The 72,089-nt window shown below is 42.2% G+C and overlaps 1 protein-coding gene across 1 annotated transcript; it reads right to left on the bottom strand.

Annotated features, from left to right (window-relative positions):
- Positions 1-41,419: 41,419 nt before the first annotated feature.
- On the bottom strand, positions 41,420-65,701 carry LOC102452661 (transmembrane protein 182-like). The gene is made up of 5 exons (XM_006130451.5): positions 65,454-65,701; positions 62,153-62,270; positions 59,274-59,372; positions 53,743-53,880; positions 41,420-46,920 (listed from the first exon to the last, which is right to left on the bottom strand). The coding sequence occupies exons 1-5, from the start codon at positions 65,604-65,606 to the stop codon at positions 46,691-46,693; spliced, it is 738 nt and encodes a 245-aa protein (XP_006130513.2). The 5' UTR covers positions 65,607-65,701; the 3' UTR covers positions 41,420-46,690.
- Positions 65,702-72,089: the final 6,388 nt, after the last annotated feature.

Below are 72,089 nucleotides of genomic sequence, written 5' to 3'. Positions count from 1 at the left end.
TTTAATTTTGGTGGATGTTTGATATAAAACGTTGGACATTAAAAGATGCAAAACCAGCAACAAGTGCAAATAATTTAAATCAAATTACAGAGCCCATTGAAAATAATGAAATTAAAACCTTTTCTTCATATTGGTATTCATCTGCTCTTCATTGCTGTTTGCAGGAGCAATTTGTTTTCTTCACTTTGAAGAACAAACTTTCTCCAAGATAAAAGCTTTTGATTTTAATCAGTAACTGAAATGTCATTCTAGTGGGATTCAAATTCTAAAGGCCAATCAGGAAGGAAAACGCCATCAGCCTAAGTCAGCATGAAAATCGTGTAAATATGTATCCTTTGATTATGAAGTTCTGTGATACAAGATCAGATATCAGATTACTTTGTACCCCATTATAATGATCCTCACTAACACTCCCTTACTCCTTATAATGCTGAAATCAAAGATATGTTCTAGAGTTATTGTATATAAGCTCTTCTAGCTCCATCTCTGCGTATCTGGTTTTTAGAATTTGTGTGGGAGAACAAACAAATGATACTTGGTTTCTAATCCAGTCAGCTGTTCTGAAACAGATTTTTCCCCCAATCAACCAATTTTGGCTGATTCATGAAAGCCTCTTTAATAGGATGTAAGCAAGTGCATAAGTGATTGTGCTGAATAGAGATGGACTTACCGTGTGTGCTTAACTGATTTTCTTTCTTGAATCAGGGCCATAGTCAGGTGTAGCTTCAATACACTTAAACTGGTGTGAGATCAGAATGTACCTACCCTATGTAAACATTGAACATTATTTGTGTATTATATATTATTGATGTGGTGAGACTGGTATGCATGTTGCTATACACAGACAATAAGAAATAGTCCCTGTGCAAAATAAGTTTTTACCCACTCTTATTTATCTTTCCCCTCCCTCTGCTATTCTCTCACCTCACTATTCTCCTGCTTCCTTCACATTACCCGTGTGCCTTTAGTTTACCTGTATGGTGTTGCAGGGTCAACACTGCACAGCTGCTTTACCTGCTTTGAAATGACTGGGCGCTTTGGGAAGCACTACTTTATAGTGGGAGGAGTTCCAAGAGCTTTAGATGGGAGGCACCATTTGGCAACTTCTCAAATGCAGTTAAACAATAGTCAGAAAATAGCAGAGCACTGGGGAAACTGTTGACTAGAATGCAAACTGAGGAATCCATTTCATTGCACCTCCGATTTTCTGATGGCAATGCTTATAACTGATGGCCTTTTAAGAGTGAGAGCTAAACTTGAGGCCACCAGTTCTGTTAAACAGCATGTTACACAGAGGAAAAGGTGTATCCAAATCCCTTTACCATTAGTGTTCAAAAAGTTAACTCTCATTTTACAAGAAAACTCACAATCACAACACTCAAACTGGGATCAGAAAAAAAATCAGCAGCTCTGCCAAGATCAGAGCGAGCAGCACAGCATTTAGGGGAAAGAAAGATCTCCATTTGGGATAATAGCAGAGTTAATTATTATTAAAGTTAATTTGCTTCGCACTATACCCAAGCAAACCCACATTGCAGCCCCGATTACAGGCAATTCTTCATTTCAAACAATGCAGCAGAGTGAAAAAAATCAGGCCGATGTGACTGCTTGTTTTAATAAAATCATTAGAAGAGCATGTGTGCTGCTGTTGCTGCTTCTTTATTAAAGGAAAAGGAAAGCTGCTTGAGGTTGTCCAATGCTGAGCCTCCATGATACATGGAGCCTTCATAAACAAATCATTTAGTGGAGTAAAAACCAAACTGTCACTACTCACCATCCCTAAGTTTGGTGAAATACCCATTCAGTCTCAGTGGGGGTTTTCAGGAAGAGGATTAAAAAATAAATAAAATAAAACACCAGACACTATACACATTCCCATAATGAAGGGGCTAAAAATGCCCTACTCATTGATGCGAAATTACAGTTATTGTTTATCCTCCTTCTACTTCACACAGCTTTATACAAAACGCACCAAGAAAAATACAACCAAACAACCAACACATTAGTTAAGAGACCTTCCATTTTACTTTGACAGTTCACGATAATGGAATTTAATTGTGGAAAAAGCTGAATAATTTTAGCTGAATGTCATTTGGTTCATTCAAACTGGGAATCAGGGACATTTTTAACAAAGGTTTTCAAACTTCTTTTGAAATCAGGAAGCTGGTGTGCACAGATAAGGGGAGAGGTTTGAGGATTCTCTATCAGAAATTTCAAGGTTTTTTCCATCTGCTTTTTCACATTAACTGGTAATTATCCAGAAAGGCACATAATAGTGCAGAAATGACAGAAGCTGACAAAGGTTTTCCTAAGATATGTAAATTGTCAGTGATAGGCAAGGTGCAACAGAAAGGCTTTCTACAGCACAATTATTTATGCCAGTTTCATTTGCTTTTAGGTAGCAATGATGGCATGCTATACGGCAGCTTCTTATCATATGCACTGCACATTAGCTTCAGTACCAGTCAGTAAGAAAATATAGTAAAAAACATAGCTTTAAGGTTGGTGGCCTCCTCTTACTTGTTCTTTTTTCCTGAGATCTCTCATTTATTTTTAAGAATTTGCAACTTAATTTCTCACACTGCAATAATAAATAAATAACTCTTTTGCACATTTATTACATTTTGTGTATGAATATGCATTCCTGATGGATTATTTTAGGTATGATGGCTTTAAAGAAACTCAGCTGTGTATGCATGAGCTTTATTAGCCATTTTCACTGATCACATACTTTCTGAAAATAGCAGTTTCCAAGGGGGGTGCTGGAATGACGAACTATCTACCCCAGTTGAAGGGCAAAGCCACTGTTGCAAAATTCTCATCTGCTCCTCTGTATTCTGTTTGTTAAACACATGCTGGAACACTTGGGATGAACTGCCCTTCAAAAATCAACACGCTTCAGGCCAGATTCTGATGCCCTTTTCTCATGCTTAGAAGCACCTTTTTGCCACAAATAGTCTCATTGGCACTGTTCTCTGCAATATAATCAGACTCTAACCGCCAGTAGGAATCCTAACAATATAAGGCGATGTATGGCTTTTGAGTAGTACTTTGTACATGTGTTACGACATGATACCTGTGTCAAGCTGAGTAGAGGGGGGAGAGCATGAAGGCTGAACAAATACCTCCCTTTTAAAATGAGGTTTAATTTATTGGGTTCTCTTGGAATTTGTTTAAGTAAAACCCAACAGATGGGTAACATCCTTTCCTGGGTAGCCTATAAATAAGGCCTAGTTTTAGGTGGAAAACATAAATCACATAGCTTTTGTGCAATGGTGCTCACTAAGAAAAGTCCTTCCTGATTCCTGAAGCAAACAGTTGTTATTCAGAAGCATGGATTTGATTGCCTTTTACTGAGCACTCACTTACAAATATTATTAGAGTGTATAAGGTGTGTGAGGTAACAGATGAGGAGCAACCATGTATTTATCTATGAATATTGGTATATAATAGTGACATGAATATTGTAAGTGTCCTGATCAATGAGATAAAATTAGGCTGTGTATACACTGGCGTGATCTTGTGCCAAAGTGGCCACTCTTGTGCGAAAACTTGCTGCCTGTCTACACTGGCCGCGAGTTCTTGCGCAAGTAAACTGACGTTCTAATGTATGAAATCAGGGCTTCTTGCACAAGAACTATGATGTTCCCACTGAGGAATAAGCCCTTTTGTGCAACTGTTCTTGTGCAAGAGGCCAGTGTAGACAGGCAATATGAATTTCTTGCGCAAGAAAGCCCTATGGTTAAAATGGCCATCAGAGCTTTCTTGCGCAAGAGAGCGTTTACACTGGCATGGATGCTCTTGTGCAAAAGCACATCTCTTGTGCAAAAGCACATGCCAGTGTAGACGCTCTCTTGCACAACTACTTTAACACAAGAACTCTTGCGCTAAAGAGTTTTTGCACAAGATCAGGCCAGTGTAGACGTAGCCTTACTGTAAAATTATGGTGGGTTATTAGTATTTCCTGTATGACTTGCATTGATCTAACTTTGCAGGGAGCTGTGGGAAGAGTTAACAAGAAAACACCCCAACAGATCTACATCAGGATCCACAGCACACATGAGAAAGACAGTAGGGCTAGCTGTTCGCTGAAAAGGATCCTGCATCCTTTCACTACAATAAAGGGGCTGGAGATTACAAGAACACTAAAGAGTTAAAAAGTCTTTGGAGAAGAGGGGCACTTGCCAGAAGATATCTAGGGAGACAGGCTGACAGACAAATCAGAGAGACACTCTGCTTAAGAGTCTATAGGGAGCTACTACTATGAGCTCAACATGTACATGGTCAGCTTTGTTGGTTTAGGATCTGTCTTCGTAGGAAATGCTTTTATTCTAAATAAATAATACTTTGCTTTAAAGGATGCTTTCTGGTCACTGATGACCACCCTCAGTGCCTCAGAGAAAACAGAACTGAAGGGACATCAGTCAGCCTTGCTGAGATAAATTGGTAGGCAGGGCACTGTAACCTAAAGCCTGGTCTAACAATACAAAAATCATATGATTCCATCCTGAGAGACAACTACAGTTAAAGGAGAGGTCAAAGGGCAGTTCACCTGCTAACTAATCTAGCCCTATTTTAAAAAGCAGGATATTCCTATGTTTGTCTCACCTTTTGATTATTAAATCTCCCTTCCTCTTCTCAAGTTTTACCTTCCTTTTATTTTCTGCTTATGGATTATTCTTGCTGTAAAGCATTTTGTGGAGCTTTTTATGGAAAATGCAACATAAAATAAATTGCAGTTATCATAGTTCACATTGGCCATTTGGAGAATAATCAAAGACTATCAGTTGCTACTGAGCTGAGCCAGATTCAGGCAAGTGACGCTGAAGCAGACGGCTTTAGAAGCCATTAGTAAAGTCCTGAGCCATTTATCTTCCTTCTGGTGCTTCCTATGCCATAGCTAATACTTCCTCTGAATTCTCACGTTTGCCCCTTGCAATTCTCCCACAGACTGTGAGCATTCTAAGTTTAGTGGCTATAGTTTTGTGCGTCTAGAACTGTAGGGGACCAGAATGAGGCTAGCTTGTGCAGCTCTCCCTGCCCTGGGCCCCTCCCGCACTGGCCCAGCCCCCAGGGAAAAGCTGACAGGCAAGGTGTGCAGTTCCACCCTCACCCCAGAGATAAGCTGGCAGGTGGCATGCATACCACTCCCCCCTAGGGCCAGCCCCATGGAGAAGTCAGTAGGAAGGGTGCAGGGTCTCCACTGCCCTAGGCTGCCCCTGAGGAGAAGCCAGTGGCCACCCTCTCTCACTGCTCTGGGATCACACCCACTCCCATGACCTCCCCCTCCTTCCAACCCCTTGCCCTGACTTCTGCACCCCCACCCACTGTCCTGAGTCCCTCCTCAACTTCCCACCCTGACTCCATCTCCCCCCACACTTGCGGCCTCCTGCCCTGAGCCCTTACCCACACACATACATCACAAAAGCCCTGCCTAGACTCCTGTACCCCTCACACCTGCCCTAAAATATTTATGCAAAGCTGGGTAAGTCTTCTAGTCATAAAATAAGTGTCTAACCAATGAACAAGGTGAAATGTAGGCACTCACCTGCCAAGTAGCAAGACCCAGACATGAGCACAAAATTTCTGCAAAATTTCTTGCAAGCATTCAGTTGAACATTACCAATCTTAAAATAGCAGGCTCCCTTCTCAGCACATACTCCTGACATCTAATGATTTCAGTAGTGACTTGGAGAGATCAACTCAAGGGCTCAAAGAATACATAATTTTCCATGTCCTCTAATCAAAAGGTTTCAAGGGATTCAGCTAAAGTCAGTTATAATGGTGTTTTCTGCAATACGCACAGCTGTACAGTAAAAAGGGATGATACCATGAATATGTGTCCAAAAAGCCCTCCAACAGCCATGAGATGGTAGCAGCTTGTGATCACTATTGGTATAGTCTGGCTTCATAAATACTAACATTCTGGAAAAACTAAACAAAATGTATAACATATTACTAGAGACCTGTGTGTATACAAAATTAATATCCACATCTGCATCTGCGAAACTGATCCACGGATATCCACATCTGCAGAGGGAAATACCTGTAGAGACCCACAAATTTGCAGGGTTCTAGATACAAAATTTGTATCTGCATCCACAAAAATATGCAGATTCCTATGGATATAAAACAGGTATCTGTGGATTTGTAGGGCTCTACATATCACCGGAAGCAATCCAAGCAGAGTTTGAATGACCCTCTGAATTCCTCACAGCAAATCCTTACAGCAAATAATACTGAGTTTTTTCTGGAAGAATTAACATTAAACCTTGGACTAATTTTCTTATACTAACCATGCAGTATTTACTTAACTTTGTGAATCCTGTATTCAGAGAAATGTGTAGCTTGGCATATTTATGAGCTGCCAGCTAAAATGTTACCTAATATCCTCACCGTGGTCAAAAAGGGCAACCAAACATGCACCTTTTTTTGCAAATTAACTGGGCCTGTTGATCAGGGACTTTCATGGTAGAATCTAGAAAATTTCACTAGAAATCAACTAGGTCAACTAGAAGATTTCACTTGAACTGTCAAAGAAATCCACCATTACTTGCCTCCCTCAACAAAGGCACAAAAGAGACCAATAGCTCTGCAATCCTTGGAAAGGCTCTAAAACAACACAGCACCATCCCTAGCAGTTGCAAAGTAGAATTTCAAAGCCAGATTCTCAGCTTGTATAAAGTGGCACAGCTCCTTTGAAGTCGATGGGCATATGTTGGTTTACAGGTGCTAAGGATCTGGATTCAAACCACAGCTCCCTCTAAACTGTGCAGCTGCCTAGTCAGCCCCATGCAGGGGTCCAGGGCTGCCAGGCATGAAGGTGCCTTGGCCAGGGAAAAGTCTCTCTGTCCCAGGCATGGGAGATCCCTGTTGGGCCTGGAGGAGTGAGCCTCCCCCTGGCCACAGCAGCTCTGTGCTGGGACCCGAGGAGTGGCACTTCTCCATATTGGTGCACATTACAAAATTAATTCTGCAGATGGACATAAAAAATTAGAGGCAACAGGAACCTACACACATTATTCTTAAACTAGGCTCCTGAAGCAACAACTGGAGCTGCATAACTACCCTTTAACCACAAAATTCCAGGACTGGACATTATGTTTTCAGTAAAGGACAAGCATATTACAAATCCTATCATCCTGGAGCCCTTTGAGGTAGTTATATGGAGGTCAGTTCAGGAAGGGAGTTCTTGAGCCAGACTCTAGCCCAGAGCTACTCAGCGCATGTGCCCATGGCCCATTTGTTTATGGCCTGAGGCCCATTTGTTTGCGGCCCATGGTGCGGTTTCGATTTACGTGGAACTCAATATGTGGACCATGGGTGGGAGCCAAAACAAAAATTAGTCAATATAACGGCCTTCTGTTGATATGCATTTTTAGTACAGGCAGTCCCCGGGTTACGTACAAGATAGGGACTGTAGGTTTGTTCTTAAGTTGAATTTGTATGTAAGTCGGAACTGGCGTCCAGATTCAGCCGCTGTTGAAACTGACCAGCAGCGGCTGAATCGGACATGCCTGGGGCAGCGCAGCTGGGGTGCTACTGGGTTGGTCCAGTACTGCATGTCTCGGCGGTCCCGCTGCCCGCGTCCTCCGCGGCAAGAAAAGCTGCTCCGCATCTCCCTGGTCTGCTGGGGAGAAGCGCCCCCCTCCCGCGCCGCCGAAGGCGGCGACAGTGGGGGAGGCACCCCGCACTAGCAGGCCCCCCCCCCCCCAGTTTGTAACTTAAGTCGGACCCACGTAACCCGGGGACTGCCTGTAATTAAATTCCTGGACTTTGATTGCTCACTGAAAGTGGTGTCATATGGGTGGAAATCGAGAAAATATTGCATTTTATTAATATCAGCAGAACTGACTTTAATGGGGCCTGTGTGTTGTGTAGTCTTGCCTTAATCTTTGTATTCACGCCCATCAGTGTGAAAGATCTCTGCACTAGGCACAGGAAAGTGGCCGTCTAGGGCAGGAGAGCTGCCAGCCTGGCTACCCAGGAGCAGGTGTGCATGAAAATCAAGGGGGTCCACTGAGACCCCCGACCCTGAGCCCTGAGCTTACAATGGCTATCCTGGGTCAGACCAAAGGTCCATCTAGCCCAGTAGCCTGTCTGCCGACAGCGGCCAACCCTAGGGACGCTGGATGGGATGGACCGAAGACACTGACCAAGCCATTTGTCTCGTGCCATCCCTCTCCAGCCTTCCACAAACCTTGGGCAGGGAAACCACTCCTACCCCCCGGCTAATACCACTCCATGGACCCAACCTCCATGACTTGATCTCACTAACCTTTAAACTCTGTTCTAGTTCTAGCCTTCACAGCCTCCTGCAGCAAGGAGTTCCACAGGTTGACTCTTTGCTTTGTGAAGAACAACTTTCTGTTACTAGTTTGAAGCCTGCTACCCATTCCTTTCCTTTGGTGTCCTCTAGTCCTTCTTTATGGGAACTAATGAAGAACTTTTCTGTATGCACCCTCTCCACCCAACTCCTGCTTTTAGAGACCTCTATCCTGTCCCCCCTCCGTCTCCTCTTTTCAAAGCTGAAAAGTCCCAGTCTCTTTAGCCTCTCTTTATATGGGACCTGTTCCCAACCCCTAATCATTGTAGTTGCCCTCCCCTCTCCCAGCCTCTCTCTTCCCCTCTCCCACCTCCTTTTCCCAGTCTCCCCCAGTTTTGTTCAATAAAGACAGATTCCATTTTTGAACACAATTGTCCTTTATTTTGTACATCAAGAAAAGGGGCTAGGGAAGGGTAAGTGGAAGGAGGTGAGGGAGGAATGGGGTACGAGCCCCCGATGGGGAGGACTGGGCTGGCTCTGCGGGCTTCTGGGGGTGGAAGCTCTCCTGCAGCCCCCCAATTGCCCCCTCTCCCCAGATGGCAGCCTGCGGCAAGTGCAGCCGGGCTGATGGCCGAGTGGTGTGATGTGCCCAGTGTGGGCACTCTGGGCAATCCAAGCCAGGACTGGTTTTCAAGCGGGGCACCCCTGAGAACTGTCTGTCTGGGGTGGGGGTCGGGTCCATTTAAGCGCAGCCCTCGGCTAGCCTGAGACAGTATCTCCACGCTCTAAGTCCTCCTCTGATGCCCTGCCGGCACTGCTTCTGGCCATCCTTAAGCCCTGTTCAGGGTCCACTTAATGTGGACATGCTAGTTCGAATTAGCAAAACGCTAATTCGAACTAGTTTTTAGTTCTAGACGCGTTAGTTCGAATTAGCTTAGTTCGAATTAACTAATTCGATCTAAGTTAGTTCAAACTAACTCTGTAGTGTAGACATACCCTCTGAGAAAATTATTTTAACCTGTAACAAAGTGAAAGTGCAGAAGAACCAATTTTGGTCATTGAACACTGCCCAAAATGTCAGCAAACAGTTGCTATTTTTACACAAGAAGTAAAACTTTGTGGGGGCAAGTCTGCTAGCATAATTAAAGTGCTCAGCATTACCTCATAGGATAGCGAGTTCAGCTGGGCCTAAAGCATCCCACTTCTGAAGCTGGTGCTCTATGGCTGAGGTTTGCTCAATAGGGTCGTCTTTTGAGGCCTGGTGTACAATAGGGCCTTATTTCAAAATAACTCCCCTTAGGTTGAATTTATAAGCAGAGCGTCCACTCTGCCAAGCCCGTTATTTGAAATAAAGGGCCACTTCTTTTGAAATCTGTAGCGTGGACGCTCTAGTTTGATTTTGTTAAATCAGGAGCTATTAAGTTGAATTTACTAATTTCAAAATAATTTCCTACTGGAGACATGGCCTGAAAGTCTTTCCACTGACTTTAATGGCTTTGGGATTTGACTTAGGCTCTCACCATGTACAGCCAGTCCCCAAGTTGTGAACGGTCAACTTACAACCGTTCGCACTTACGACCAAAGCTGTCATAAATGGTGGACCCCGAGTTACGAACGCGATCCGCACTTATGAACAGCACAGTTGCATGTAACTCAATGGGATCCGACTTATGAACGAACCGAGTTACGACCAATTGCTTGGTCCGTAACCAGTTTGTAAGTCGGGAAGAGGCTGTATTTCACTGTGTGTTGTTTTTAGCCCTGTCATGCGTTTGGGCCAAAGGAGGTGATGTCAAAAGGAGAGATTTTACATTTCTTTTGAATTTGTCTGAAACCTACTCTGATTCTGAATTTTGTTGCAAATATTTCACTCCCTCTTGTTGGAATTGTGCATCTGCAAAAAAATAAGTGGAACATTTTGGACATATTCTGTTTCCATTGTAAATAGGATGTTGCTGGAACAGAACTATCCCCAGGGTATGTCTGCACTGCACAGCTATTTTGGGATACCAGAGGTCTACACAAGCCACCCGTTATTTTGAAATATTTTTCAAAATAATGGATGCACTATTTCGCCATCCCGGTAAACCTCATTCCACGAAGGTTAAGGGATGGCTCAAAATAGTGTGTTATTTCGAAATTTGGTGCTGCATAGACGTGCCGCATTTCAAAATAAGCTATTTTGAAATAGATTCAAAATAAAATACACAATTTGCATAGTGCAAGTTGCGTATCTTATTTTGAGTTTATGGTGCTCTGTAGATACACCCCCAGTTCTTGAAACTACTCCCCTCTCATCAAATGTGAACATAAAAAAATCAACCTAAAAAAGTCTGAGGCATCAAATAAGAAAGTAGCATTAGAGAGAGAGGATCTATCTATTAAATCCTGACCTGGAAATATCTTACTACAAGTCATCATTCCTTTGTGCATATTCTGGCTTTTGTTACTGCTGCTCTTCTGTGGCACTAAACATTTCGTTCTTTCCCATTGCAGCTGACTTTTTGTCATGTAATGGACCCCATATTTTATAGGGATAAAAAAGTGAATCAACACTGAGGCATTTTCAACATTGTTGGAGGAGACATTGATTTGACAACTTTTTAATTTTAGAAAGAAATTATATAGAAGTGATAAATCAAATCTTTTACAACTTATAAGGCAAAACGGTAAGAATTTTAAAACTTCAAACTCCTAAAAAAGTTTCTAAACTGTAAAACACAAGCTATTAAAGTGCCTGGGACATATAAGTGCTACAACTTTTGCTGGGAATTCAGTAGTAAGACAGATTATTTTTCTCTATATATGTGGAGAGAAATGAATTCACAAGAGCTAATATTGCACTTGTGTTCCATCTGCTGTAAACCCTGGGCTATAGTTGAACATACAGGCACACATATGCAAGGAGAACATCAAATGACTGATCACATAAAAGTGAAATTACTTTGCAGAATATTGTATGTGTAGTTTAGCATCTAATCAGCTTTGGATTCGCTTCTTACCTGCAGCGTGGCAAATGACGTCAAAGACATGTCTGTATCTCTTCTGTTCTGTGCAGTCAAACAAGTTGTCAGCAAGGGAAAAGGAAAAAGAATTTTCAATTACACGGCCCTTTTAGATCTGGCACAATAATATATCAAGCATTTTCCTTGAGTGCTTAGGAAATAAATGTGCAGAATTTTTGTTGACAAAATTGGCAGCTCTGTACTTAAACACTCGTAGCTACCATCTATTTTGTCTCCTAACAGGCTGGATTTTGTTTGAATTTGCTTAGCGCTCTCAGTAGCTATGTATGTGAAATGTGCCTTATTTTCCTTTTTTCTCCTTAGCTGATACTTAGCATTTTTCATTTATTTTGCAGTCACCTCCCTTTTTAGTTTACATGCTTTTTGTAGTCAAATGTTCGTGTAACATCAGAGACTCTGAAATCTATGCTTGTTTTAATAATGCTAACCACCGTACACATGGAGATATAATGAAACATTAAACAGACTAACCTCTAAAACTGATAAAGGAGATTACGAATGCACTAATATGAAATTACAATAAATCAGCTAGCAGCCTAGTCATGCTCGAACGAAAGTGAAAGGGCACTTTGCCTTCAGTGGCACCAAGGTAAAACAGCAATAATAATAATATTGAACACATACATAACACTTACCATTCATTGATTTCTACATGCTTTACAAATGTGGGTATCATTATTTCCATTTTAAAAATGGAGACAGTGACTTTAACCAGGTCACATGGTGAATCCGTTGCAGAGTCATGAATGCAGCCTTGTGCTCTCTACTGAATTGGGCCACAGGGATTTCCCACTTTCTGCTCATATCTGTATCCAGCCCTCAGCTGAATCAATGACTGGAAATCTCAGTGAGCACGTGCGGCACCACTCTCATGGGCAACAAGAAATCAAGATTTAATGCACCTTCCACTGCTGTGAATCACCAGCTAGATATCTCTGTCTCTAGTGTAGTGCTGAAGAGACAGCCTGAACTGATTTTATGTTTTATACTGTGGTTGCCTATCATTGCAGACCTTCTCATTGGACTGGGGAGAAAGGAGGGGTGTGTCACATTACCGAATTGGAGGGAAGCAGCCAGATCGCTGCTGCACCCCTAGGTGGGGGTGTTGGCCCCAGAAATTGGTATAAAAGGGAGCCATGTGGGGTATTGAATGGGAGCTTATTGTTTGCTTATGTACGCTATTTATGTGAGTGTATAATGTCTGTGTGTGTAGGTAGGAATCTGTAATCTGTGTGGAAGCTGAATATTTCTCTGAATGTGGTTAAGCATTGCTATGGACAGGCTGATTAGCCAGGCCCTATGGGACAATGGCACTTGATGGGCCAAAGACACACCCAAAGAATGGGGGCTGTCACCTGAGAGCAGCCAGCAGGAAACACAGAGATTGGCCTCTGAACAGGTGACCTGCTGCATACAAGAAGAGGCCAGGAAGGAGGTATAAAGAGGCCATGTGGTGGATGCCATTTTGTCTTCAGCTCAGCACTTCATCCCAGAGGCAGCATTGCAGGGATTGAAGGGCCCGAAAGACCTGTGAACCCATCCTGATCATAGGATGTGCAATAAGAACTTTTAAACCAGCAGCTGCAACATCTCTGCTAGAGCCTGCATCGAGAACTGGGAGATTCGGTGCATGTAACATACTGTACTTTAACAGCCTTACAGTCATGCTTTTCTTTCTTGTGTTAATAAACCTTTAGTTGTTAGATGCTAAAGGACTGGCCCAGCGTGATTTGTGGGTAAGATCCAGAGGGTAAATTGACCAAGGATCTGTGGCTGGTTTCTTGGAACCGGACAGAACTTGTTCGGGGTAGGTGGGATTGGGTGCTAGGACCCCCCCACCTGTGTATAGGCCCAGGGCCATCTGAGGCATGGATATTGCTGGTGTGTCGGAGGGGTTTTGCTCGGGAGGCTTCAGGCAGGCAGCTGAAGCGCTCTGAGACTGGTTTGTGGCCTGTTTGGAGAGGTCACCAGTCTGGGGGCTGTAAGGAGCCCCGGATTTGAGCAATTCGCCCTGAGCGGACACCCTCAGCTGTGCCCAGACACAGCTCGGTCCGTCACAGGGTGACATATTCTTCTCAGCCTCTTTGGGTGTATAATTTTAAATATAGGTCCCCCAGTACCAAAGTAAACTTATGATTTCCTATTCTTAAAATGTTTCTAGCTCTCTTTCGTGAAGAAAAGCTTGAAAATATGACCTGAGGGTAACCGATGGAGCAGTATCTGCCTGAATCTTCAGTCAGTCGGAATTAAGGATGTTAAATATTGATTAATTGACTAATTAATTGATGCCTTTTTGCATTGACTATTTGATTAGTTGATAGGGCAATTCTGCCTCCACACAGCGCTGCCACTTTGAAACACCGCGAGTACCCTGATGCAGGGCTGTCTGCAGTGTTCAGAGTGACAGTACCACGTGGAGCCCGGGATCAGCAGTGGAGTCCCAGGCTCCATGAGACACTGTCGCTTTGGGTATGTCTACACTACCACCCTAGTTCGAACTAGGGTGGTAATGTAGGCAACCGCAGTTGCAAATGAAGCCCGGGATTTGAATTTCCTGGGCTTCATTTGCATATTGCCGGGTGCCGCCATTTTTAAATGTCCGCTAGTGCGGACTCCGGTTGCCTACATTACCACCCTAGTTCGAAGTAGGGTGGTAGTGTAGACATACCATTTGTAATGCTGCATGCAGCCTGGAGACACCCCAGCTGGCCCCAGGCTGCACGCAGCATTTCAAAGCGGCAGCACTGCATGGAGCCCAAGGTCTGGCCCCAGACTTCAAGCAGTGCTGCTGCTTTGAAGTATGTCCTCCTCTTCCCCCCTCCCTTGCTGCCTCTGTCTGATGGAGGCAGCAAGGGGGGAAGCAACTAGTCGATGAGCATGTCTACTGTCTGATAAGCATTTGCTCATAGGATAGTTGACTAGTCCTTCACTTCCCTAGTCTGAACCAGTAGTTATGAAATGTGTGAACTGCCTCAATAGATCTCAGTGAAGTCATTAACTCCAAGATTTGCTGCTTGGGGAACCCCCACAACAACACACACCTAATAGCAGAGGGTATGTCTACACTAGCTCGTTAACTCAAGCTAGGTAGGCAAATGAGGTGACCGGAGTTGCAAATGAAGCCCGGGATTTAAATATCCCGGGCTTTATTTGCATTTTCCAGTCGGGTCGCCATTTTGAAATTTCACTAGCTCGAACTCACTGCCACGTGGCTACACGCGGCAGTGACACGTTAACTCGAACTAACGTGTCACTGCCGCATGTAGCCGCGTGGCAGTGAGTTCGGGCTAGTGAAATTTCAAAATGGCGACCCGACGGGAACATGCAAATAAAGCCCGGGATATTTAAATCCCGGGCTTCATTTGCAACTCCGGTCGCCTCGTTTGCCTACCTAGCTCAAATTAGCCAACTAGTGTAAACATGCCCAGAGTGTGTATATGGCAGGAGGAGATAAGAGCAGTAATCTTGACCATCCACTCACTCAACTGAGAAGATGCACCCTGGCTGCTAAGGTCAATACTGGAGACCCTCTGCCTTTCCTAATGCCCAGCTGCTGTCTTTGTGTCTGTGGGAGAAAGGAATGCTGTCTCTGCCAGTGCTGTATGGGATAGCCATGGGGCAGGCAGGGTGCCATGTAAGTGATTATCAGAGAATGTTCCCAAGATACAAAATGTACCCTCATCACTGGGGTTAACTGCATGAGAAACCAGGTCTTAGGAATGATACTTATCCCATTAAAGAACAGAAAAATAGCTCTTGACCCATGTACTCAGTCATAACTAAATAACACTGTTAGAATTTGAATGTTAATTAATTGCAACAAACTGCTTGAGGAGAACCATCTAGACATGGAGAATTATTCACCAAAGTCATTCAGCAAATAATTGTGAATAATGAATGCATCTAAGAAAATTGTAAGCTGATAAGGAGGTGAGGTGAAATTTGTTGGATAAATTATTCACTTCAAATTATTCATTCAGCTCTAATAATAATGAACTAAAATATAGGCTTCAGGAAGAAGATATCTGGGTATGAGAGATTTTAGGTGGTAGAAGAAACGGGTAAGAAATATCATAGCAGATGTAAAAGTGCCACAGAGGCATTGAAGAATTTGTCTCTGTGTATAACATGCATCCAGAAGCTGGGCAAACTTTCTCTCTTTTACTTAAATAAATATTCTGTGAACTGTTACTACATTTCCCCCAGTAGTTGCTGCTATCCTAATCTCTATTGCAGCAACAAAAATTATCTACAAAGTTCACATGTCCTCCTTCAATATGCAAGTGCCTTTAGTAACCCTTTGTGTCCCACATTCTTTCTGCAACTATTCAGATGATAAGTTTACAACTCTCAGATGAAGTTTAATATATTATGAAAGTGCCTTTGTGGCTCCATAACTAAAGTTGGGTTTTGTTTTCCAGACAGTGCAGACAATAAATTAGCACAGGATGATGACTCTACTAAAGTTCAGCAAAGCTGGACATGAAGGGTATGTCTAGATTGCATCCCTTTGGCAGCAGAGGGTCAGGTTGACATTGCCATTGAGACAGGGATTTAAATATCCCTTGCCTAATTTGCATAAAAATGGCTGCCACGTTTTGCGGACTCAGCACTTTGTCAGCAAAAAGTGGCAGTCTAGAGGGAGATCTGTCGAGAAAGAAAGCCTTTTTCGACAGATTCTGTAGACCTCCTTGCAAGAGGCATAAGGGATCTGTCGAAAAAGGTTTTCTTTCTCGACAGATCCCTCTCTAGACTGTCGCTTTTTGCCGACAAAGTGCTGAGTCCGCAAAATGCGGTGGCCATTTTAATGCAAATTTACAGGGCTCCTGGGCCCCGCTCACCAGCTGCGCTGTCCAGCAATCTACGCATGTGCAGATTGTTCTGCGCATGCGCAGATCGCCAGAACCCGTCTCTTCCAGGTTGCAATCTACTCTCCACGGGCGAGTAGATTGCATTATTTGTCGAGTCCTGCAAATTAGGCATGTGATATTTAAATCCCTGCCTCATTTGCAATGTCGACCTGCCTAATTTGCATCCCTCTGCCGACAGAGGGATGCAGTCTGCACATACCCAAAGTCTACATCCCTAAATTCTTGTGGCTGCTGCTGCCATGGATGGACATCACATAACAAAAGATTGGATCTAAAAAGCAGAAAATCTTGTCAGATGATCTTTCTTAAATTTTCTTATCCTGGGAGATGTTAACATTCTAGATTAATGGCGTTCTAATATCTCTGGGCCAGTTCGGTATAAATTTATACAATTCCACTTACTACAAGGGGCTGCACTGAATATTTGGCCTTGTTATTGTTGTTGTTAATTGACAACATTGACACCCTTTTGAGATGTTATTCACCCTTTCCAAAAGCAGGCTATGACATTGGTTCGTCATCCTTTACATACCTGAGATTTTGACTAAAGGTATGGTTTCCTCACATGGGATATGACAATGGTCGCCTCTCCATCCCACCAGAGAAATTAACACTCAAAGCTACAGAATCTCTTGAACACCTTAAGTCAGAGGTTCTCAAACAGTGAGTTATGACCCCATATTAATGAGGTAGCCAAGACTGGTGTTAGACTCGCTGGGGCCCAATGCCAAAGCTGAAGCTCAAGCTCCCTTGGCCATGGTTGAAGCTGAAGTCTGAGGGCACAGCATAGGTCTCCCCACTGCCCAGAGTGATCGAGCTTGGGCAGCCTAGGTCTACGGTCCCCCTCCTGGCATTGTGTAGTAATTTTTGTTGTCAGAAAGGAGCCACGGTGCAATGAAGTTTGAGAATTCCTGCCTTAAGTTCAATGTGTCCCACGAAAGCTAAAAAAGAAACCGACCCACAAGATTAAGGATCCAATGAATTGGTAGAACAGTGTGATCACTTCATGACCACAGGGTCATGCCTTGGCCATAAGCCAACCTTATACCACACTGATTGTAAAATCACTATGTCGTATGAATGAAACACACAGCAAGAAGACAAGAATAGTGATGATGCACAACTTACACTGAATCCATCTACCAATGACACATATATGTCTTACAGGTTTAGGCCTCTGTAGTAACAGAAGAATTGATCATCTGCTCTCTCATGCTTTAATACTCTGTAGATTTTAGTAAGATTTTAGATTTGGTTTGATGGTTTTAATGGGAAGCCTGTCATTTATTCCTACTGATGAAACAGGAATACTGATGTGCCATTGCTGCAAAAATAAATTAAAACTGTGGAACAACTTTGTAAAATAGGATGTAAAAAAGGCCAATTTCTGGACTTGTGTTAAACAGTAGGAGTTTTGCCAGTGCCTACAGTGAATCATAGAATCACAGAACCATAGAGCTGGAAGAGACCTCAGAAGACCATCAAGTCCAGACCCCTGCTCTAGGCAGGACCAATCCCAACTAAATCAACCCAGCCAGGGCTTTGTCAAGCTGAGACTTAAACACCTCTAGGGATGGAGACTCCACTACTTCCCTAGGTAACCCATTCCAGTGCTTTACTACCCTCCTAGTGAAATAGTTTTTCCTAATATCCAACCTGGACCTCTCCCACCACAACTTGAGATCATTGCTCCTTGTTCTGCCATCTGTCACTACTGAGAACAGCCTTTCTGGAACCTCCCTTCAGGAAGTTGAAGGCTGCTATCAAATCCCCCACACTGTGTCTAGTTAGGTGCTAAATTCATATTTACTCACCAAAATGACAATGGCTTGATTTCATAGGTCCTTTATAGATTTTTAAAGACCCATGGGTTCTTCAGCAGCCAGTGGCACCTCTGAGTGATCAATAGCTCTGAAAATCAGACAATTTTACTTAGGTTCTTAAATATCTGTTTAGATCTAACTTCAAATTCTCAGCTCTGAAAATTTAGACTCCAATATACAGTAGAGAAGAAACATAATTCATAGAGAGAATTTTGTGTTGCATCTTAATGGTAACCATTTTATATACTCCAAAAGGCTAGATTCATAATGCTATAAGGTTGTTCAACTTGAGGCATCACTTTTCTTTATAATTATCCTTTCACTTGGAAAATTGAAATGGTAAATTCCCATGTCTATAAGGAGACTACTCAGTTTGTAAGACTGCTGAAACTGATGGAATGAGTCGTTGGATGAAGAAACTCAGGGAATGTCTACACTGCAGTTTTTCTGGAAAAACTACACTTACGTCCACACTGCAACTGTGTTCTTTCAACAGAAAGTCAAAAGAACGCAGCAGTTTCTCTGACAGTGATAAACCTCTTTCTACAAGGAAGAAGCCTTTTTCCGAAAGAGCTCTTTCAGAAAAAGGCGTGTGTGAATGGGGAAGAGGGATTTTTTTCTAAAGAAGAGAAAAAAGCACAGGTGCCCTAGTGGCCACTCCGTCCATAGTAATCACAACTTAAATGTGAAACAATGTCCAATCGATGTGGAGGCTATCTTTCGAAAAAGCAGATCACTTTTTCAATGTACTTTTGCTGTGTAGACACTCTCTTTCAAAAGAAGTTTTTCCAGAAGATCTCTTCCAGAAAAGCTTCTTCCAAAAGAAGCCTGCAGTCTAGATGTAGCTTAAGTGTATAATGAAAGTACCTCTATCATTTCCTTTGTAGAATCAAATTCATCCATATTTTATATGTGTATGTTTTAAAGATGATAGAGGTACTTACATTTTTAGATGTTCTTGATGCTAAAAAAAAAATTAGTGTTGATCTAAACAGATGCTGTTTTTAAAACTGTCCCTCCGCTCACACTCTGACAATAGTAAAATGTCCTAGTCTATTTCCCTCATGCTACTATCTATGTTGCACTGGTCAGAGATTCAGAAATTCAGAACTTCTTGTCAATTACCTAGAATTGCTATGTGGGCTTCAAAATCTTAACAAACGAGATTCTTATTATCTAGCAAGTTACGTATTTTATGATTTGCCTGAGTGTTCTATTCAAAATCTTGAGGAGATCCTTACCCACTTCCTACAGGAAAAATCACTCATTAGGAAACTGAACATCTTAACGGTGGTGGAGGCTGGTGGAAAGAGTTCCAAATCTGGCTAGTTAAAGAGCTTTGGTAAGGGGGGAATGGGGAGAACAGATCAAATGTTCTCAAGGGTCATAGTGCCAGTGAGGTAATAAAAACCTTTCAGATTCTGTATTAACTGACCATTAAAATTATTCTCCCCTCGCCTCCCCCCAAAAAAACCCAGAACTAGCAAACTTGAAGCATTGCATACATAGAAATTGATTGTATGTTTCATCCAGATTATTTTGATTTTTCCTGCAGCCTCTTGCCACACTTTCAGATTCATTGAACTGCATTCAGATTAAATTACACTAAAATGGTCTTTAATTGAATGAACTTTCCTTGTTTGTAGCTGGAAGGTACTTATGCATGATCAAAACTTCATTCTAATAGTGTTCAAACTCACCAATACTTAATTACCATCACTGTTCAAAATGAAATCTTAAACCAGAGAGTAAAGAAATTTAGGGACCAACGCTCCCCCTGGTGGCAGAACCCTTGTGTGCCATAAAAAGCCATTTTAGTGTATCATATCAGCCATTGATTATGTGTAGCTCAAACGATGATATAATTTCTATCCTATGAGTTTTCACATGTTACATGAGACACAGTATGAACAAAAATAATGCAGAGCATTCTTCACAATTTATGGCAAAGGCAAACATAATTAACATATTAAATATTAAGTCAAGATCATAAAATGTAGATTGGTACTGATTAGTTGTATTATCCATAATTAGAAATCACTACATCCTTCACCAGGTACTGCAGTGCTTTGCTTATGATTTCTCAACTAAATTAAATGTGTGATTCAGGTTTCACACTGAGTTTTATTTCTGCATTTAATTTAGACCATAACCAGATTCAGAAAAAGCAGGGCACAAGTCATACAGTAGCTGCTAAATATTTGTAGGCCACACTTCTAAAGTAGCTTCTCCCTGGGCTAAACTGTGACTTGAACTGTGCTCCCATGTGCAAGAATAAGAGGGAATAAGGACTCCTCTGATATAACTATACAAACTACCACACCCTTGTGTTTAGGACACAGGAATAAGTGGGCTACTTACCTATTTATACTCTCCCCTCCTCAAGTGGGGGCAAGGAGTGAGAAGTGGGAAAGGAATAAGTAGAGCTTTGGCTATAGCTCCATCCCTCTCTCTGATCAAATTAGAGGTTTTCAGCAGGGATTTACTGTTGGTATAAACTCAACACAAATGGTTTTCCCCACCCTCCACACACATCTCAGGCCCAGGAGGAAATTAGAAGAATCATAACTCAGGTGTATCTCCAACCGTGTTCCACTGCTTTTCTTGTGATAGTGCAGTTTATGCCTCATGCTTTGCTCAGTGCTGTTTCTACAGTCACAATCTGATCCAATAATGATCATTTGCTAAATATCAGCATAGATTTGTAAAGAGAAAATTATGTCAAGCCAATATGATAGCTTTCTTTGACAGCAAAATAAGCCTGGTGGATTAGGGGAAAGTGGTAGATGTGTTATATTTAGAATTTAGTAAGGCATTTGATACAGTCTCTCATTACCTCCTCATTAACAAACTAGGGAAATACAACCTAGATGAGGCTACAATATGGAGATTCATAACTGGTTGTATAACCATTCCCAGAAAGTAGTTATCAATGGTTTGTAGCAGCGTTCCCTCTAAGGTGAACACCTGCACAGGCAAGCACCAAGAATTTGAGCTCTACCTCCTCAGCAGAGCTGTACAGTGGCTATCGTGCTCTAGGGCAGGACCATGTCGCAGGTGGCTGCCCTGCCCCAGGAGCAGCAGGGCAGCTACCACATGGCTCTGGCCCTAGCTTCAGCCCCTCCCTGGGCCTAGAGCTGCCGACCAGGAGAAGGTCAGTCACATTTCTGGCAGCCCCTGCCAAGACCAGAGACAGAGCCACGTGGCAGGAGGCCAGAGGCTGCTCAAGCAGCCAGGGTTGGCCAGAGCTCCATGGTCAGGGGAGGGAGGCAGGGCTGCTCCTGCAGCCAGCTCCAGCCCTTCCCCAGGGCTGGAGTTGTGGCCAGGACTGCATAGTGGCTTCCCAACTTCTCCCTGGACAGGCTGCCCAAAGCTGGAGCCAGGCTGTTGAGCAGCTGTGCCTGGGGCTGGGCCCCCCTCCTCTCTGTTCCCCCTCCCGCACTTCTCTTTTGCCCCTCAGAGCCTCCTGCCTCCCCAGCCCTCTGCCCACTTCCCACTCCCCACATGTCAATGCCTCACCCCCAGCACCTCACTCCCTGAAAACCCAGGGCACTGGTAGTAGCTTCCATCTCCCTTAGGTGTGGACTCACAGCCAGCCCCATGAGGAGCTGCCTGGGGCAATCCCTGCCCTGCACAAAGGCTTCCCAGGGAGCAGCGCTCCCTGAAGGGGCACAGCCCACCTTTTCTTCACAAGGTTGGGGGTCATTACCTAGGAGAGTCTCATGGGGAGCAAAAGTGGAGTCCTGTGGCACCTTATAGACTAACCAAAGTGTTGGAGCACAAGCTTTCATGGGCAAAGACCCACTTCATCAGATGTATCTCATTATGCCTTTCAAGCACGACTATGAAACAGTGTTCCCTCTAACATTTTCAATCCCTGAGTGGAATGAGTTTTGTCTTGTGCACCAAAAATGAGGTCATGTGCGCTTATTCAGATGTGTGCAACTGTAGCACCCACCAGTGGCTTTTCTCCCCAAGAGTGTTGAGTACTGGACATTTTTTTACTGGGCGGGAGATTCCTCCTCCCGGACAGTGTGTGTTCGTATCAATATAGGTTTCAGTCAAGGGCACTCCTTGGCAGCCTCTTGGTCAGCAATTGGCGCATCTCTGTTTACAGCCATACAGGGTCACAGCAGCCTGCATATCCAGGCCTTCTGCCAAGGATCTGAGGGTATGTCTACACTACAGCGCTAATTCAAACTAACTTAGTTCGAATTAGTTAATTCGAACTAAGCTAATTCAAACTAACGCGTCTAGAACTAAAAACTAGTTCGAATTAGCGTTTTGCTAATTCGAACTAGCATGTCCACATTAAGTGGACCCTGAACAGGGCTTAAGGATGGCCGGAAGCAGTGCCGGCAGGGCATCAGAGGAGGACTTAGAGCGTGGAGATGCTGTCTCAGGCTAGCCGAGGGCTGTGCTTAAAGGGTCCCGACCCCCACCACGGACAGACAGTTCTTAGGGGTGCCCCGCTTGCAAACCAGTCCTGGCTTGGATTGCCCGGAGTGCCCACACTGGGCACATCACACCACTTGGCCATCAGCCCGGCTGCACTTGCCGCAGGCTGCCATCTGGGGAGAGGGGGCAATTGGGGGACTGCAGGAGAGCTTCCACCCCCAGAAGCCCACAGAGCCAGCCCAGTCCTCCCCATCGGGGGCTCGTGCCCCATTCCTCCCTCACCTCCTTCCACTTACCCTGCCCTAGCCCCTTTTCTTGATGTACAAAATAAAGGACAATTGTGTTAAAAAATGGAATCTGTCTTTATTGAACAAAACTGGGGGGAGACTGGGAAAAGGAGGTGGGAGAGGGGAAGAGAGAGGCTGGGAGAGGGGAGGGCAACTAAAATGATCAGGGGTTGGGAACAGGTCCCATATGAAGAGAGGCTAAAGAGACTGGGACTTCTCAGCTTTGAAAAGAGGAGATGGAGAGGGGACAGGATAGAGGTCTCTAAAATCAGGAGTTGGGTGGAGAGGGTGCATACAGAAAAGTTCTTCATTAGTTCCCATAAGGAAGGACTAGAGGACACCAAAGGAAAGGAATGGGTAGCAGGCTTCAAACTAGTAACAGAAAGTTGTTCTTCACAAAGCAAAGAGTCAACCTGTGGAACTTGCTGCAGGAGGCTATGAAGGCTAGAACTAGAACAGAGTTTAAAGGGACGTGAGATCAAGTCATGGAGGTTGGGTCCATGGAGTGGTATTAGCCAGGGGGTAGGAGTGGTGTCCCTGCCCAAAGTTTGTGGAAGGCTGGAGAGGGATGGCACGAGACAAATGGCTTGGTCACTGTCTCCGGTCCATCCCCTCCAGAGTCCCTAGGGTTGGCCGCTGTCAGCAGACAGATTACTGGGCTAGATGGACCTTTGGTCTGACCCAGGACCGCCATTGTAAGCTCAGGGCTCAGGGTCGGGGGTCTCAGTGGACCCCCTTGATTTTCATGCACACCTGCTCCTGGGTGGCCAGGCTGGCAGCTCTCCTGCCCTAGACGGCCACCTTCCTGTGCCTAGTGCGGAGATCGTGGACAAGGTCCACGATGTCTGCACTAGACCAGGCGGGTGCTCGCCTCTTGCGGTCCCGGGCAAGCTCCCGGGAGCCGCCAGCCTGGTCCCGGGAAGAGGGGGAGGGCTGGGGGGCATCGGGTGGCTGGCTCGATCCGTGCCAGGTGCAGGGTCTGCTGGCTGGGTGATGGCAGGCTTGCACCAGGCACGGGCACCGTAGCCAGCCTGTGCCCCTTTAAGGGGTCCGGGGCCGGGAGGGGGGCATAGAGTTTCCCTGGTGTTGGCCAGAGTGGCCACCAGGGAAACCTGGGAAGCCTTAGCTTCCCACTAGTTCGAATTAAGGGTCTACACAGCCCTTAATTCGAACTAGCTAGTTCGAACTAGGCTTAATCCTTGTAAAATGAGGTTTACCTTGTTCGAACTAAGCGCTCTGCTAGTTCGAATTAAATTCGAACTAGCGGAGCGCTAGTGTAGCGCCTATTAAAGTTAGTTCGAACTAACATCCGTTAGTTAGAACTAACTCTGTAGTGTAGACATACCCTTACTGCTCTGTGTGCCCTGTATGCTTCCAGGCAAGCAAAGATGGATGTTACAGGGGGGTTCCTGTCTGGCTACATTCCACCCCCGATATGACACACCACGTCCCAGGATACAAGATGGCAGTGATGCCAGCACCTCTTCCCCACCTTGGGGGAATTAAAAGTGCCCAGTGGCCGGAATAGAAGGTTCAGGATCTAGGAATTGGCTAGGGTCCTTTCCTAGTGCTGTATATCAAATGTGCACAGATGAGATAGCTACATTAACTAGGTGTTTCACAATACATAGAGTTATGCAAAAAATGATTACAATTACTATGGTTAGAACAGTGGTTTTAATGGAGTGTAGGAAAGGAGTTAGGGAAAATCCCAGCTGTTGGGCTAACCAATTTAGCCATGAGATGTTTACATTCTTAGTTACAGCATGTCTTACCCCATACCGTCCGTTGCCACTTTCCTTGCCTCCCCCCAAAGTTATTTTGAGGATTGTGGTAGTCGCTGTCATCTAACCACACCAGTCCCCATTGGAAGATGTCACTCTTGTTCCACCAGTCATTTGGACTGAGAGGGACAAACTCGATTCCCAGTCCAGTAGAGGAGTCAAGTAAGGTGTTCTGGTACAGCTGTAGCAGTTGGGATGAGGAAGAAGACCATGGCGAGTTGGAGTACCATGTCTTGCTTCAGCTTAGTTTTTTTTTCCATAATTCAGTCTATAACCAGCAACATTGATTGCAAGCGCTACAACAGCAAGTGGTATATATACAAAAAGTTCATGGTGGTTTCCCGGATTCACACCAGCGTTGGGAGGGATCCATCCCACTGGAGCACTGTTTGGTGCTATTGCCTCAGTTTCCTGTAATAAAACATAAGGTTCACTGGTCTTGGATACAGTCCAAGCCTCAGTAATGGTTATTGGTGTCAGCCCAGTGTCTGCAGTGGTCCAGACTCCTTTTCCCTTGTAGGAGTGCAGTACGTGTGTTTGTGTTCCCAGGCTGGGGTGTTTAATTACCACAGTGTCTCAAGGTGCACATATAGAATCTTTGAGTGGTATGGTGAGGCTAGGAGGGGTTCTCCCCGCAGGAAAGAATCCCTTGCTGATTGGACTGCCCGTAGGGGTCTGCCGGTTGTTTAATCTCTGCACCACAGTATCTAATCTGTTTCCCCATTTGCCATCTGTGGGCCCCAAGTGGGATTTCAACAATCCATTCCAGCATTCGACTATGCCATTAGACTGAGGCCGAGATGGGAGGTGAAAAGTCCAATGGACTCCGTTGCAGAGGGCCCACTCATTTACCAGCTCATTTTTAAAATGTGAGCCATTGTCAGACTGGATTTCTTGGGGTGTTGGAACAAGGGCTATTAAGCAGTTCAGTCCCATGACTGTAGATGATCCTTTTGCCACTCGAGTTGGGTAAGCAAACCCAATTCCTGAAACAATTTCTACTCCAGTTAAAACATACTTCCACCCCTGCTTACCAACAGGAAGTTGACCAATGTAATCGACTTGCCAGGTCGCCCATAATACCTTTCCATCTCTCAGTCTGGCAAACCGTTGTCCTTCTGCTATATGTTTCCTGGGCTCAGCACACAGGGTGCAAGCTTGGACCAGATCTCTGGCCTGTTTGTGGGTGATAGGCCACCCCCTGGCATGTGCCTGCCGTACTAGTTCATCGCTTCCTGTGTGTCCCAGGGTTTCATGTAGCCAAATATACAGGTGGTTCCAATCCACCTAAACAGCAGAGATCTGTGCTATTGCATCTGCTAGGTTATTTAGCTGTGCAGTCGGGGTGTTATTCTTTTGGTGAGCTGCCACATGGCCTATGCTCAATGCATGTTGGGTTGCATGCTGGTATATCCATTTCCAGTATTCCACTCCCCAAACAGGCTTTCCCCCTATTTCCCAGTTATTATTCTTCCAGTTAGTTATCCACTGGGTGGCTTCCACTTAGGAAGAAACAATCAATTGTACACATACAAAATGAGAAATGCAGGACAATGTAGCACTTTAAAGACTAACAAGATGGTTAGATGATGAGCTTTCGTGGGCCAGACCCACTTCCTCAGATCAAATAGTGGAAGAAAGTAGTCACAACCATATATACCAAAGGATACAAAGTTGTGACTACTTTCTTCCACTATTTGATCTGAGGAAGTGGGTCTGGCCCACGAAAGCTCATCATCTAATAAACCATCTTGTTAGTCTTTAAAGTGCTACATTGTCCTGCATTTTGCTTCAACTACCCCAGACTAACACGGCTACATTTCTATCACTATTCAAAATGAGAAATGACTGCCTGGGAAGGAGTACTGTGGAAAGGAATCTAGGGATCATAGTGTGACACAGTTGCAAAAAAAGCAAATGCATAATTCTGGGGTGTATAGATAAGAGTGTTGTAAGAAAGACACAAGAAGTCATTCTTCCACTCTGTTCTGTGCTGATTAGGCCTCAGCTGGAATACTGTGTCCATTTCTGTGCATCACATTGCAGAGAAGAGGTGGACAAATTGGAGAAAGTCCAGAGAAGAGCAACAAAAATGAAAAAGAGTCTAGAAAACATGATCTGTGAGAAAAGATTGAAAGAATCAGGTTTATTTGGTCTGAAAAAGAGAAGACTAAGAGGGGACATGAAATTGTTACAAAGAGGAGGGAGAAAAATTATTTTCCTTAGCGTCTGATGATAGAACAAGAAACACTGAACTTAAATTGCAAAAGGGAGGTTTAGGCTGGACATTGGGAAAAACTTCCTCATTGCCAGGCTGGTTAAACACTGGAATAAATCATCATCAAATCTCCATCATTGGAGATTCTATTTTTAAGAGCAGGTTAGACAGACACCAATCAGGAATGGTCTAGATGGTGCTTGTTCCTGCCATGAGTGCAGAGGAATGGATTTGATGACCTCTCGAAATTCCTTCTAGTTTTATAATTCTGAGTCTATGATCATGTAACTGGCCCTGATGTTTAATGATGTCCTTTGCAGTAATAACTCCACCTTAATTTCGTAGTTGACTTCAAATATGAAGGAATGTAGAAAACCTGGCAGGAATGTCATAGTTTAAAAAGTGGAGGGAATGTTTTATCTTCAAAGAGTCACTAATGTTCAGTTTATGCCTTTAGTACTGTTTTTCAGTGAATGTCCCTGGATATGGTCCTTGCATGGGATGTAGTTTCTGGATTTTTCAGAGTATGTAGACTTCTGAGCTTTGTGTTGGGCACTTGAGAGTCTGCACTGTGTTACAATTGACAAACATGTGAGAGGAGATTGTGGGGACCCAGGAAAAGTTAAGGTATACGTCTAAAGATCAGGTGGCACTGTTTGAACACTGCAGGGATAACCCCTGAGTTCTGGCCAACATTTCCCCTGGTATTGAAAAAGGTTCTAATGTCCAAGTTTGTGTGAAAGCTATTGTTCAGCATATAATGGCTGCACCGTTTGCTTGCACAGTCACTGAACTACCAGTATTTTGCTCTTTTCTTTTTTACAGTACTTTAAGATACCTTGAAAATGAAAGTTGCTATATAAAATCAAAATCTATTCTGTTCTGACAATCAGAAGCAAGCCAGCTGTGCCCAGTTGAACTCTACCACTTTCCTTGATAGTTCTCTAAGCTGAGGAATCCCAGAGGGAACATTGCAAGATCTGTTTGGAGCCTGCTGGCAAACAGTCAAAGAAAGGAAAAATATACAGTAGCAATTTTTCTTTTCTAAGTGCAAGCTTAGGAGGCAACCTAGAGAAGTCATGTCAGTCTCTCTACAATTAGCATTCATTGTTGTTTTTTGTACTTAGTAGTAGTAACTAAGGGTACATCTATACTACAGAGAAGATCGAAGCTGCCGCTGTCAGTCTTCCAGGGTTCGAATTAGTGGGTCTAGTAAAGACACTAACTGAGAGGGGGCACCCTGGTTGATGCCAGTAGTCCTGTGTACGTAGGAAGTTTTGTAAAATTTGGATGGATAAGGCTCGCCAACCAGATCAGAATAAATCTAAATTCGTCCTTTATCCCAGATTACAATTCTGTGGAACCACAAGACTCCCCCTCTTGAGGGTCAACAGGCGACGGACAAGAACCACACCTTAACTCAGAAAATGAAATAGAAAACAGTTTTAATGCTAATGGTATAATGATTATGATCACCACAGCAAAAACTATAGTAAGAACACAAATCACCTGAATTCCTTCCCAAGATGTCATTAACACAATTAACTCCAAACTTATTAAAGTGTACAAAGAGTAATAATAATAATAATAATTCCTACACACACAAGGATCCCAAGGTTGGAAGGAGAGGAGTGGCTTCCCTTCCCCTAGAAGACCTGGGAGCAAGTGTTAGTAGGATTCCTAAAAGCAGGCTTAAGCAAGAAAAGAAAAGAAAAGAAAAGAAAAGAAAAGAAAAGAAAAGAAAAGAAAAGAAAAGAAAAGAAAAGAAAAGAAAAGAAAAGAAAAGAAAAGAAAAGAGATAAGTCCTAAGCTTTCTCTGACCTTATAGTCACACACCCCAGGATGGACTGCTCTCTCTCCACTATGCATCAGATTGCAACCCTGATCTCCCAAATCACTAGGCCTAAATACTCCTTTTGGGCACCAAAGCATTTTGGATATACCACCCCTTTTCCATAACTGGGCCTAATGCCCTAAGACTTCTGAGGGTATCATCTTTGATTGGAAGAAATCTTTGGGTATCTTATGAATATTCATTATGGGTGCCTGATGACTTTTTGGACACTGTCCCTATACCACACGAAAAGGGCGGGAAGCTATAAGGAAGCTGCGGTCTGCAAGATTCCATCTGCTTATGATTGCACCAAGAGATTGAAACATACATAATTGTCATGTTAGCAGATTTATACCATAAATTCCGGGTAAGGCTCAAAAAATAAACTTGCCCTGACTGCAGACTCTTTCTTCACTCCTTTATGGAAAATTACAAACACAAGGCATATAGTTCCCCACTTATATCTTATTGCCATCAGCCATCTTACAGAACCTGGATTCTGTAGGCCCCTTGCAATACCAGCATATTTCAAATCTATATTAAAGAGATATAAGGATAACCAGGGCTCGATGAACTGCGGCAAGATCTACTTGCCAGCCCCACACCATGCATGGCGCCAGACCAACACTGCACATGCACACAGCACCAGTTAACGGGGCAACCGGCTGAAATCTACTCTCCACGGGCGAGTAGATATAGCAATTTGTTGAGCCCTAAGGATAACATAAGAACTATTACTTAACTAAAGTGAATATCATATTAATAGGCCAAAATAAGGCAAATGACAATTAATAGGCTATACCTGCTTCCACAAGGAGTAAGGGAAGTCGAAGGGAGAGTGTTCTCCCTTCAACTTCCTGCAGTGTGGACAGCGCCAAAAGTCAAGTTAAGATACTTCAGCATCAGCTATGCAATTAACAGAACTGAAATTGCGTATCTTAATTCGACCTTGTCCCATAGAGTAGACATACCCTAACAGCTCAGAAATGTTGTTACTGTAGGTACTAGGCCACATGCTTAGTTGGTATTAAAGAGTGTAAGCATGGAAATCTGCTGGTTTGCACCAGCTGAGGATCTGGCCTCAAATACACTGTATGCTATGTTAAATAAAACCCTGGAAGGTAATGTAGCTATTGTTCAAACTGGGTGAAAGTATTGTGTTGTACTCCAGTTTTAACTTCCCCTGCAATTGGCAGAGTGAGACAGAATCAGGTCTCGGTCCAGGACTGATTGTATCAACCAAAGCAAGATGGAGTATAAGGATGCTGATACACAGAAATAGCATACTGATGGTAACAACCCCTCTGCTCTCTCTCTTGCTCTCTCTCACTCTCTTGCTCTCTTGGATCCAATTTTTACATTTTTGTATTAAAGCGAATTGATCTTGATATTTATATTTAGAACCAAGTTTTGACTTTCAAGGCCGGCAGACAGCATCCCCTGGGCATGGGTCTAGTTCATGATTCTAATCACCCTCGTATGTCCTCCCCCTCTTTTTGTGTGGCTTATACTATGAGTGGCTGGCAGAGGCAAGTGGTACCTGTTCTCTCCAGGCAGCATGGAGATTGCCATCAGTGAAGTCCTTGTGCATCCATACAAAGTGGCAAACTTCTTGCTTGTCCCTGGGCAGCTGGGCACAGGTGTCTCATGACTATGTTCTTAAGTAACACAGTGTTCCAACAGATGTCTTGTATATAGATGCCCTATATACAAATGCAAGAAGTATGGGGAATAATCAGGAAGAACTTGAAGTGCTAACAAATAAACACAATTATGACATAGTTGGTATCACAGGGTATGTCTACACTGCCACCCTAGTTCGAACTAGGGTGGCTAATGTAGGCATTCGAACTTGCAAATGAAGCCCGGGATTTAAATATCCCGGGCTTCATTTGAATGTTCCCAGGCTCCGCCATTTTTAAATGCCCCGTAGTCCGGACTAACTGCCCACGGCTACACACGGCATGGACTAGGCAGTACGAATTAAAGCTCCTAATTCGAACTACCGTTAATCCTCCTTGCAAAACAAGCTAAATCTAGCTAGGGGCATAAAGGGCTACAAGAAGATGTTCTACAGGTATATTAGGAGCAAGAGGAAAACCAAGGACAGGGTAGGCCCATTGCTCAGTGAAGATAGAGTAACAATAACAGAGAACTTGGAAATGGCAAAGTTGCTTAATGACTTCTTTGTTTCAGCTTTCATCAAGAAGATGGATGGTGATGGGATGCCTAGTATAGAGCATGCTAGAGGAAATGGAGTAGGTGTATAAGTTAAAATAAAAGAATGAGTTAAAAATCACTTAGAAAAGTTAGATGTCTGCAAGTCATCAGGGCTTGATGAAATGCATCCTAGAATACTTAAGGAGCAGATAGAGGAGGTATCTGAACCATTAGCTATCATCTTTGAAAAATCATGGCAGTCAGGAGAGATTCCAGAAGACTGGAAAAGGGCAAATATAGTCCCCATCTATAAAAATGGAAATAAAAACAACCTAGGAAACTACAGACCAGTCAGTTAAACTTCTGTGTCAGGAAAGATAATGGATCAAGTAATTAAGGAATCCATCTGCAAACATCTGGGAGATAATAAGGTGATAGGTAACAGCCAGCATGGATTTGTAAAGAACAAATCATGTCAAACCAATCTGTTAGCTTTCTTTGATAGGATAACAAGTCTTGTGGATATGGGAGAAGCGGTGGACATGATATACCTAGACTTTTAATAAGGCATTTGACACAGGCTCGCATGACTTTCTTATCAATAAACTAGGGAAATGCAACTTAGATGGGGCTACTGTACGGTGGATGCTTGACTGGCTGACCAACTGCTCTAGAGAGTAGTTACTAATGATTCCAATCATGCCGGAAGGGCATAAGAAGTGGAGTTTCACAGGGGTCTGTTTTGGGCCCAGTTCTGTTCAATATCTTCATCAGTGATTTAGATGATGTCATAGAGCAGTGGTTCCCAATGTGGTGCCAGCGGATGTCATGGCGCCTGCCGGGCCATTTCTGTGCGCCCACTGAGTGATTGGCGCACGGCGCATGGTTAGCGCCGGCCCCTACGCGCATGGTGTATGGGCAGCATCAGCCCTGGGTGCGCAGCACATGGGCAGCCCTGCCCCTGGGTGTGCAGCGTTTGGGTGGCCCTGCCCCAGGGTGTGCTGTGCAAGGCCTGTGCTGGCCCCGGGCGAATGGCATATGGGCGGTGCCGGCCCCAGGCACACGGCACAGGAGTGGCGCCGGCCCCAGGTGCGCAGCACATGGGCAGTGCCGGCCCTGCCCCCAGGCGTGTGGCGCATGGGCTGTTCCGGCCCCAGAACACGGCATATGGGCAGCCCCACCCCTGGGTGTGCGGCACAGGAGTGGCACCATCCCTGGTAGTGCGGTGCATGTGTGGCGCCAGCACTGGGCACGCGGCATATGGGTGGCCCCTCCTCCAAGCACATTCGCGGCCCCGCCCCCAGGTGCATATGTGGCCCTGCCCCAGGTTCCCAGCACGTGAGCAGCCCTGCCCCCACGTACTCGGCAGCCCCAAAAGGTTGGGGACCACTGGCATAGAGGATATGATTATTAAGTTTCCAGATGATACTAAGCTAGGAGGGGTTGCAAGTGCTTTGGAGGATAGGGTTAAAATTCAAAATGATCTGGACAAACTAGAGAAATGGTCTGAGGTAAATAGGATGAAGTTTAATAAGGACAAATGCAAAGTACTCTACTTAGGAAGGAACAATCAGTCTCACACATACAAAATGGGAAGCAATTGTCTAGGAAGGAGTACTGCAGAAAGGGATCTAGGGGTCATAGTCGACCACAAGCTAAATATGAGTCAACAGTGTGACACTGTTGCAAAAAAAAAGCAAACATAGTTCTGGGATGCATTAACAGGAGTGTTGTGAGCAAGACACGAAAAGTCATTCTTCCACTCTACTCTGCATTGATTACGCTTCAGTTGGAGTATTGTGTCTAGTTCTGGGCACCACATTTCAAGAAAGATGTGAGGAAATCAGTGAAGGTCCAGAGAAGAACAACAAAAATGATTAAAGGTCTAGAAAACATGACTTATGCAGGAAGATTGAAAGATTTGGGCTTGTTTTGTTTAGAAAAGAGAAGACTGAGAGGAGACATGATAGCGGTTTTCAAGTACCTAAAAGAGTGCCACATAATAGAATCGTAGAACTGAGAGGGACCTCAAGAGATCATCGAGTCCAGTCCCTTGCCCTCATGGCAGGACCAAGCACTGTCTAAATTATCCCTGACAGGTGTCTGTCTAATCTGCTCTTAAATATGTCCAGTGAGGGAGATTCCACAACCCCCCTAGGCAATGTATTCCAGTGTTTAACTGTCCTGACAGTTAGGTAGCTTTTCCTAATGTCCAACCTAACCCTCCCATGCTGCAATTTAAGCCCATTGCTTCTTGTCCCATCCTCAGAAACCAAGGAGAACAATTTTTCTCCCTCCCTTTTAGATACTTGAAAACTGCTATCATGTTCCTGCTCAGTCTTCTCTTTTCTAAACTAAACAAGCCCAGTTCTTTCAGTCTTCCCTCATAGGTCATGTTTTCTAGACCTTTAATCATTTTTGTTGCTCTTCTCTGCACCTTCTCCAATTTCTCCACATCTTTTTTGAAATGTGGTGCCCAGATGTAAGCCTAGCTCTGTCTGTGTCTGTTTATTTACCTCATCAGACTATCCAATTGCCAAATGTTCCTGCTGAGAAATTGGGATGAAAAAGAAAAAATAATGAAAAATGAATGGAAATAGTTATATAAGACCTCCCTTAGAAAAGTAAGTTCCCATATCATAAAGTATTAAAAGGCAGCTGCAATTACATAACTGCTCTAGGATCTGTGCTTCAAAACTTCATAGTCCCACTGCACCTTAAAGTACCAACAGCTAAAGGAATGGATTTTTGAGACAGGGATTTATAAACTCTTTTACTCTGCAGTGTCACCTCTGTTTTCTCATGCTCTCTTCTCTCTCAAACCTAGATATTTTTTGATCTCACAATCATCAGCTACTTCTGAGCTAAGACTTTTCCCTCTTGTTTAAATTAAACCTCTGAAAAAGTTTCTTACAAATTCTTAGTCTGTCATTTATTGAACATAAATCCCAGCATCTGGTTTTCACATAATAGACAATAGTACTTTAAGACCATTATCTACGTGAATGACTAATACAGGTGCTGGTAATCCTAACTCCCAACTGGACAGGATATTCAAAGTTGTCATTTGAATGATCCAATATGTTTGTCCACCCAGATCACCAGTACCATGGCCAATACCATATTGATACTGTGAAGACCACCGCTGGGATGCCAGCATTTTAGAGATGCAGGACAAGTTAAATTACTGAAGCTTGCAGTACTCATCTTATATAAAACAGAGAGATGGTTTCAGGGGGGGTGTTCAGTCTCCAGCATCACAATGTGGAGAGTGAGAGGAATGCTGGTGGGCTCTCATCACCCTCACAAGCAAAGGGCAATACTTCTAGTGCTTGCCTCCCTGTGGAGGCCAGGAAGGCTTTCAGTGGGACCCCATTAATCTGTTTAGAATCCATAAATTCTCAAGAGTGAAGGACTCAACCTGTATGTGCTGAATCGCTGCCTCTCCTGAGTCTCCTGGCCATGCCCCATCCCAATCAGTGTTGTAACAATAGCCACTGGGGTTAGCGGCTAGTGACCCAAATCAGCTGACAGGGTTTTTAGCCTTTAAACCATGATCAATGTCAGGTGACTTTGGCCAGTAAACCCTCCTCTCCCCCCCCCCCAAATTCTCTTTCCAATAATTTTGTTACACGAGGATCATATTGTGTCCTTATACAAGTATCTGCAGACTGCACTGATCCCCGAGAGAGGTGACACTGGAAAGTTATGGCTGATTTGTGTCACCTCAAAGTTCCTCTGTCTATTTTCCACCACTGGGGACTTTAGCAGCAGCTGGGATAAACCAGCGAAACCAGCTAAATGTCTGCCTTAGGTGAGATGTAGCTTTTAAATTGAGAGGACAGCATGAAGGCTGCAAGATTGAGTCTCGTGGTATTAATTTTGTAGATTAATTTATTGCTCATAGAAGTGAGAAATTAGAATTGTTAATTTATTTTTGTCTGTAAGTTTCCTTAATACTTTCCTTTGTCATCATCAATTTTTTTCTGTGAGAGCATTAAGCAAATCATGTTGGTGTGTTAGGGAAATTGCTGTGAATCTTAAGCATTTACACTTGTCCTCTTCAGAAGGTATCTTCAGTCAGGTCATATGAAACAACAAAAAAGCTCTGAAGCTGAACAAGACATAAGCACCCTCACAGATTAAACTTTTGAAAAGAAAATAAACTTTTGAAAAGAAAGCTCTACTGTGAGCTCCATCAATTTTAGCAGCCAACATATTTATACTTATGTATTTATTTCAGGACATATTTCAAGAATTGTGCAATATATTTGATTCATTATTGATAGGATTTTAGAAATAATTATTCACTAGATATTGATCTTGATTTTGAAAATGTTGTGTTTGATTTGATAACATCTAGATTAATAAGAAATTAATTTTAACATATCTAGATTAATAAGAAATTAATTTTAGTCAATGCACATATTTGGTTCACCAAGTAATGAATATAATTCAGTGGTTGGTTAGTATGATTTGTTAAGTTTTTCTCCTATTTTTGTGGGGATAAATTCAACAGATGTCTTTATTTCAGTATGAACGGAATCTTATTCCTTGTGCATTGCATCCAGTCATTTCAGTGTGTAACAGATCAGGTTTCAACAGTAATAAATGTTTCAAAATGTAAAGCATTAATTTCATTGTGTAACATTTCTACACATTTCTGAAGAGTTCAATGAATAATTTCTCATACAGAATAATTTTTACACAGAAGAAAGTGAATACAATATTTTTTTAATTTCAGAAATGGAAAAATGAATACACTCTGTGCCTTTAAAATATTGTGGAGGACAGGTAATACATTTTGTCTGGTGAATAGCCCACCCCTATAGAAGGTTCATTCTGTCAGCATTTGTTGCATTTTTAATGAAAGCCATGCAGAGAAATATTGGACGATGAAAGGAGAACATGTTAAGAACCTTAATGCTTCTCACATAATAGGCTTTTATTTTACTTTATTTCTGTGGCATAGTTTCTCTATCTTTATGCAGCCACCATTAATCTAATCAAGGTCAGATATGTTTTTTCTTCTTCTTGCCAGTCCCTAAAGCTCAAACAGCTTCAATCTACTCTCTTGTAATCAAATGTTTAGTGCCTGCCATTTGGGTTAATTAGGATGCATTTTTCATTGCTCTGATAATAGTTGCTACATAATCAGTTCATTGGCAATTAAAGCATTTTTTCACATTGTTTTTCCTTTAAAGCAACAAACATTCAAATTCACAAAAATCAAACCACTGTTTTCCTTTGATTTCAATCTATTGCTCAAATTACAATAATATCAATATTTCAAGTTCCATAAGATAAAAGCATCACATACATTAATTGCAACTCCCAAACTAAATACTTTCCAGTGTCTTGAATATATCTGAAAGGGAAGGAATTATTTGGACAGGAACATGGAATATTTTTGGGGAAAGATACTGGAAGAAGAGAAGATCCACAGATTATCACCTGCTGATTTAGAAACATGAATTGACAGGCAATGAGAATTCAGGACCATGATCCATACTATGGATAACAGAGCTTTGTGGCTCAGGAAAAAAAAGTAAGAAATGGAACAAATAATTTCCCTAAACAATATTTTTCATCAACATGGGATTTTTTTTAATAGAAGGAAAAAATCTGCTTCTTAAATGTCAAGCATTTGAAAGACTAAAAATAGATCACTGGAATAAATAAACTAACCCAGAAGACAGGATTGATGCTTCACAGGCATCAGGGATTAAACACATTCACTAAGTTAAAAGTAGTTTTCTAGATAAGAGTCCTTTGTACTACAGCATGTACTGCTTATTGATCAGCGGATTGTGGTGCTAGGCACTCTTGGAAAACGTGCTCTACACAATGTCTCTTAATCCAGGAATACCAGCCTGCTTGCTGTGTGATGCATGATACTAGTTTATAGTTATTTTAATTTAGTTTGTGCCTTAATTTTCTGAACTGTGTCTGTCCCCTTGTCCACCTGCTACATGGCTGCTTCCGTCGCTGCATCAGCACTTCATGAGGTAGCATTTCCTCTGTGAGGGACAAGATGTACTTCGATTTTGCAGGACAAGGAGCAGACTGCTAAATGAGAACAAGTGGGATGTGAGCCAGGTAAATCTTAACTAGTTGTCTTAACCTTCATAGACAGATAAGGCCTGAAGACCTCTATTTTCCTTTAAGTTTTGTAATGGCAGGGGGGAATAATTAAAGAGATGCTGTTTCATGCTAAATTTTATTCTCTGGGTTCTTCTACTGCCCTTATCACTTGTAGTGTCTGGACTCCTTCCCTATATTAAGTCCCAGGACTACACATCTGTCACATGCAGTTTGTTCTTTCTCCCATTCTGTCTCCAGGGCTATAGTTGTGCAAGAGCATCACAGCATTTAAAGCCAAAGGCGATCATTAGATCAACACATTTGACCTCCTCTATATCACAGGCCATTGATGCTATCCAGCGCCCACCCACTACACCCAATAACCAAAACGAGACCACAGTATTCCAGCCCACAGAAGACTAGACTCTCATGTGCCACAAACAGAGGTAAGGAGAATTCAAGGTGCATCACTTCCCAGAGCCCCACAATGGCAGGGAAATGACTGATTGAGATACACCTACGTAATCCTGGCAATTGACCTGCACCCACAAGCTGCAGAACAAGGCAAAAAACATCCAAGGGATGTATGGTGTAGGGTTTTGGTTTGGTAGGGTTCTGAGCTTACATTTGAGAAGCTACAATGAAGAAGTGTGCCTTGCCCTTGGAGCAGAAGGCAGTGATGTCTTTTAGTTCCCTTGGGCACTGGTTCCACAGACTTGAGCTGGCCCTAGGGGGCTCTGTCACTTGCACAGACAAGCTTTGCTGTGTGGTAGTAAGTTCCAATGTGCCTGGAGACAATGGTCCTCATTCCCCAGCGCTGGGTAAACTTTTAGCTATCCCAGGCCATGGAGTGCCTTGGATACAAGGATCAAGATCTTGCCCTGGACTCTTTTCTGTGGGAAGCCAATAGGGACCAAGTCTGTTGTACGTGCAGTAGCCTGGGTTGCTGAGAAGATGTGCTGTAGTGTTCTGTGTTAGCTGGAGTTTCCTAAATGTTGATGGCTTGGTGTATCACATTGTGATAGCCCAGCCAACAGGATAAAAGCATTAAGTCCTTGCCGTCCAGGACAGGGTGAAGGCCCTTAGCCAGCCAGAGATGGTAGTAAGAGTTACTTGCACACGTTGTTCTGTGAGCATCCAGGAGTACCCTTAAATAGACTGGTTAGTGCTTCCTTAATTTCCATTATTATTAGAAGGTGTAAGCTTACTTCTGATATGTGATTACTAAGACATGCAGTATCTACAAACATGAATCTACATGTTGAACATTCACCCACAACCTCAAGCATTCACCCTTTAATTGCAAACTAGACACACTAAGCATCCCTGATGTGACACCACTGCTCATCACAAGATCTGCTGTCACAAGCTGTGTAAGAGCTGCAGCACGTATAAGAGCTGCAGCATATGATTGGACAAGTCTTGCAGCCTGCATTCTCCACAGTATATTGAACACTTTTCTTTCTTGCTTTGAGAGATTTTATGCACAATACAATAGGCAGATTCTGACAGACACATTGCTAATGACACAGTCATATATTGTCACAGTGATGGAGCTAGTGATACCTCTGTCCCCTTCCAGGTCTCACTGAACACACATCCCCCCAGATGGTAAGCCTCTTGCCCAGAGGAGAAAGGGAGCGGGTGTGCCCTGATAGGCGGCTCCCACAATAGCTGGCTGAACTACAGCAAGAGCTGGAAGGGAGTTATCTAAGCAGCTGGCAGGGACCCAGGTTGCCATAGGACAGTATCTGCAAGAAATGTTAAATTATTTTCACCATTGCTCTTGCCCTTATCTTTCTTGGGACAGAATCTCTCACCTCTTCCAGCATTAGGAGAGGCTCTATGCATGTAGCTTACCAACAGCTTATTGCCCTGCAGGTCTGAGTGAGGTTCAGACACGTGCATTTCCTCCCATCAGAGACTTGCAACCAGTGAGCAAGCTTGAGCAAAATCCACTTTAAAACCAATTACTTATTTAACAGTTTTATTTATAAGATTTTAAAACAGAAACCAATCTACATGTATAGTTAGTCCTCTAGTCCTATGTTTCCCTGCCAGCTTAGAGAGATAGGCTTTTTGTGTGTGTTACAGGAATGGAACTGAACAAAATCCTAAATAGCAAACAGGAACAGCTAATAGGGAGTTTCATGAAGGAGTTCTCCAGGGGAAGGAGGAGCAATTAGGGGCTTTTGGAACTGTCTGTAGTGTGTGTGTTTATGGGTTACATGCTGGTTGCCTGAAAGTTGCTGTGTGCTGAGTTTGTGTTTGTCTGTTTGTTTGGAGAGCCATGTGCTGAGCTGTTTGTTTGAAGGACTGTGTACTGAGGCTGGCAGTTAGAAGCTGTGAGTTTCTTAACAAGGATTTGAAAACTAGAACCCTCTGTTCATTGGTCAAGAGGATGGGGCTATCAGGAAGGCTAGGGCTGTATAAAGCCCACTAGTGAATGATCAGGGAGCTAGTGACCAGGGGCAGCTAACAGGGAGTTTAGAGGGGGAGTTGGAAGAGGGCTAGATACACCTGGTATTCTTTAAAACTTTTAAACTAAACTAAAACCAAAACTAGTGATTTAAATAAAAACCCTATCAGTAATCTATTTCTCTGTAGGAGAGAATGCAGGCAGAAGCCCAGCAGCAGTCTAGGGGTTATCCTGTTTATTGCATCCAATGTAGCATGTATGATTACCTGCCATATGGACAGGTGGCATATGTGTGCATTCAATGCAAAGAGCTCCTGGCCCTCAGATACAGGCTTTGGAGGCCAGAGTGGCTGAATTGGATGATCTAAGGCAGGCAGAGAAGTACATAGATGAGGCTTTCCAGGACATTGTAGAACTGTCCCACCTTTAGTCAGACAGGCCCTGTGCTGTTAAGGAGGGTGAAAGACTCAGGGAAGGAGAACATTCAACTGGAGCAGAGGGACTCTCCTTCCAGATGATGTTGTAAGATCCTCTCACACTGAGGATACATCCCTGGGAGAGGGGACCCCAGCCATTAGGAAAGACAGGTTGTAGTAAAGGGGTGTAGGGGTTAATTGCAGAAGAACTTTGTAAGTGCAAGTTTAGGGGTGGTGAGGCCTGCATTCTTTCCCCCCTTTCCCTTTTCCCTATATCTGATGAACCAGAAGCAAGTCTTTTGGAACATACGCCATTTAAGATAAGCGTTCTTGCCAGTATAACAAGAACAAGTACAAGATAAGGGTAAAGGGCAAGAACGCATAAACAATTCTGTTTACCCTAACATACTGATCATGTAAACAAGGCCAAAGAACAAGTAGAACTAGATCAGAACCAGATCAATAACTAACAGTTACATCAGCATATAATGAGTAACCCCTGAAAATTTCCAAACTGCAAAACAAGGCAAGAGAACTGTATTTAAGGCTGCACCAAAGCACAGCAGTTTGGATCTTACTGATGGGCTTTGGGTACCGGTGCCTCAGAAGCTGAGACAACCTCCCACTTCATCTGCAGCTGCCTTGGGATCCCCAGCTAGCAGGAAGGGACGTAAGATATGCCACTTCTTTGTTATGTTGCCCTTCTAGTTAAGGGATGCAGCTGTTAGCTATCAGGAAATAAACTACTTGTGTTTGACAGATACCTGTGTAGCGTCCTTTGCACTTTGAGAGCCTAGTGTCAGACATGAGACTTACTCTTGCTGACAACAAGGGGGATTCGATGATTAGAAATATTGACAGCTGGGTTTGCAATGACTTGGAGAACTGTTTGGTGACTTGCCTGCCCGGTGTGAAGGTTGCGGATCTCTTGAGATAGCTAGGTAGACTTATGTGTAGTGCTGGGAAGGATCTGCTGGTCGTGGTAAATGTAGGTACCAATGATACAGGTAAGGATATGAGAGAGATTCTGGAGGCCAAATTTAGGCTGCTAGGAAAGAAATTGAAATCCAGGACCTCAGTGGTAGCATTCTCTGAATCTATAGTGGTAGCGATAGTGACTATGAAATGCTAAAGGAGATTAGAGAGTCTATCAAAATTAAAAACTCAATAATAGTGGGGGATTTCAATTAACTCCATATTGACTGGGTACACCTCAGAACAGGATGCAGAGAAAAAAATTATTGATACCTTAAATGACTACTTCTTGGAGCAGCTGGCTCTTGAACCCACAAGGGGAGAGACAATTCTTCATGTAGTCCTATATGGAGCACAGGATCTGGTCCAAGAGGTAAATATAACTGGACCACATGGAAATAGTGACCATAATGTAATAAAATTTAACATGTCGGGGGGGGGGGGGGGAGACACCTCATCAGCCCAATGCTGTGGCATGTTATTTCAGAAAGGGGAACTACACAAAAATGAGATTAAACAGAAATTAAAAGGTACAGTGACAAAAGTAAAATCCCTGCAAGCGGCATGGACACTTTTCAAAGACACCATTACAGAGGCCCAACTTAAATGTATACCTGCAAATTTAAAAACACAGTAAGAGAATCAAAAAAGTGCCACTGTGGCTTAACAACCAAGAAAAAGAAGCAGTGAGACATAAAAAGGCATTGTTTAAAAAGTGGAAATTAAACACTAATGAGGAAAATAGAAAGGAACATAAACTTTGTCAAATTAGGTGTAAAAGTATAATGAGAAAAGCCAAAAGGAGTTTGAAGAACAACTAGACAAAAGCTCGAAAAGCAATAGTAAAATGTTTTTTAATTGCCATCAGAAGGAAGAAGCCTGCTACACAACCAGTGGAGCCACTGGATGATCAAGATGTGAAAGGAGCACCAAAAGACAATAAGGTCGACAATAGAGTCATTGCAGAGAAACTAAATGAATTATTTGCTTTGGTCTTCACGGCTGAGGATGTTAGGGAGATTCCCAAACCTGAGTCATTCTTTTTAGGTGACAAATCTGAGGAATTGTCTCAGACTGAGGCGTCATTAGAGCAGGTTTTGGAACAAACTGATAAACTTAACAATAACAAGTCCCTGGGACCAGATGGCATTCACCCAAGAGTTCTGAAAGAACTCAAATATGAAATTGTAGAACTATTAACTGTGATTGTAACCTATCCTTTAAATCAGCTTCTGTTCCTAATGACTGGAAAATAGCTAATGTGACACTAACTTTTAAAGGGGCTCTGGAGGAAATCCTGGCAATTTCAGACTGGTAAGTCTAATGTTAGTACTGGGCAAATTAGTTAAAACTATAGTAAAGAATAAAATTGTCAGACACATAGATTAACATAATTTCTTGGAGAAAGTCAACATGATTTCTGTAAAGGGAGATCATGCCTTACTAATCTGCTATAGTTCTTTGAGAGGATCAAGAAACATGTGGACAAGAGGGATCCAATGGATATAGTATACTTAGATTTCCAGCAGGTCTTTGATAAGGTCCCTCACCAAAGGCTCTTAAATAAATTAAGTAGTCATGGGGTAAGAGGGAAGGTCTTCTCATGGATTAATAACTGGTTAAAAGACAGGAAACAAAGGGTAGGAACAAATGGCAAGTTTTCAGAGTGGAGAGAGGTAACTAGAGGTGTCCCCCAAGGGTCTGTCCTGGGACCAATCCTATCCAATGTATTTATAAATGATCTAGAGTAAAGGGTAAACAGTGAGGTGGCAAAAACAGACTGTGAAGAGCTTAAAAAAGATCTCACCAAACTAAGTGATAGGGCAACAAAATGGCAAATAAAATTTAATGCTGCTAAATGCAAAGTAATGCACATTGGAAAAAATAATCCCAAATATCCATACAAAATGATGGGGACTAATTTAGCTACAACTACTCAAGAGAGAGATCTTGGAGTCATTGTGGACAGTTCTCTGAAAACGTCCACACAATGTGCAGTGGCAGTCAAAAAAACAAACAATGTCAGGACTCTTTAAAAGAGGGATAGAGAATAAGACAGAGTGCATCTCATGGCCTCTATATAAATCCATAGTAGAGAAATACCTGCACCTGAATCAGAATGGCTAGGGTAGATACAATGAACCTCTGGCACTTTCAATGGAGAAATCCTGCCACGTAAGTGGTTCAGATCTCTAGCGTGGACTCAGGCTATTGCAGAAAGGAGCTCTACCTAGTGGTGTGCACAGCAATTACTCTGCCTTGGCTATTACAGAGCAGAACCAGAAATATAATTGAAGTATATCACGTGCATTTGGCTCTAATACACAGGGTTCCTGTATGCATGAAAGAGTGCGCAGACTTCAAGATAAAAGTCCTATAATGGCCTAGTCAGGAATGTTCCAGTGACCTTTGGGCACCTCACTGGCTGTTTCAGTAAGTAATAAACTTAAAAAACAACAAATAGTCTGGTAGTACTTTAAAGACTAACAAAACATGTAGATAGTATCATGAGCTTTTGTGGGCACAGCCCACTTCTTCAGATGAAACTGACTGATTTTTTATTAACCCCAAATCAGCCTCTTAGTCTGAAAACTTACAACCGCTCATATATAACCTTGCCTCCTGATGATGATCAATACAGCCTGTATTTTAACACCTAGGACTCATTAATATTTCCTGCAGACTGTTGAGTGACTAGAAAATAAAGCGGGAAGTGTCCCAGATGTTAGAAAGAGAAAATGGAATTATTCATTGCTTACTAATGTCAAATGCTAATGGAAGAAAAGCATCCTTGAAGAGAACCTTGACGAAAATTCATTAGAGTGATATGAAATCACCAGCTTAATTATGCATTTTTGAAAATGTATTTATTAGGTCTGATTCTGATCCATTTATATCAGTTTTATACTCTTGTGAGTCCACTGATTTCACTGGAATTGTTTCTGATTTGCACTGGTTCATGTCAGATCAGAATCAGACCTTAACTTTGTCTCTATACCACTTCATCTTTTTGTCAACCTCTGTCAAATCTAACAGATAAAAGAGATTGAGGCACCCATCATTTCCAGACTATGTCACTAAACCCATTAGGTTAACTCTGAAAATTCCTCTTCAAAGGAAATGAATTCTCAAAGGGTAATTTTGTGCAAACAAGTTATCCTCAGTTTAGGAATACAAGCCTTGAGAAATAAACTAATCTTTTCTGTAGCCCAAAAGAATGACATGTTCACTCAATAGATAAGCCAGCCATAAATGTTGCATTTTAACACAGGATTTAATGAATTGCTTTATCATGTTACTCTAGTGTAATTTGCATCTATTGCCATGGTGTCATGAGTCATGATGCATGCAAAACAAAAAGTTTTAAAACCCAAGTTATTGTGACATGACTCTAAGTCATGTGTTCGCTAAAAGAATGATTGAGTTTTAAACTATTGCTTATTCTAGACCTGATCCAGAATGAGTAGGTCTCCAAGGGACGGTTACTCCCCACGGCATGAATGTGTGATTAAACTAAATGTATTCCATAAATGCCTTGATGACATTAAACTAAATTTTTTAAAGAACAGATGGAGAAAGTTAATAAATATTTCATTCTGTGATATAAAATTCACTTCTATATTCACAACTTCAGGGATCCTTAGTTTTGTAGATATCAATAAGTCTGATGGATTTCTTGCTGCATGCTCGTACTTCTGCCCTGACGTCTCTTACGGGCTCATCATTTCTGCATGCTTGGATTGTTTTATGGGATCAGCGAAAGGCAAGTGACTGTAAATCTTGACCTCTCCTGCTCCCAGATTACATACTTTTATTCTTTGTGGCCATAAGTGTTCAGCTTCACATTGAATAGATAATTAAATGACAAAAAATATCCAAAGAGAGACAATTTATAGTGAGAAATTATCACCTGAAGAACCAATGGAGCATAGGCATAACTCTAACTGATATAATTAAAAAATCCTTTAAAATTGACAAATAAAACATTTAAATATCTGTGTATTTCTGAATGTCACAAAATTTCTATTCACTGGAGTAGTATAAGATATATCGTTCATATCCATCCTTATTCAAACAAAGCTCCCATTAATGGGGATCAATGAGAGCTTAACATAAGTGAAAATTACAGACTAAGTCTGTTATTCAGATGAAATAAGTATTCTTTACACTGGAATTACAAATTACCATGCTATACATTACATACCATGGATTTTGTAAATGAGTAATTTGAACTTGCTCCATTGACACTCGTAATATTTTAGAAAGTGAAATAATACATTATTTATACCTTTGACAATTTTCACTGTATTCTACAATAGATTTGCATTACATTATTAACTACATATAGTCAATAGCATAGCATATAGCTTAAAGATATATGTTTAATACAAACAATGGCATTCATGTAGTAAGCACACAATTTTGTGAGTTTGTTTCAAACATTATGCAAATCATTGAAACAAGCAAGGACTAAGCAAAACTTACTTCAAAGCATTGAGATCAAACCCTAAACATATAAGCTACGTCTACATTGGTATGATCTTGCGCAAATACTCTTTAACGCAAGAGTTCTTGCGTTAAAGTATTTGCACAAGAGAGCGTCTACACTGGCATGTGCCTTTGCGCAAGAGCATCCGTGCCAGTGTAGACTCTTTTTTGTGCAAGAAAGCTCCGATGGCCATTTTAGCCATCAGGCTTTCTTGCGCAAGAAATTCATGTTGCCTGTCTACAGTGGCCTCTTGAGCAAGAACAGTTGCGCAAGTGGGCTTATTCCTGAGCGGGAGCATCATAGTTCTTGTGCAAGAAGCACTGATTTCACACATTAGAACGTCAGTGTTCTTGCGCATGAACTCCCCGCCAGTGTAGACAGGCAGCATATTTTTGCGCAAAAGCAATCGCTTTTGTACAAGATTGCACCAATGTAGACACAGCCATAGTGACAGCACTAAATCTTATCATTACTCCAATTTTTTACAAATCCTCACATATAGTACAAATATAAACTAGTTTGCCATTTGAATCTCAACAGTCTTGCATATAGTGCATTCAAATTAGCATGTTTTATTGTTACTAACTTGCAAATCCTATGCACTTGAGTATTTCTAGACACTAAAATCTTTTATCTTCTTATTTGGGACTGTTCCTAATTCTGTTTGTACAGAGCCTAGCACAACGGTACCTGTTCTCAATTGGCCTCAAGGCACTACTAAAACAAACACACACAAATAATAATATTTTTGTGCCCATTCCCATTTCTCTACATTCTGTCCACTTCTTTGTCCTTGAACTGTGAAATCTTCATAGTGACAATCTTTTCTTTAATGTTTGTTTGGAAACACCTAGCACACAGTGGATAATACTGTAAATAACTGATAAATGATAGCAATCATATGATTTATTATGCATGTAACAGATGTAACAGTTCACATGTTTAAAGTTCAGTATATGCATTTGTATTTGCAGGTTTGGGACCCTAAAAGAGCCAAAAAGATCTTGTACCTCCTGATACATCATTTTCCTGTTGTATTTGAAAGCTTTATTTTAGTTGTTCTTTAATGTTAATGAGCGCTTGCATGCTCAAATATCATCCTAATTGATTTTCACAAATAGACATTACAGAATATATCATTGCAGCCAGATTTTATTACATTTAACAAGAAATGAGGTGCTAGAAATTTCAACATAACATCCCTATCTCTCTGAATAAACATTGCAGCCCACAGCCAGTTTTTAGATGTACTCAGTCTATTACAAAATGAAGAGTATTATATTGACTTTTAAGCGAGAATTGAACCATCACTGCAAACTTTGGGTTTGAATCTGAACATTTATGTTTTTATAGGTCTGCATGTTTGTATTTGGACCTTTGGTCTTTCCCGTGGTAAGGATAGAAAAGATATTAAGTCCACATGCACATCTGAACAGCTAAATTTGGATATTTTGGCAGTGGGGTTTTGGTTCAAAATCATCTCTATCTGAAATGACTGGTTTTATATTTCCAGTGTTCCTAATCATCATTTGACCATGCACCTAAGCTACAAAAATTGTCTAGTCCCCAGAACAGTTATGTCCTCGCTTTCAGGTGGTTTCAAAGATCTATTCAGAGGGATGCTCAGCCACACAGCTTGTTTATTCCATTGCCTGCAGAATGCTTCGGCCAATAAGATAAAAGAGAAGTCCAGAAAGTAAAACCAAAGGCACTCCAGCTGCAGCAAACATAAAAGACCATCCATAGTACACAGTTACAGGGACATCTACCATACATTTTTCACTTCTTTCCAGAAGTATGTATTTTTGGAGATCAGCTGCAAACTCCTTCCACATCACAAAGAGAAATATGAGCAGGAAAAATAAGCCTCCTGAAAAGAGACAAAGATCAATTATTTTTAAGTGTGATCAGCATATGCATTAGTGAAATTGACAAAATGTTGTCTGAATCTGTACTGGCTATACATCTGTGTTTGTGTTTAAATAAACTGAATATGAAGAACTGGCATCTGCACTTATCAAAAAATACAACAAATTTTGTAAAGATTTTCTTTTCTTTTAAACAGTGTAGAATTTTATAAAAGAGTATATTTATTTTTTAAGATTATACGATTTTATAAGAATTAATCATGTTTCATAACAAATATAAATTCCCAGCAATGTTTTTACACTGAATCAAAGGAACATTTACATAAAGTCACCCTCACCACTGAGTTCTGATCATTCAGGCCACACTTTTTGGCTCCTTTATATTGGAGAGTATGGTGCTGGATGAGATCTGAGCCTACTCGCCAGGGTGAAATTCACCTCTGTGCAGAGCATCTTGTAAGTGATGCATAATATGGTCTTCCCATTTAGGTTCAATCATTGACATTGCCAGGCTCTTATTGATTTCAGTGGGAATAGGATCTAAAGCCATGTTATTTTTGAGAAATCAGTGCATTTTGTAATATTTTATCCAAATTTGGAAAATGTGTACCTTTTCCATTTTCATTAGAGAGTTTTATGTCTGGCAAGAGTGGAATGAAACATGGGCCAAGATGAAAAATAAATACTTCTTTTTATCGTCTGAGAGGAGGGAAAAAATCAGACATTGCAGGCAATACTGACTCTCCTTTTCACAAAAAAAGCAAAAATGCAGGGGTATGAATTTGAGGATGGTGAGATTCATTGTGTATAACATTGCTCTGTCGTTACTTCAGAGACCAGCTTGAGCCAACAGAATTCATGGTGGTTAGACAAGGTGCAGTAGCTTCTGAAACTCTGGTGAATGGCCTTTTTCATCCTGTGCAGTGTTTCACAAAGTGGGCTCTGGACCCACTTTGGGAAAACTGCTAATAGGCCCATGCCACTTTGTTCACCTAAAGGGTCCATAGCCATGGAGCCTCACATCTCCAGTTCACTGTTTCAAAAATATCATAGAAACATATTACTGATGTTAATATAATTAGGGCAGTGGTCCCCATTAGACAGTCAACATATCACGCAGAGTTTTGTAAAATATCACAGATTTGAAATAACCTACACCACCACAAATACTGCTGTATGCTAACTGCAGTAAGTGGTGCTTTTTCAATATAATAGTTAGAATAATAGGTAAAAGAATTAAATAAATAAATGTAAAGAGTCAGATTAAGCTTCGGGGATTTCCTGTATGAAAGCCTAATAAAAGGCCTATATGAAATATACAGGAGCCAAAATAATCTTTGGCTAAGTCATACTGTGTGTGTGTGTGTGTGTGTGTGTGTGTGTGTGTGTGTGTGTGTGTGTGTGTGTGTGTGTGTGTGTGTGTGTGTGTGTGTGTGTGTGTGTGTGTGTGTAGGAATGAAAGCTAAGTAGATAGAGTTGTCTTATTTTTATTAAAATTGCAGGCCAATCTCTCCAGGATCTGAGAATTATACTTTATGAACATACTGTATGTCACATTGTTCTATTTATTCCTGATGTTTTAGACTTACAAAGAAAAATTCCTACGTCTACTGGGAATGGATGTCAAGGAGTTAAATGCTATCTGCTCTAATACCCATATGTTCATTATAATTTTTGGTAGCACTTTAAATTAAGTGTCGCAAATAAGTAATTTACATGTAATATGACAGTTTATGCTTAAAATACCAATTATCTTGCTATAAGGAAATTGCTGTATATATAAATTAATAGTCACACATTCTTCACAAAATACAATATATTGATAAGAATGTAATTAAGTCTTTATTGCTAATGTAATTTAAAATTAAATTAATTGGATTGCAACTGTACCTCAGTAAGCATCCTTCTTAAGATCAATTCATACCTCATTAACATGCAATATCTACCCTAATACACCTAAATAAAAAAATATATTCCTGAAGAACATAGAACAATGATATGATAATATGTATATTTAGATCTGGCATGTATCTACTCTCTTTTATATATATAAAGCTGAAAGAAAAGAACTATCAAACTATCACCACCACAGGAAGGAATGAGAGGCCAATGAAGAGGAATGACTTCCAACATTCAGGTTCCCAGAGTGATGAACAGGAAAATGTCTTATTAGGCCTCACTAGAAAAGCCACCAGCTCTTCACACTTTGGGATTTGTTATTAAACAGAGTACTGGAAATGATGGCACCAGTGTAACAATGGAATCTAAATTAAGAACAATTTCACACTCATTGAATGTGACAAAAATTGAGTAAAATAAGCAATTTCTCCACTAGAATAATTACAAGTGAGATAGAGAAGAGTCCTGGCATTTACACCATCACAGGTGTAAATGGAAGAGGACAAATTGAATAGGAAAATAGAAGAGGAAGTGCAGAGAACTGAAACAGGAGTTAATAGCCCTACTTCAGGATGGCATCAAAAGGTCCAGCAGGGTCATGGGGATATTGAAGTTCTAAGATTTTAACTGGAATGAATAAAAATTGATCAAACTCTTAGTCCCTTGATATTTATGCAAGTGTCTATAAAACACTGTATGCCTCTTGCATAACAAATGAAATGAGGCACACAGCTATGCACTGGAGTGAGCAAAGGACCCACTTTGGGGGTTAGGTTAAGGACTGGGGATTGCTTTGTGCTGTTAGGGTTTTTGTGAATACAGTAATAGCTTTGTGGAGATGGGCTGGCAGAGTGCAGGGGGAAGAGATTACTAAATCAAACCATCTTCCTGCTTACATATATGGTTGTGTTCTTTCTGCTGTTGTGTATTGCGTCCTGGTAAGTATAAGCAACATGCTTGTCAAATGAGACAGTCTATATATTCTTTCTAATAGCTCTGTGGTTTCTGCTGGCTAGAAAATTAGCAGAGTGATCGTTTTCTTTGTCACCCTGTCTCCATCTGCCTCTATTCATTAGGCTGGTATGGAAAAAATTAACTGTGAAACTCAGTCGCAGTACTGATGAGGTCAATGGCATCTTCTGGGGAGTGGCTAATTGCAAGAAAATTGAACTTGTGGCATTAAATCTTTCTCCTTCATACCCTGATGACACAAGCTAGGGGCTAACTGCAAGACAACTAATCCCTCACTCTGTCTTCCCACTCTAAAGGATAGTAGCACCTTAATTGTGAGTAAATTGAAGTCTTACTCTGTGTCTTTCCTTCTCTTGTTTTATATGCTTGTGACACCTTTATAGCAGCTAATTGTAGGGGCAGATGAATGAACTCAGTCTCTAACTTTTATTCCTTGGAAGCTAAAGAGTCTTGTTCACCTTCTAGACTACTAGCTTCTTAAAGAACCTTATTGGAAGAAAATGGAGTACTGTTGACTTTCACCTGTCTTACATGGTATATTGCATTTATAAACAAAATACCTGGTGATTGCCAAATGTGGAGCTGTCATTTTGGAAAAAAAGGGATTGGAGTATTATATATAAAGAATTGTAGCCATAAGATTGGCATAGAGTTTGTCCTTAATTTTGCAAGAAGCTAGTACAGATTAATAAAAGCACACACACAAAACCTCAGACATCCTGTTCACAGCAGAACTATCTTGTAACATTGGAATGGTTCCTCTTAATTGTAGTCATTTGTAGAAATGGTCTGCTGTTAAAATATTCAGATCTGAAAGGGCATTTGTGTAAAAATGTACCAGGCAGGAATCATACAACAACATTTGGAATGGAGAAAAATGCAGACATACTAGATTATTTGTGTGCTGTTATGGAAGAGCTGGTATTGGCTCCTATTTTTAGGGTGCCTAATACTTTCCATTATAAAGTATTCCTAGTCTTTTCTTTGAGAATCTCAATTCTATTGTTTGCAGCAGGTCTTTGCTATTCCCCCAACAAAGCCCTCCTTACCTCTCCTCAACTCGACACATGGTCAACAGCCAGGTCACATGATCTCTTAATCCCACCATTTTAGAGCCTGATTCAAAGCCCACTACAGTCAATGGAAAACCTCCCATTGATTTCAGCGGCTTTGGATCAGGCCCATGCATTCTTACTGTTAAGCTTGCTTGCTAAATTATACATGGGAACTGAAACAGAAGGGGACACAAACACAGTCAAAGTCAATTCATTTCAAAACATAAGCAATGTTTACACAAAATATTTTTCAGTATTCACCCAGCCCCAGTAGTGACACAGTAATTATAATTAATTATATCATTGTCTGACATTCACTGAAACAAGTGAAAATTAGCCATTGGTTAGTATTTTTCCCATAGGATGCCTTTCAACTATCTACAGCATGTCAAATTCTAAAAAGAAAGATGATATCCTGGCTAGCTGCTCCTGTGGTTTAGTCATTTTTGGAAGCAGGTTGGCAAGGACAACTGGTTACTTGTGGGGCAAAGATCTACAAGTGAAACTAGCAATAAATGTCAAGTAGTTTCCGATTCCACCTACTGAGTTATCCTTCAGAATAAATCAAGCAAAATGAGCTGGTTCTTCTGAAAGAGCTCTAAGAATACCACCCACAGAGCACAAGATTTGTTATGGTAGCTGGCAGGCTATCAGACTCGTCCTCTAAAAGTACGGTAAATAATGAGAGGCCGTTCTTGGAAAGCTAACCCTAGGTATCCAATGGGGGGATAAAAACTTCGCTCTGTAACACTGAATTTCCCCTGCAGTGGAGGGGGATGCAGTCTGCTGGTGCCAATGGAATAATTTAGAGATGGGGCTTCAACTTCAGTGTCAGCACTATCCTCAAAGAAAACAGCAAAGCCATCCTGTATGTTCTCTTTCCTACAATGAGTATTTTGAAGTATAGCGTGCAGTTCTGTCGGTGATACTGATCATGCAGATTCCATTTTCTATTAGTTGTTAGGGGTATCTAGAATGTGGGACAGTTACCTTGGCTTTTATAGTCCTGTCAGTCTAAATAAATAATAAATGTACATAATAAATTCTCTGCTTTCCAAGGGAAATTTAGAAATATCTAATTTACAAAAATGTGCTTCCAGCATATTTCTATCTGTTATGTTAGGAATCTTCCAGGAAAGACTTTCACAGTGCTTTACAACAAGCATAAAGTAAGCTTCACAATGCACCTCTGAGGTAGAAAATTCTTATCTGAGTAAACTGAATATCACAGAGGTAAAGGATTAAATAATAACTTTCCATTAGTGGGAAAGGCAGGAATAGAACTGAGGAGTCCTGATTTCTAAACTCAAATCTAATCACTAGACTACATTCCTCTCTATAAATTACAAAAGATTTCACACTTCCGAGAAGAGGTAGCATTTGGGGAAGAAGGTTAATTAATATTGAGCTTCAGGCCACAAGTAGAAGGCAATGCCAGCTTCCTCTTAGATCATCAGACCAAATCCCACCATTCAAAGGCTAGAGAGTCAAAACATAGGGTATTTTCAGAAGAGATTATATTTTATGGAAACAAAGAAAATAACTACAGAGCAACGTATTCCAAATAATTTAGAGACTCGGTTTCAATACAAATCCAGAAATTTGGATGTTTATCAAAAACCATCTCATGAACTGCTGAGTAAATCTTTCTGGAAATATCAAAAGAATGATGATTTTTGCAAGATTTCCCATTTTTTCTATTCTTGTTTGTATCAAATATATAGTGATAATCGCTTAACAAGATATCTTCTTACCTAAGATAGCCGCCAAGGAACGGATTTAGTCTAATGATAGTTAAAAACAATGACTGCTACTTAAAATAATGACAGCATTAGCACAAATTTTATTCAATAGGAGCACCTTTGGCTAAGGCCAAGAGGTTATGTGGTGCACAATTGGGTATTTTAAGAAGTATGAAATTCTATGTTCTGTTTTTTAATTAAAAAGTTGTAAAAATAAAGATTAAAATAACACACCATTAATTAAATGTGGTGACTCAGTTTTATTCTTCTTTTTTAAGTACAGAACTTTATTTCCATGAAACCCACTGAACTTTTTTTTTAAACAGTGTATTTATCAATGACTTCAAATGGCTACTTGCTTCAACTTATGCATGTGCTTAAATGTTTTATTGAATTTGAGCCTTAAAAAGGTGTCCCAATTTAGACAGTTCCACTGTTTTTCCCTGATCCTACGAGTGACATACATATATTAAAAAAGTTAACCAAACTTTTGTTGATCAGGTTCATGTTTGGTTACAAGATTTTTTTATTTTTGGTCAAAGGTTTAAAACAATTATTTATTTCACTTAAATAAATTTACCAATCCCAATAAATCCCCCCTAAAATAATCCCACCAGTATCAAAAAGAGAAAGAAATAAAAAAATGAATTTTAATTCTAGGTGCTAATAACACTTCAGTGGAGTAACTAATAAGATTATCATGAAAGATGAATAAATGGATGTTTCAAGTTCATTTTCCTGACTTGATGACCCTTTATATAATTTTCAGATTTGACTATTTCCCTTACTTTTTACTTCATCTAGGCTCAGAAGTCTTTTTCCAAGTGGATTGCATAACAAAATCAGAGCCTTCCACAAGAAAAAGAAATGCATTTCTGAAAAATAAAGCCTTTTGTGACTAAGCAGTATACTTCTAAAACTTAATTTAAAAAAATTCATTTTTTAGATGGGAGGGAAAATAGAGTTTCTCCAAAGTCAGTGCTTATATCCTCATACATAATTTACCAGAGCGCATATCTTTCTACTGTTGTTCCTTATGGTTAGAGTTCCTATCCTTTTCACACACACACACACACACACACATATATACAAAGAGAAACTTGGTTTCAGCATTCCAGGCACTAGTATATCCAATTACCATGATTTGGCAGCTTACCAGATATGATGAGGAATCCACCTCCCACTTTATAGAATCTAGCATTGAAAAAGGGCGCACCACACACCAACAGGAATCCCCCCACCAGACTGGCAGCGACAGCTAGTATGATGAATGCAGTCCAGAAACCTCTGTACACTGAACAATAGGAAAGAATAAAGTTATAGGAAAGGAACGGAAAACCACATAATCAGATCAATTTTCAGAAGTCTGTGTGAAACTAATGCAAATAACTCCAACAACTCAGCAACCATAAAAATAATAACCTTGCTGTAATGAATACCAGGATTATGAACAATTTTAAAATATTTTGTTAGACTTACGGAATTGGCATACATGTTGAGAAGAGCTGTATCGGGCATGTTACTAACTCCCTAATATGTCCTCAGGTATACAATATGGCTGTGTCTACACTGCACCCCTTTTCCGGAAAAGGGATGCAGATTAGACCAGTAAGGATTACAAATCCGCGGGGGATTTAAATATCCCCCACGGCATTTGCATTTACATGGCTGCCGCTTTTTTCCGGCTTGGGGATAAGCCGGAGAAAAGCGCCAGTCTAGATGCGATTCTCTGGAAAATAAGCCCTTTTCAGGAGGATTTCATATTGAAATCTTGAAAGCAGGAATAAGAAATCCTCCAGAAAAGGGCTTATTTTTCGGAGAATCGCGTCTAGACTGGCGCTTTTCTCCGGCTAATCTGCATCCCTTTTCCGGAGAAGGGGTGCAGTGTAGACACAGCCTATATGACCAGCCCTTATAAGGATCACAGCCCTTATAAGGATCAGCTTCTGGGTCACATACATCATACCATAAATAATAGTCCTAGGCTGAATAGCAGAACTCTGATGTGTGTGTCAGGAAGGCATGACACAAAATGGTTCTGATTGCCAGGGTAAAATATGACACAAGCTGTCTGGGAAAAGCAACAAGCTTGGGGCAGGAAATATGCCAAAACTCATCTCCTCTTTTCTCTCCCTCCCACCACTTCCACTTAGTGATTGTTAAAAGTGCCCCAGTCATGAGTCTGGAGAACTGAGTTATATTTTACTATAGTACAGGTGAAACACAGAAAGCAGTAGTGCAAGTTTTTCAGTGTTCTAGGATGCCTTCCCTACTGACCTAGAAGGATCACAACTAGTGAAGGGGATTCAAATTCTTTGGCCCATTGAGTCTTGGATTTTCTGCTATGACTTCAACCAACAGGGCCAATTGGTATCAACTGTGTGTGGTGAGCACTTTCCAGCTAAGACTGGGCCTGATCACCAACTTATTTCACTGAACATTATCTGATGAGAATAACTTTCTGTGAACATCACCAACATGGGCCATATTCAAATGGGTGAAAAGGCTCTTTACCCTACCCTCAGTCTCTTCAGCTACCTTGGCCCCCTCATGATATCATCTTCCACTTTGTGTGTCAGGTTCATGATTCTGGAGAACTGAGTCATATTTTCCTACAGAGCAGGTGAAATGTGTGAAGACTCGAGCATGGGAAAATGGGCAATTATGTCATGATTCACATATGAAAGAAAAATTATATATGGCAGACACATTTTATTCATTTTAAACCAGGCTGACAAGGAATCCATTGAGTAAAAGAAGCTTGAATCTTTCTAGAAAGTCCATGATGCCTTTACATATCTTAACACCACATAATGGGGCCAAATGTTGCCTTTAGTTACATATTATTGACTATGATATGGTCCATAGTGAGTAACTCTTTCCTTGGGCATCCTCCTCTCTAAGATATTTTACATTTGAAATAATAATATTTCAAATAATATTTGAAATAAAACAACAATACTGTGCACTTTCTGTGTGCAGATCTTAAATATTTCAGAGTGAATTAATGTAGCTTCCCCAAACCCTTTTGGAACATAAGGTTTATTACACCCTAATAGGAATAGTGTTGTAAACCTGGATGTGAGTGGTCATATAATTAAGGCTAGCTCTACAGACAAGCAGAAGTGGAAGGACTTTGTTGCTGCCCTATGCGCCATTGGCGTAACGGGCAGTAAGTAAGTAAGTAAGCTACAGACAAGCAAGCAGTAATGGAGTGGATACTAAAGAGGGGTTAAGAACTACAGGGTTTGGGTTAGCGATCTATGCAGAGAACGTCCCCATACCACCACTCAAGCATTATCGCTGTGTCTCCTACAGAACAAAATGAGCTTACAGGCTCTGTGGAGGGTAACACATTCCTTTCACATAGGAGAGGGTATTTTTTCATATAACTTTTTGCTCACACATGGCACTTTAAGTAATCTAATGGCCTTTCAGAAGTCAGTCTCAGGAAAGATTCATAAGAGGCAGCTGAAAGCGTTTCATAGCAAGGACTGACAGGCAGGAACAGATGGCTTGAGAGCCCTTTATTTAGCTCAGAAAAGTTAGCCTGTTTATTAGTAAAATCATTCAGAAACTGGTAACCGTGACTGTCTCTTATAAGTAAAAATCCCTACTATTGCTGAACTAGCTCTTGCAAAATGTTTTTTTATACAGAGTCTATACTGGAGCTTGAAATATGCTACTCACTTTACTGTCAACAAACACATCATATCCATTTTATACCATGGTGTACTCCCTGGGGCAGAAATCATACACAGCACAGAAAAAAAGACAATTTTTAATGAATTCTCCATAAAAAACGACATTGCTAAAGGCTAAGGAAAAGGTCAAGATGTTTGTTTGTACAGTACACCTGCCCCAGGTCCCACGAGGCAAAGCAGAGTGATGTGTACTATTTAAAGAAATCAATTAATTTAAAAAAACACAGTGGATTAATTCTATTCGTTGCCATCAATTCAATTAAAATTCCAAATGGCAGCTAATTCATTGCAGAAATCCAAAAATATATGGAGGTGGAAATCAAAGGAAAACACTGGTGGGAATTTGAATTAGTTGATTTAACTGACTTTCTCTGCTTTAATAACAAGCTGATTTTGCTTTGCCAAAGTAGGCCTTTTAAGAAGTGTTTTTAGTCCTTTTTCTTTGAACAAAACCAACCAAAAACATGACAGCCTTTCACTCAATGGTAAGTCAGACACTTTGAGAATCATCCAGTGCTAGACTGGCATAAGCCCCACTGGCAGCTCTCTTGGGCAGAGCCCCCATCTCTCTCTCTCTTCTGACTGGGATTTTTCCAGGCTGCATTTCCTGGCCTACACTGTGATGCACCCAACAAGTCAGACTGCCTAACCAGCCCAGCACTTTGCTCTCTCTTCAGAGGCCACAAGCAGCATAATTTCCCACCGTTGTGAGTTGCCACACAACTCTATGCCAGCACATTTATTCCTAAGCAAAATGCATAACAGAAAAAGCATGTTAAAAACAATAAGAAAGAACCTACCCTCATGCCAATCACCTTACCAGAGATCACTACCCCCATCTCCCCAAAGGCTCTGGGAGGATTCATTCCTTCTAACCCCAAAAAGAGGTTTTCTGTGGTTACAAATACCTAACAGTGTTAGGCAGTGCACACCCATGCTTACGTTAACTTTGCCTTTAAATAACTCGGGTCTTTGAGCTTCACACTCTGGGAACAGGTAAGGTGGAGCTGCCAAATGCTGCTTTTTTGCATATCTGGAGGTGGAGAATTTGCATAGGGGGTGCTAGAGATTCCCCAGGCAAACCACTTGACACTTTGTCCAACAAGTCCCTTTTTGTCTGGCCCACTGCTCAGTGTAACCCTTTGAAATTCATAACACTTTGCAGGGCTCACATCCCACATCCTAGAGTGTCATATATAATCCTGAAACAAAAAACAGGACTGTGTAGCACTTTAAAGACTAACAAGATGGTTTAATAGGAGATGAGCTTTCGTGGGCCAGACCCACTTCCTCAGATCAAATAGTGGAAGAAAATTGTCACAACCATATATACCAAAGGATACAATTAATCCTGGCCCCCAATAACAAATGACCTTTGCATTTAATATGAGGGACTGTAATGATGCCTAAACTTAATTCAACATAATTCTTCAGAACTAGTGAAATTGCCCTGTCTGTCACCAAGGAGGACTAAAGTGCTCTGCATAAAGGGGTGCAGTATTTTCTCCAGGGGGAACGGGGAGAGGCAGCAAGTGGCTAATAAGTGATTCTCTGTCATAAAGTTCTTGGCCTGCTTCTGGAACAGGTCAGTGACAGTTGCCTGTCACCATGACTCAGAATGGTTCATAAAATCATGGTCTAACCCTCAGTCCAGATTCAGAGCCTTCTTTCTAAGGAGGCCAGCATGACCCAGGTCTACAACAGGCTCCCACTAGTGGGAGTTTGCTCCTAGGGGCTCAGGAAAAGTGTGCAAACAAAACAACAAGCTGCTCTTTTGTTGCCTGCATTCAGTTGCACTTCTTTCATCATGAATTCTAATAAACAACAGACAGTTTCCAGTGACCTATCCAAGTCTAATCTAGTGTACTTTCTACCATGGTGTGTTAGATTATCCCTGGTAGAGTTGAGGGATTAACAGCAAGAGAGCTAAGTGCCTACAGAAAACCCCCTTCACAAAGGAGGGCTAGATAATGATTTTATCATGTAAGACTACTAAGGCTTTTGTAACAGTGGGTGTGTATCCATGAAGCCACAGTTGTACTGGAAAGAAGTAATTTACTCAGAGCCTTCCTTACACATACACAGAATATGCAGATGTGTAGAGCGCCCAAAAATTTGGGGCACCGCTGGATCTTAATGTTCCCCACCTTACTTTTCCTATCCCTGGTCTGTGACTCTGCTTCCTGCAGAGAGGATCTAGTGAAAGTGAAAAGTCAGCCAGACCTTTTAGCAGAACACTGAACATGGGAAAGAGCCATTCAAGTAGGGTTGCCAGGTGTCCAGTTTTGAACCAGACAGTCCAGTAGTTGAGCTTTCTGTTCAGGAAACAAATTGAGAAAATAGAAATGAGAAAATATAAATGGCCAGTATTTTCTAAATAAGATATAATGTAGATTGTGATGTAATGTCAAGAGTGTCCGGAATTTTTGTTGAAACCATCTGGCGACCTTACATTCAAGTGGTAATGAAGCCATTTAACAGGCATTTGCCAACCCCAGGTATATACTGTCAGTATCTGAATTTACTGGATTAGTCTACAAGACTTTCGTTTAAAATTTGTTTTAAAAATATTTCACTAGTGTGTTGCTAAAGATTATAAAATCACATCTCTAATAAATCATCATCCTTCCAAGCTGCCATCATGCACAGGGACACTAGTTTAAGGATGGCCCGACATTTATGACACTCCATTGAAGGGTGTAGGATAGTTGTGCAGCATGCACATTCTTGCTGTCAGAAGGAAGCATCTGGAGAACAGTCCCCTTTGCTTCTTTCAATTGTGAGGCTGCAGCTCTGCCCAGGATGCATACAAGGTCTACAAAGGGGAGTGTGTCCCTCCTTTCTCTTATGCCCTATGCAAGTTTGCAATGGTTGGAAACAAAATCAAGGTTACCAAGGTAATTACAGTACAGATCCACACAGCACAGCACTCTATTGGATCCCTGTGAAAAGAAGAGGTGAACACAACTGGTAAGGTACCAACCTGCAGTTGCATCATAAGAAGGATGTGGGGAAGGTCCAAGAGCAATGGGCATAGGAAACAGGTAGCCATGCATGCAATATTTGGGATGTGCTTGGCTAGCTGAAAGAAAATAGAAAATAGATAGTATTTCACTTTTATTTTATGCAAAATGACAACCTTTTTACTCAGATAAAATGTACAATCCTGCAAAACCTGCTCATTGGTATTAAAGGGGACATGAAATATAAGTTGAATATGTTTTAAATGCAAAATGAGATAGACAGCTGGATTTGAGAACATTACAAACATTAACTTGAGCCAGACCAAATCATAGAAATAAGAATTTATTCAAATTAGAATAATTATTCCCATGTCTGAGTTGTTTCCCATTCTGCCTAGAAGTGACTGAAATATTTGGATACTAGAGCTACCTACCATACAGCATCTCCAGTTTCTGGGAGAGTAAAGCACAATTACAATGGAAGTGTCACATCCGTATTAATACCATTGAGGCTTATCAAGATTAATTTAAATAGAATTAATGTTAAATAAATTAATTAATGATTGGCCACTTATTTTTAAACATTCCCCAGTTCATAGGATAGTTTAAATAAGTGAAGACTAGTTCATGCTAAATTAACTATGGAATATCTATTGAATTAATTAGTAGATCCACAATAGCAGCAAATTAATTTGCCATGATCAATCCAATTATAATACCTAAAGAAATAATACAGATTTGCTAGTTATCTAATAAATGTTATTAAAATTATTCTAAATTATTATTAATTTCATCATTTTACTTCACATAACATCATATTACATAGTGAATCTCCATATAATGCTAATGGATATTAAGTCTTCGCAGGACATTTTTTTGACCAAAATAGTTTAGCAAATACAAATTTTATAATGGAGACAATCCTATCCTAAAATACGCAGTAGTTTTCAAAGATTAGGAATCATCTGAAATATTGATCATCATGATGTAAATTTACTGTGGGCTCCTGTCAGAGCTGAATTGTCAACATTATGGCTATATGGTAAATTTGCTATTAAGTGATTGCATTTTGTGGTGACCCCCACCATATGTAGTTTAGAGAGGGACAGCCATAAGACTCAGCACTTCAGGAAATATCAGGCACAGATGAACACTGAATAACTCAACTGAAAGTTGGTTGCCTGTTTTGTTGACTCTTCTGAGCCTTTGAATGCCAATCAGTTTCATTTTCTCTGATGTTATTCCATAATCCTAATGCAGTACTCCTGAAAGTGATACTGCTGACTCAGAAACAGACAGGCATATCTTGGTGACATTCGGTGCTTAATTGGTAAAGAAAGTGGTGCCACACCTTATAATGGTGTCTACTACACAGCATGACCCCTCACACACTGTACATGCCAGGTCATGCCTTGTACAGTACTTGAAGAGCTGCCAGGGCTGTGGTCCGGCAAGAAAAGAAGCCATCCAGGAGTCAAACACTCATAACTGCTCATCTCAGCCATTTCCTGAGCTCCAGCAAGCCACCACATGAATGAAGGTCTGGTGACATCACTGCCTGAGGGTTTGCCATCCAAGCATAGATATCACAGAAAATGGTGGACTTGACAGCCATAAGACCCATCACTACCAGAATAAGTATCATTTAGTAAGGCAGGGATGTGAACAACAACAATGTGGATGATTGGGAGACCTTAAGAAGCCTGGCTTTACACAGTACATAGATGTTTTACAGAGATTATTTGAGTGAACTCTTGTTAGTGCTTATCTAAGGTTTTGAAAGCTTCTAATTATTTACAAAGCAGGTATAACTGGGGCATCAGCGGTAGAAGTACTGCCACACCAGTGCAACCCAGTCATCTGTAGGAAAGAAAAAACAATTCAGTTTTCATGTTCCATTCAGTCCGTAGCAACTCTCCTGTTAACAAAGGGGGCTAGTATCAGCTGTGATGGCAGTTATTTCAGTTATTTGTTAGTTATTTGTGACTGAGACCACTAAATTCACTTCACATGGACCACCTCACAGCTATCAGACAACCTGGATTCTAACTGGCAAATCAGAGGTTTGCAAGATAAGACTTTACCATTCTGCTTAAAATTGTTTTCTAACAAATCAGCGTACTTCCAAAAAAGGGGGATTTCACAATCATCTGTGTTTACTAATAGTGGGTGTGCTGATTCTCCATAAAAAAGTGGAAATAGACATTACAGTAAAATAAGTGTCCTGGTCGCATTTACACACAGATTTACATAAGTCTGATCCTACTTAGCACCTCCTACATTGGCCTGAGTGCCTCCCGCAAACACCCTTCCCCTCCGACCCCCCATTGTAGTCAATGAAAATTGAGGGCACTGGACACCTCTTAGGATAGAGATGTTAATAGGGATAAAATGGGCAAAAAGCCACAGGGCTGTAATCTAGCAGGCCCTTCTGGTGCCTACATGAAGTAGCAATAAGGCTATGAGTATACAATAAGGGTATGCTATTTTAAAAGAGAAAAAACGAGTGAGTCACTACATTTCTATAACGTTGTGGGAGACCATCTGAGACCAAATATTTCTGAGTTAAATGGGGGACAGAATGAGCTCCTGATCAGGGAAGTGTGGGATAGTATTGGTTTTGTCCTATTTTAAAATGGCCAAGCAGATCCTGTGAAACATAATATAAATGTAAAGCCAGCTTGCTCCTCAGTTGGGAGGGACCTCCTTCACTGACTTGCAGCCCAGATTTATTTTTATAGATCAATTATAATCTGGTAGCATTAGAGCTTTATAACAGAAATGCTGACACCAACCTAATCGCAGCAATGTGGACACCATAATAAACTATCAAGGCTGTTGGATCCATCTCCTTCAAGCATTTCTAAACAAAGCTGTAAAATGCATTGATAACACTCACTAAACCAGAAATTCCATATGGTCTCCTTATAATCCTCGCCAAAGAACCAGCATCTCCAAAAGAAACCTTCATGGTGAAACGTAAGGATTTCTTTCCTGAACTCTCTTAAAACCTCATCCTGTAAGAGAATAAAGAACAAGTCTATAAAACTGGAATACGTCTTTCCTATTAGCTTAGTTACTAGCAGGCTTTTTCGTTTGTTTTGCCTTTTCTTCCTTTCTTTCTTTCTTTCTTTCTTTCTTTCTTTCTTTCTTTCTTTCTTTCTTTCTTTCTTTCTTTCTTTCTTTCTTTCTTTCTTTCATTCTTTCTATTTTTGCATTGTCAAAATTACGAACAAGAGTAACTCTCTATCTAGCACTTTGAATTGGATTCCATTAACACAGGTCTCCTTGGCTATGCAGAATACCATTGACAACAAGCTTTTTTCTGGGGTTTCTCTAACTTTCTGATAAGTAGAAAATTTCTTCAAGTCTCTGAGAAGTTAAAATATTATTTATCCTGTGCAGACCCCATCTTGCAGTCTTTCTGTACCCAAAATTACTACCATTTCTAACTCTCGCATTAATTAAACCCTTCTACTGGATGACCCTAAAAGCTCCCCCTCCTGGTCAAACCAATGTGAGCTGTGTTTAATTTCTCAGACAGAAGTTACGCCTTATCTATATCAATCTCCTCCTGAGCTCCACTATGACTGCTGAAACATACCTGTCTAATTTGCAACAATTTCTCATTTACAGTAACTTGCATGAAAGTTCTGCAGACATGAGGCACTAGTCACATTAGGAGCACTGTGCTGTCTATGATGTGAGTTAACATGTTAGGAAATAATTAAAACTAATTAAAAATATCTATCTTTATCCAGTACAGTTTGATGGAGAAGCAATATTACTGCTAAAGGGCTCACACCTTCTGTAAAGTATCACATGCACTGGGAGTTGAGGCACTCAGCATCTCAAAGATTAGCCGTTCCCCTTACTTCAAGGAGATGAAGATAGTTGTGGCCCAGCAGAGAAATATCAAGTCATTTTGAATTCCAAAATGCCAATACATGGTGTGACTTTGCTCTCCCCCTCCCCTCATGTCCATACAAAATACATCTTGTAACATATCATTAGAAATGTGATTATTTGTACTGAATGAGTATATTTTATTTGGGTTCATGTGTCATTCCTGTATTGAAGTTAGAAATATGAAGTATAAACCTGTTTACTAATCTAGACTTGCTAAGTGGTGGCCATTAGTAGTAATCAAGGAACTTAATGGCCTGGTACATTGATTAATGAGCCATGAATAGTCTTGTTTTTCCTTCAAGAAATGTGGCCAGGTCACCAGATGCTGGAACCCATTTTGGACGCTATACTTTTCTACTGGAAACATGAAAAGTTTAAGCTGAACACAAAGGATTCCCACCTTTGGCAAAAGAAAGATAAAGATGGAAAACCAAACAATAGGAGTGGCTGCCAGACACCTAGACACCTCTGCTTAGCACCCAAGATGACTGCTGGAAAAATCTAAGACTGACCAGGAAAGATCAGGCCCAAATTAAGAGACTTCCCAGCTCATGAGAAACGATTATTAGAATATTGTTAGAGTAAGAAATTGCATGAAAGAGGTTTTTGGACTATTAGGCTTAACTGGTATTTTTGTTTGATTATTGACTTACTTTGATCTGCTTGCTATCACTTGAGACCACTTAAATTCTACTTTTTATTCTTAATAAAATCACTTTTGTTTATTAATAAACCCAGTGTATATAATTGTTACCTACGAGGTAACAACAGCTGTGCATAGCTCTCTTTCATTGATAAAATTTATCACATAAATCATATCATCATAAATTTGACAGAATTTATAAGTTTGCTCTGTATAACACTTTATATATCAGAAGATGGATTTATCTGGGGATCTCCATAACCAAACCCGTTACACGTAAGTCCTACTGAGTTGATCAAAGACACACTCCACTGGAACATATGGAAGAATTGCTTCTTTCAGAATCAGAGTTCAGCCTTTGACTGCCATGATATGAGAGACACACACCTCATCAACAGGATGCCTTTGCTGACTTGCTACATGTATATTAGTTTTAACTGCCAGTTCATAGCTAAGATACAATTAAAATGCTCAATGGACATATGAGGCAGATCCTGCCAATTTAAAAATGGGTAAAGATTGTGTCTGTGAGTGGAATTGTATGCAGCATAGAGCTGGGAGCAATAAACTATCAAATCAATTATTAAAAAACTCAAAAAATAATAAATGCTGCTCCAACAGGTACTTTCAGGACCCTGTATCTGTGTCCTATGCTAGACAGAGAGTTGGCCTAACTACATATCTCCATATCCCTTCTAGCCTGGATCCTTTTTTCATATTAGAGAAAACAGAGTAACTTGAAAATATTCTGAAAACTCCCATATTTATACTTCATTTCTAAGTGCAACAAAATGGAGCTGGACTTTTGTGTGTGCTAAGCTTTTGCTCTCTGCCCTCTTCAGCCTTATTGTACTGTTTGATACACAGAGGACTTCTGCTGGGACGTTTGCTTTCTGTATGAAGAGTCATCTGTCAATATGGCTTATGTAGCCAGAAACCTATACTTTATTTCAAAACCCTGGGATCAAGCATACTTATTGTTGACACTATAAAATTTTCCAGAAATAAATCACTAAACAGAAAAATCAAACATAATTGTCTTGGACTTTATCATAAAGAGAAGTATGAATAATGGAGGAATATTTCTTCAAAATGTTAATACCATACACACTGACCAACAAAAAAAAGAATTTTTAAGAAGAATGTAAAGAATCAGAGAATTGATCCAGCTTTCATTTCATAGGCTTTATTGAACAATTTCACGAGAAGCAATTTCAGCTCAAATCAGGATTTTGTAGGAGCTATATTAGAAGTTAGTGATAAAATATCAATTCTAATTCTATAAAACTCAGCATAATAGAGTTTGTCTTTAGTGGCAGATGCAGGTATCAGCAAATACATTTTCACTTTTCAACTTTCTGCCCCATAGCTGTCAGAAGACAGAAGTGTTTCCTGTAATGGGTTCCTATGCCGATTTTGCTTCAAATCTTTCATCAGTGATACCCTTCATTGAGATGCAGGTTGTGATTTTATAGTTTAGGCTGAGTTGAGCTCTTATAGATTGAATGTATATGCAAGAAGTACATATTACCATAGGCTTAAAACTATCAGCACCAACATTTGTGTCAGTTTTAAAACATTTCTATAATAAGTTATTTTTAAAGTGTATTTTTTCTTTGCAGAATATTACAAGATTTCGGGGTTTTACCTCTGTGGTGTGAAGAGTTTTATTTTCAGGTTCAAAGATTCCACATGTCTCTGTTGCTAGTAGCCAATAATCTGTCCCAAAAGCTATGAGAAACAGTAGAACACCAATGGCACCAAGAATTCCTGCTAAAAAGGCTGGCATTCCAGCCTTCATGGTGGAACAACAATAGGTAGTAAACTTGAAACACAGAAAAGAAGAAAATCACTTAAGTGTCCAACGTTTGAAAAGGCGACTGAAAGGAGGGGTATGAAGAGAGGATGCTATTTTTGGACACGGATTAACATCGTTTCATGATTGGTTAGAGTTTCATGACTGGTTTGAGTTGCAGTAGCAAAAGGACTAATAAAAGCAGATGAGCTGGCACAACCAAACAGCTGTGGTATTATAGAAACATAATAACAATCTATAGAGATAAGGTATGGAGATTCCCAAATAAACACATGGGCATTCATTTTACAAAAGCAATGTGGAGAGTGAAAAAAACAGTGATTGGACTGGTGTCAAGCAGCTTCTATGAACTGATTACGGAAAATTGTCCAAGTTACAAGTTATTTTTATATGTGCGGGGGAGGGGGGAGACAGGCCATTTGAAAGTGGCACATCCACTATTTCCCAAGCTACTCCTTAATTCCTTCTGCTCTTGCCTCCTCTCCTCTTATCTGTCTATTAAAATAAACCACAAGTTTTTATTTCAGATGGAAAAAAAGTAGAGATCCACAAAGTGGTATTTACAATTCAGCTCATAGAATCATAAAATCATAGAATTGGAAGGGACCTCGAGAGATCATCGAGTCCAGTCCCCTGTCCTCACGGAAGGACCAAGCACTGTCTAGTTCATCCCTGACAGGTATCTGTCTAATCTGCCCTTAAATATCTCAGTGAGAGAGATTCCACAACATCCCCAGCCAATTTATTCCAGTGTTTATTCCAGTGACAGGCAGGAAATTTTTTCTAATGTCCAACCTAAACCTCCCTTGCTGTAATGTAAGCCCTCTGCGGTAATCTGCAGAGGCCAAGGAGAACAATTTTTCTGCCTCCTCCTTGTGACACCTTTTTAGATACTTAAAAATTGCTATAATATCCCCTCTCAGTCTTCTCTTTCCTAGATCATGTTTTCTAGTCCTTTAATCTTTTTTTTTTTTTTTTTTTTTTTTGCTCTTCCCTGGACCTTCTCCAGTTTCTCCACATCTTTCTTGAAATGTGGTGCCCAGAACTGAACACGATACTCCAACTGAGGCCCAATCAGCATAGAGTAGAATGGAAGAATGACTTCTCATGTCATCTCTTTTAAAGTTTCTGTGTTTCAGAGACAAAGCTGCTCGTACAACCCTCCTGTTGTGAGCATGGTTAATCATGCCATGTAGTTACAGTAAGTCAAACCATAAACAGGCATTTAAATCAAGTACAAATGGAGAGATAGCAAAAGGGCTGTCCTTTTAGGTGGGTTTGAAAGGACATTCTCTTCTCTACTTTCCCCCCACAGAGGTGTACAACTACAGTGTTTGAGTTTGCCTCACCAACATCTAACTGTACCTTGAGGGAAATGTCCCCTCAGAAATTGGGAAATCCTTAATGAGCAGAGATTTTATTCTCATTTAGATACTGATGTTTTTTGTCTTCTTCTGAAGCATCTATTATAGGCCACTGCCAGGGACAGGATGAGAGACTAGGAGAATAATAATTTCAGAATGGCAATTTCAGTACGCCTGTGACATGCCAAAAGTGCTGGCACAAAGACCGAAATTCATTTTACGGAGAAAATTCAAGCTATCAAACCTTTCAAGTATATCAACACTAGTTCACTGTCTTCTGTCTGATACTCAGTAGTAAAATAGACTCCTCTCATATGGAACAAAACAATATCTTTATACTTAAAGTAGTGTGTGATGTCAGATTAATTTGAGAATCTGTTTATTTAGTCATTAAATTAAGTGCTGAAGGAGAAACTGAATTCATACTAAGAATCTAGGGATTTCTTAGTAATTTATTTTTTTACTGGATTTAGCCATTCCATAAGCTATATGGGCAAGTGAGGCCATCTCTTCTGACTTCTTTTAGGAACATGGTAATTTTTAAATGATGATAGGCTCTGTCATTGTTATTCCTTAAATATTTCGTGCAGAGTAGCTCTTAAATCACAGATTGGATATTTGTTCCTGGATGTAAAATTTCAAGAGAGGTGTCTCATTATAATTATTTATGCCTAGCGATACACCAGTCCCATTATAGAAACCAGGAGCAAATAGGTCCTTGCCCAGAAGAGCCCACATTCTAGCTAAAGACACGGCGGGCTACAAACATAATAGGAAAGTAAAGCAGGTTTACAGAAATGAGATGATGCACTAATTAGAAAAAGCCATGTGATCCATACCTCCATCATTAATTCTCCCCTGGCTAGTCTGTGGAAACAATGCTGAAGAAATACGCTTTTGGAGAGATATGAAAGAGATAAAGAAGTACTAAAAGAATATTTCATAGCTGGGGTATTAGGAAGCAAGAGGGAGGTGATGTGAGTGGGGCATAGTGGGTGGGTTAGCAAAGTGGTCTGAGCTGTAGCCTGGAGCTGATTGAAGGTTGTGCACATAAGATTTTTATTTGACAAGTCTTTAAAAGGCTTGGATGTCTTTTTGTAGTGATAGGATGATGTGAGTGTCCCTAACAGAAGCAGGAGCAAGATGTGATCAGCAACTACAAAGCAGTAATGTTGGCTGTCCCCAGACACATGAAAACATTTTACAAGATAAGGCCTTAAGTCATCCCCTCTACCACACAGCTTGGGAGGTCGGGGTGAGAGGAAGATGAGCCTCAGTTATACACAGAAAGGCTAGACATGTTGCTTCAGGTGAAGTGAGATCTGAGGCCATTGCATTGTGTTCCCTGCTCTGTCACAGCACCACTTTCCCAGCATGCCAGTCAAAGGGGAGGAAGAATCAGGAACACACCACCCTACATGATATGATCCCTGCCTAAACCCACAGAATTTACATTGCAGTGTGATGCGGAAGTGAAAATCAGCTATGTGCCTTGCATACCCTGTGAGGTCACCATGGACCATTGGTACTATAGGAATCACTAGCTGCATGGTAGAGTTAGCACTTCTGAGTCTGCTGGAGATGAGGATTCTGGAACTGTACAAAGGATATTCCTACATGGGCAGATTTTTGCACCCGTTTTGCTTACCACATTTGGTGGTGGCTCTGTTGTACCCCATGCTCCCCCCCACACGCACACATATTTCCTAGCCCACCATGCAAGTGAAAGGATGGATAACAGAGGGCTGTTAAAAGCCATATCTGTTCAGTGTAATTTCTGTCCCTCAGTGCACTCATCCATGGATAGCGATGCTTGTGGGCCAGTTACTAGATACTTCATCAAGGGTACGTCTACACTACAGCGCTAATTCGAACTAACTTAGTTCGAATTAGTTAATTCGAACTAAGCTAATTCGAACTAACGCGTCTAGAACTAAAAGCTAGTTCGAATTAGCGTTTTGCTAATTCAAACTAGCGCGTCCACACTGATTGGACGCAGGGGGGCATTTAAGGGCGGCTGAAACTGGTTCTGGCAGGGCATCAGGTCAGTAGTTGCTTTGTGTGGCTGCTGTCTGAGGCTATCTGAGGCTCGAGCTTAAAGGGACCCCCCTGGACAGCCGGTTCTCAGCTTTTCCTGCTTGCTTGCCAACCTCGCCGAGGGACAGCAAAGCGTTGGTCTCTGTGCCCGTCTGTGTCGGTGCTTCCCTTTGGGGGGGCCGCCGCAGGTGGCAACATGGAGCCACAGCTCGCCCTGCACCTTCTGGTGCACGTTCTGGACTTGCTGCTGCAAGCCTGCCAGCAATGGCTCGAGGCTGCCTGGCACCACCTCGTGAACGTCAGCCCCCTGCCTCTCCACCTGGCCGCCCTGGGGGCCGTGGAGGAGCCGCGGCGGCGCCCCGGCACTGGCGTGCCCCGCCGCATCTGGCGTCTGGACACCAGCACCGACTGGTGGGACCGCATCGTCCTGGAGCGCTGGGAGGACCGACAGTGGACCCAGAACTTCAGGATGAGGAGGAACACCTTCCTGGAGCTCTGCGAGTGGCTTGCCCCTGCCCTGCAAAGAAGGGACACTCGCATGAGACCCGCCATCCCCCTCCAGAAGCGGGTGGCCATCGCCCTCTGGAAGCTCTCCACGCCGGACAGCTACCGATCCGTCGGGAACCAGTTCGGCGTGGGGAGATCCACCGTCGGAGCGGTGCTCATGCAGGTACGGCACTCGTCGGCCACCGAGCCGGGGGGGAGGGGGCCTGCGAGGAGGGGATGGGCCGCCCAAGGGACAAAGAGGGGGCGGGAGGAGGCGAAAGCGCCCTGCACCGGAGGGGTCGGGCTGTCCCGGCCGTACTACACGCCGCCGGGGGGGTTGCTTCCGGGAGTGGGGCGCGGGGCACTGCCAGGGCACGCACGCTCCCAGCCACCCGGGCGCCCCACTGATTGGCGCTTTGCTGTGTCTCTCTCCGCAGGTGGTCAAGGCCATCAACCGGGTGCTGCTCCGCAGGATGGTCCGCCTCGCCGACCCGGACGCCGTCATCCGGGGATTCGGCGCCCTCGGCTTCCCCAACTGTGGGGGGGCCATCGACGGAACGCACATCCCCATCCGTGCCCCGGAACACCAGGCATCCCAGTACGTCAACAGAAAGGGGTACTTCTCCGTGATCCTGCAGGCCGTGTGTGACCACCGGGGACAGTTCACGGACATTAATGTGGGCTGGTCCGGCAAAGCACACGACGCATGGGTGTACCGCAACTCCTCCATGTGCCAGAGGCTGCAGGACGGGACCTTCTTCCCCGACCGCCACATCAGGGTCGGGGACGTGGACATGCCCGTGGGCCTGGTGGGGGATGCCGCCTACCCACTGCAGCCATGGCTGATGAAGCCCTACACTGGGCACCTCAATCCCTCCCGCCAGGCCTTCAATGCCAGGCTGACCAGGGCCCGCATCGTGGTGGAGGGGGCCTTCGGGCGACTGAAAGCCCGCTTTCGATGCCTCCTCACCCGTCTGGACCTGGCCGAGCACAACATCCCTCCCGTGGTGGCGGCATGTTGTGTGCTCCACAATTTGTGTGAGCGGAAGGGGGAGGCTTTCCTGCCAGCCTGGATGGCTGAGGCTGACCGCATGGCTGGACACTACGGTCAGCCCCTCACCGCCGCCGTCCGGGAAGCCCAGCGGGGGGCCATCCGGATCCAGGAAGCCCTGCGGGAGAGCTTCCAAGTGGAGGAGGACCTCTCCCTTGCATGCCCCACTGGGGCCTTCTTCCACCCTACCCCCCTTCCCCTTTCCCCTCCCTATCTACTGTCAAATAAAGACACCTGTTTTTCAAACAAAAACGTCTGTTTATTTCACATAACTGGAGTGGGGGGAGGGAGGAATGAAGGTGGGAGAAGGGAGGGGGAAACCTGGGACAAGGGAGCTGGAAGGGAAGGGGAGGGAAGGGAGGAAGGGAAAGGAAAGCTCAGGGGTGGGAGTCCGGCTGCCTCTCCCGTCTCACCACACTGCGGGTCCGGGGGCGTCGGTGGGGAATGGTTGTGGAGGGGGGGGCAGGAGGGACAGGGGGTGTGGAGGAAGCAGGAGCAGAAGCAGGAGCGGGAGCAGGGGGAGCAGGGGGAGCAAGAGGGGGAGCAAGAGGGGGAGCAGGGGGAGGAGGAAATGGGAAGCGGTCCAGCAGGCTCTGAAGGTGGCCTCGCAGGGCATGGCCCTGCTCCTCCAGGGCCTCCAGACTCCTCTGGCGCAGCCTGAGGACCTCCTGGACCCAGTGGTCCTGGAGACGGAGCTGTTGATCCAGGAACCGGAGATGCTGCCTCTGGTAGTCCTCCTGGTTCCTGGCTGTCCTGCTTGCCCAGGCACGGGCAGCTGCTGCAGGCGGTGTGGTGCGCCCTGCAGTCCCAGGTGCTGCGGCTGTGGTGCAAGAAGACCAGCACTCAATTACCCCAGAGGCCCAGGTGTGTGAAACCCAGCTCCCCTCTGCAAGGCCAGGGCCCCTGCAGGATCCCCAGCTGCTGCTCCTTGGTGGGCAAGGCCCAGGCGCACGGTCCCGGGGCTCCCTCTTGCCCCGGCCCCCCGTACACATAAGGGGAACACGAGGGTACTCACAGGTGGACGCCTCCCCGGCCTCAGACGACACAGGCGAGCGGCTCTGTGGCGTGCCTCGGGGGTCCCGGGTCCTGGGCAGGTTGGCGGCAGGCTCCTGGCTCTCAGAGCCCTCTTCCTCCTCCTCTGTGTCCAGGAGAGGTCCCTCTGCCCCGGGGTCAATCACGTCCCAGGGGGCAGGGATGGCATGAGCCCCCAGGAGGCGGTCCAGGGCATAGAAGTGGGGGCAAGCCTCCGGGTCGGCCCCTGGCAGGCAGGCCCGGGAGTAGGACTGCCTCAAGTCCTTAATTTTCCAGCGCACCTGCTCCTGGCTGCGCTGGTGGCCCCTGGCGGCCAGGCTGGCAGCCATGCGGCCGTAGACGGCCGCATTCCGGTGGCTAGTGCGGAGATCGTGGACATTGGAGGCTTCCCCCCAAACCTCGATGAGGTCCACGATCTCCGCACTTGACCAGGCGGGCGCCCGCCTTTTGCGCCCCCGGGCAGGCTCCCGGGAGCCGCCAGGCTGGTCCTGGGGAGCA

This window comes from Pelodiscus sinensis, chromosome 13 (assembly GCF_052426305.1).
Source record: "Pelodiscus sinensis isolate ZL-2025 chromosome 13, ASM5242630v1, whole genome shotgun sequence".
Taxonomy (NCBI): Eukaryota; Metazoa; Chordata; order Testudines; family Trionychidae; genus Pelodiscus; species Pelodiscus sinensis.
Note: the sequence above shows the minus strand (reverse complement) of the source record. Positions and strands in the feature narration are given on the sequence as shown.

Coding starts and splice junctions, on each gene's coding strand:
- LOC102452661 (XM_006130451.5), bottom strand. CDS start 65,606: ATGAAGGCTGGAATGCCAGCCTTTTTAGCAGGAATTCTTGGTGCCATT. Junction 62,271..65,453: donor AAACTCTTCACACCACAGAG/GTAAAACCCCGA, acceptor ATTCTCTTACAG/GATGAGGTTTTAAGAGAGTT. Junction 46,921..53,742: donor TGGATTCCTCATCATATCTG/GTAAGCTGCCAA, acceptor GTCTCTTTTCAG/GAGGCTTATTTTTCCTGCTC.